This window comes from Solanum stenotomum, chromosome 1, assembly GCF_019186545.1.
Source record: "Solanum stenotomum isolate F172 chromosome 1, ASM1918654v1, whole genome shotgun sequence".
NCBI classification, from domain to species: Eukaryota; Viridiplantae; Streptophyta; class Magnoliopsida; order Solanales; family Solanaceae; genus Solanum; species Solanum stenotomum.
Window position 1 is genome coordinate 74,591,222 of NC_064282.1, and position 72,089 is coordinate 74,663,310.

At 33.5% G+C, this 72,089-nt stretch overlaps 2 protein-coding genes, 1 long non-coding RNA gene and 2 pseudogenes across 3 annotated transcripts; all 5 read right to left on the reverse strand.

The window, feature by feature from the left end:
* Window positions 1–14,199: 14,199 nt before the first annotated feature.
* Window positions 14,200–16,479, reverse strand: LOC125856587 (L-tryptophan--pyruvate aminotransferase 1-like; annotated as a pseudogene).
* Window positions 16,480–23,442: 6,963 nt separating this feature from the next.
* On the reverse strand, window positions 23,443–24,224 carry LOC125856596 (delta(8)-fatty-acid desaturase-like; annotated as a pseudogene).
* Window positions 24,225–28,245: 4,021 nt separating this feature from the next.
* Window positions 28,246–30,530, reverse strand: LOC125856608 (L-tryptophan--pyruvate aminotransferase 1-like). The gene is made up of 5 exons (XM_049536199.1): window positions 30,430–30,530; window positions 29,590–29,893; window positions 29,005–29,285; window positions 28,617–28,909; window positions 28,246–28,448 (listed from the first exon to the last, which is right to left on the reverse strand). Exons 1-5 carry the CDS (start codon window positions 30,528–30,530, stop codon window positions 28,246–28,248), a joined length of 1,182 nt encoding a protein of 393 aa, XP_049392156.1.
* Window positions 30,531–37,115: 6,585 nt separating this feature from the next.
* Window positions 37,116–37,901, reverse strand: LOC125856616 (delta(8)-fatty-acid desaturase-like; the record flags this gene model as incomplete). Its single annotated transcript, XM_049536209.1, has 1 exon — window positions 37,116–37,901. A coding segment is annotated over one exon (786 nt), but the record flags the coding sequence as incomplete, so codon positions are not given.
* Window positions 37,902–58,321: 20,420 nt separating this feature from the next.
* LOC125863751 (uncharacterized) lies at window positions 58,322–63,613 on the reverse strand. The gene is made up of 3 exons (XR_007446212.1): window positions 62,536–63,613; window positions 61,842–62,285; window positions 58,322–58,924 (listed from the first exon to the last, which is right to left on the reverse strand). It is a non-coding gene; the product is annotated as an uncharacterized LOC125863751 (long non-coding RNA).
* Between the last annotated feature and the right edge of the window lie 8,476 nt (window positions 63,614–72,089).

A 72,089-nucleotide genomic window follows, 5' to 3' on the forward strand; every position in this document is an offset into this window, starting at 1 on the left:
CCTAAATAACTAAGAGGGGTTACCTAGTGACACTAAGGTCAACCCCAAAAATGGAGTTTCAATGAGGAGTTGTGTCGTGCCACGACGTTAACTAAGGTGCTTCTTGGGAGGCAACCCAAGGTTTTACCGCTTTTTGTTTGTGTTAGAAATTATGGTGTGTTGAATGTACAGGTCAAAGAGTGGAAAGCGGTTGAAAAGTGTAAGTTGGCGAGCCAAAGCTCCAGTCTGTGAATCGCCGAAGAGGTCGGGATCCCGACCAAGACCATCGATGGACTCAAGACATCTTCAAAGTGGAGTCTGAAAAACTCTGTGAGCCTAGGAAATTCTTGGCGAATCGCCGACCAGGTCGGTGATAACGATCTAGTCCGCCGTTTGTACTCCCAAATTAACTGAAGGTCCTATAAAATTTGGCGAGGTGAGTGACCACTCGGCGAGTGGCCGAGTGGTTTGGCGGGCATGACTAATGTCACCGATTGGCCGAGAACTAGACGGTTTTTACAAGGCCAAAGGTTTAAACTTTCAAACCCTTCATTTTCCCTCACTTTTGAACTTCAAAAACTCACAGCCACTTAATAATTTCTATAATTCTTGCATTTTTACCGTATTTGAGTTGTTGATTGCTGCTCGGAGTTGGATTACATTGCCTCCTAGCATTTCAATCATATTTTTATCAGCATAAAAGGTTGGTTTTCTGAACTCGAGTTTAATTTTGGCATTTTGTACTCATTTGCACTAATATTATATTGTTGAAGTATCATGGGCCTCTCTGATAGGAATAGAATGTTTGAATGCCTGCTTTAATTTGATAATCTTGCCCGTATTGTTTATAATGTTGAATTCCCATAAATTTTGTGCCATAAAATTGGTTAAATTTTGTGGGGTTGTGCTTGCATGTTGTTTGGTTTAGTTTGGTGAAGTTTGAGTAGCCCATTTTGTGCCAAACCAAGTAATTTGCCCGATGATAAAACCATTGACGTCATTCTTAAAGGCAAAAGTTGACAATTGGCCAAATTTGGCAAAACCGGGAGAAGCCTGAGTATCCCGGGGTAATGTGTGTTATGGGTCTTGTTTTAATTTGACTAGTGCATGCTTTGATTTTGTTTTCATGGGTTGCAGGGTTGAATTTGAGAAATTGGGTTGAAAGTAGGCACGTTGGGTCTTTTGGCGAGCAGGGTCGAGCTCGCCGAACCACTCGGCGGTTCACCGAAGTTCCCCATCTCGCCTTTAATTTCATGGTTAATGTGTTGTCGCCAAACCACTCGGCGGTTCTCCAAAATTCCCCATCTCTCCTTTAATTTCATGCTTAATATGTTGTTGGGATCTGTAACTTTCGGCGAGAAGCATGAGGTCATCGTGGGCACTCGGTGACTCGTCGAAAGACTTCTTGATTGCCTTTTGTCTGCACCCCTGTAGCCATTTTGCATTGTAACTTTCGGCGGGCTAATCCTTGCTCCCCAAAAGCTGTCGGTGATTCACCTAAAGGCTTTTCCCATCGCCGACTTGGCAAAACTTTAGAGCCAATCCTTTCGACGAGCTCGATCAAGCTCGCCAAAGTGATTCGGCGACTCGCTTACTGGATCTGCACGTTTGTCTACAAATATTTTTCTGTGAATTTGATTGAGTTATTTTTGACTTTTTCTTGATGCTTTGCAGATATGGTGAGGACAAACATAGACATGCCACCTCAAAAAAGAGTACGGGGTAGAACTACAGATGAAGGGGGATCAAATCCTCCAAAGAAGGGAAGACAAGAGCCTCTTCCAGGTGACAAAGGCAAGAGCAAGAGGCCCATATCATATAGGGTGACTACTGGTTCCCAGGCTGCTTTATCTAAGCCTGAGGATGAACAACCTTTGCAGTTTCGGTGGAATGAAATCCGGGCTAGATCTCAACCTGACTCAGCCAGAGTCCCTCATGTTTCCACACCAGCAGACTCAGCGCCAGCTCAGTCACCTCCTGTGACCCCCATGCCACTTGTCATTCCTCCTCCCGGGCTTCTGAACCGGTTAAAAGGTAACGGTTTACAAACCATCTTAGAGGAGAAGTTGCTCTCGACAGAAGGCTTGGAGGGAAAGTACTCAGATGTGAGGAACACACTCCATTCCCATAGGTTTGATTAGTTTACCAGCCCCCGAGGCCCTTACATTCCTTCATGGTTCCAGGATTTCTATACAACCTATGGTGACTTTGTCCCGAAAATGAATAAAAAGGCGAGCGAGTTCAAACCGGTGAAGTCTGTCATGGTACAGCGAAAGGAGGTTGGGTGCAATAGTGAGTACATAAACATTTTACTGGGTAGAGCTCTGCATTCTACGCACATTTATGTTGGATTGAGTGTTGCTCAGTCCTTAGATGATTTGAAGAGATGGTTGTCACCTTTGATTTCCGATACCACCCTAATGTGGATTGAGGCAGGAGCCCCTATTAAGTAGAGGGACTTGAGTGTTGCTGCCCAGTTCTAGTTTGGCTTTATCAATAGCATCATTATGCCATCCCAGAATGAGTCTGTCCTCTGTCATCCTAAGGCGGCATGCCTGGGGTCTGTTATCTCCTAAGTGGCGCATTGACCTAGGCATTATCATTGAGCAGGAGATGGGCATGAGGGCCAAGCAGAGGAAGACTTCCTTTCCATTCTCAGTCCTGATCACTGAGTTATGTCGACGTGCTGGAGTGCCCTTAGAAGACATGAGAGACATTGAGGTGACACCTTCCTCCTCTATTGACATCCGGTGTATTGAGGCTGAGTACACTCGTGAGGAGGCTGGTCGAAGGATAGCAGCTCCGTCAGATACTTCTCCGGAGGTTGATGTTGATTCAATACCTGCAGAGGCCTCTGTGGCTACACCGGCCTCCAGGCCTTGAGGTACTTTTGCCCCTACCTCTTCTTCACATGCTCCAGGAACATCTTCTTCCTCCCAGCAGACCAATATTACTCATGTTATCATCCTGAAGATGGGGAATCTAGCCCATTCAGCTGATGTGATGGCTACCAGACTTGAGAGAGATGTCGCTTTATGATTGAGGCTGCCATTTTAGCTGCACTGACCNTCCTCCCAGCAGACCAATATTACTCATGTTATCATCCTGAAGATGGGGAATCTAGCCCATTCAGCTGATGTGACGGCTACCAGACTTGAGAGAGATGTCCCTTTATGATTGAGGCTGCCATTTTAGCTGCACTGACCCTCCTTCAGAGTTCAATTAACACTCTCACCATGAAAGTCGAGGCTTGTGAGAGCAGGCAGGGGGAGTCCTCTAAGGTTACGACTTTGAAAGCTGAGGTAGCAGACTTGAGGAATGACGTAGACTATCGGAAGTCTACTGACTTAACTTCATTACTGGAGGATGCAGATGATTTGGACGCTCCTGAGACTTCAGATATTCCTCCGCCTACCACCGTAGATGTACACAGAGATGAGGCAACAGTTAATGAGCCGGATGTTGAGACCGACGAGGTGCAGATAGAGATATGGGAGGAGAGAATATATGGTGACTTGCCGGATTTTAAGGAGACGATTATGCAGTCGCTAATCCAGTCATCGCTGACCGGGACGTCTATGGTAGCTCCTAGTGGGTCTAGTACTGTTGTTCCTTCTGAGGTGACTCCGAGCACTAATGCCCAAGTACAGACAGATGCACCGGGCATTGATGCCCAGACAGATGGAGCGACTGTTTAGACAGGATCCCCTGCTTACCTCCCTCTCTGTTTTTCTTCATTTAAATTTTTGGATATTTTTGTTTGCATTTGTTGACAAATGATTTTATTTGTGGTGGGGTGAGGCCCGCCTTTTGTGTGATCTTATATAACTTATTGGTTATGTTAATATATTTGGGTTTTTGAGCCATAATTGTGTTTTTACACTGTTTATTGTGAAATGTTTGACTTGTGGCTCTGTATTTTTAATTGTAAATAATTGTTTACCCTTCCAAAAAATATTGCCACCTCTTGTTTGTGTTGAATGTGGCTGTTGTTTTGTAAATTTGAGTATCGGTTTTGATCAATATCGATGACTTGAATAGTGCTCATAATGGAACAAAAATGAATATACATCTACGATGAGGCAAAATGAAGTTGCATAGACAATATGTGAACTCTTTTTATCTCGTTGTGACTTGCCAAGTATCGAATTGAGTCTCTTATGATGAATATTGCACACTAGCGAAAGTGTGGAGTCTTGTTTGACTTTGGTGTCAATGCCTTGTGTCATGAGCTTACCGTGAACCATGTGTGATGACACCTAGAATTTTCCCCGTTGGTCCGATTGACAAAGTGAGGCAATCTCTTGACATTATCTTAGGCAACTTTGAAGAGTGTGAACCAATTTGACATTATACCTCTTTTGTGGCCTCCCTAGTGAGTGCGTGAACCCCGCTTGAGTACCCCTTGAGCCTTCACCTTTCCTTGAAAGAAACCTGTTGACATTGTGACCCTTCTTGATCCAATACCCATATTCCTCATGATTTGTGGTCTGTTTGAATAGCCAACTTAGGCCAAAAGCCTAACTTGGGGTTGTGGTAAAACCAAAAGGTGAATCAAGAAAATGCAAAGAAGTCTCTTTTGCCCATGTTCTGAAAACAATGGAAACCCTCCACATAAAAAAAATAGAGAAAAAAAATAACAGAATGAAAAAGAAATGAAAAAAGAAAAAGTTGTGGAATAAAGTGTGAAAATGCAAAAAGAAATGGGGTTTCCAACAATCCATGGAAAGTGAATAATGGGATGACTTGTGAGCACGAATAAAAATGAGGAAGAAAAGGAAAGGAAGTTTTGTTCATACCACATTTCTTGAGGACTATAGTCATTCAGCCTAAATGACCATACATTTGCACTCAGTCCAGTTACAAGCCTTCAAAAGACCTTTTTGATCTTGAGTGAACTGAACCAAGTGTTGATTGGAAAATACGGGTAAACCTATAGGTGAAGTCATACAGTGTGTTCATTTTTGTGAGTGTGAACGTTGCATTTGATTCCAGAACTTTCAATTGTTGAACCATTGTGTGTGAATATGGAATCGTTCTTTATGTGAGGGCATTTGATGACCTTTGTTGAGCTTGAACTTGCATTTGAAGCAAGTATTGTGAGGTTGAGATTCATAGATATTGGTGAGTCACAACTTGACTCTTTGAGTGCACAATTGATCCTTGCATTAGTAACTTGAGTCTTTTTGTGTGCATTCATGATTGAATCTTGTGTTGCACTGTTTGAGAATCCTTTTTGAACTGCTGAACTTGAGTTTTACTTGACGACAAGCAAAAATTAAAGTTAGGGGTGTTGATGAGTCCACAATTTTGACTCATTAAGAGCTTTATTTGAATAGATTTAGTGTCCTCCAATGCATATTTTGTGCCAATAACTGATGTAAATCCTTCAATTTTAGGAATTTTATTAAGGGACAAAGCATGGACACTATTGAGAAAAAAGGAATAAGGTAGTTGAAAGAACGAAGGAAAGAAGGCCGGAGGATCGCCTAACCCATTAGGCGAGTGGGTCTCGCCTAATGTTCCAGAGTGCCAAGCCTTGAAGGATAATATTTTCTTAGCTTTGAAGATTTGAAGATTTCCATTTCTAAGAAATTGGAAGTGGGTGTTGAATATTCTTCATCTTAGACCTTTGTAAAGACAATATCAATCCTACCCAGTTGATGGAAACACAACTTGGTAACGATTTTTACCTTTTTATGATGTTTAGCTAAAACCTCAATTATTGGGGTGTGATTATGTGATTATGGATTGATTTAACTGCTAGGTATTGTTAATTGATAGTTTATTTGTTGTTCAAAAGTGATTTCGTTCAGTAATCGTGGTTGAATTTAATGGGTTGTAGTTGCAAATACAATCTTAACTTCGTATTTTTGGCTTGCTCGAGAGAGAGGTTTTAAAACCAAAATTATTGAATCGATGGTCTGTGGCTATTGGGTTGTCATGGATTCAGCTCGAGAAAGTAAATCTTAAACCCTTTTCCACACATTCAGCTTGAGAGAGTGAATGAACTAAAGCGAAGGTTGTGCTTCATTGTTGTTTATTGGTGTTCGAGAGAAACAAATTTGATTCGGGGTAAATTGTTCGAGAGAAAGTTTATCCTCACTAAAATCTAGTTTATTCACTGATTTGCATTTGTTTACTATTAATGGCAATTACCCGGTTGTTTACCTTGGCCCATAATCCAATCACATCCCAAGAATCCCATCTCCATATTCGTATTTTTGTATTATTTTTTGTTTTAGTTGATAATTGAATACAAATCCCCCTTTAATATTTGATATTTGTGTCACCTCAAACTTGAATGATATTTTTCTTTGTAAATGTTTTTAGCTATGATTGACTAGAGCATATTCTTACTTGCCTATTGATTCTCAATTACGAACCACTCCCTTGGGACTCAACCCCAACTCACTTAGTTGGATTATATTACTACTCACGATCGTTGGCACTTAGTATTGGATGAAGTGTCCTGATACATGAAATCAATTTTAGAAAATGATTTCTATTGAGAAATTTGGGGTTAAAATACTTATATAAGGGTCTTCTTGAAGGGTAAAACGACGTAGTATAAAGATAAATTAATTAGGAAGAAACCCAACAACCCCTGAACATAACTGTCAGATCACGACCCATAGACCCTAGTCAACAGACTGTGGTCAAACAAATAATCCGTCCTGCACGCCCGTCGACTGAGGTCAGAAAGTGAATTTCGGCCATCGAATTACGAGCCCCTAACCACGGACCATGGTCTGACCAACGATCTATTGGTCAAGTCGTGGTTCTGGCCTTTGTGACTTACTTAGGCAGTGCCATCCACGGACCACACCTATGGTCTGTGGTCCCATCCATGGAGCGTGGGTGGCCATCGTGGGTTGCCACCTACAGCTTTTCAAAAGTGTTATTTACCCTCTTTCGGATCCGTGGTGTTACAAGAATACTCATGTTGTAGTCTTTGAGTAACTCTAACCACCTCATTTGTCTGAGATTAAGCTATTTTTGGCTGAAAACATACTGAAGACTCTTGTGATCGGTGAACACAGCCACATGAACACCATAGAGATAGTGACACCATATTTTCAAAGCAAATACTACAATAGCAAACTCAAGATCATAAGTTGGGTATTTCTTCTCGTGAAACTTATGTTGTCTGGAGACATAGGCTATAACCTTACCGTTCTGCATCAAAACACAATGAAGCCCAACTCTGGATGCATCACAATACACAACAAAGCCTTCTGTACCCTCTAGTAAGGTCAACATTGGGGTAGTAGTTACCTGGGTTTTCAATTCCTGAAAGTTTTTCTCACAAGCTTCAGACCATTGAAACTTTATTGTCTTATGAGTCCACTTTGTCAATGGGGATTAAAAACCCTCGACAAACCATCTATAATAATCAGCCGATCCCAAGAAACTCTTTATATCAGTTAGAGATGTGGGTCTGGGCCAGTTTTGCACTATTTCAATCTTCTCAGTGTCAACTCGAATCCCTTCACCAGAAACAATGTGGCCTAAGAGCGCCATAGACTTAAGATAAAACTCACACTTAGAAAATTTGTCATTCAACTCCTTATCTTTGAGAGTTTGGAGGACTACCCTAAGATGAATAACATGATCCTTCTCACTCCTCGAATAGGTCATAATGTCATCAATAAACACGATAACAAACATGTCAAAATATGGCTTAAACACTCTGTTCATAAGGTCCATGAAAGTTGTAGGAGAATTAGTCAAACAAAAAGACATAACAAGAAACTCATAATGACCATAACGGTCCTGAATGTTGTCTCAGGGATGTGACTTTCCCTTACTCTTAACTAATGATAGCCAGATCTAAGGTCTATCTTAGAAAAGCAAGTGGCACCCTGAAGTTGGTCGAAAAGATCATCCATTCTCAAAATAGGATATTAATTCTTTATAGTGATCTTGTTCAATTGGCAGTAATCAATACACATCCTAAGAGAACCATATTTCTTCCTCATAAATAAGATCGATGAGCCCAAACGTGAGACACTAGGTCGAATAAAACCTTTATCAAGTAGATCTTTCAACTGCTCTTTTAACTCGGCTAGAGCTATTCTATATGGCAGAATAGAGATAGGTCGAGTATCAGGAAGAATGTCTATATCGAAGTCTATTTCCCTCTCAGGTCGGACTCAGTCAACATTATCTGGAAAGACCTCTGGAAACTCACTCATAACTGGAACTGGTTGAATAGGTGGTGTCTCAACACTAGAGTCATTAACTCGGACTAAGTGATAGATTCCCCCCTTAGAGACTAGCTTTCTAGCCATATGGTACGAAATGAAACGACCCTTAGGCACTGTTGAACTACTCCTCCACTGTATAACAAGCTCATTACGAAACAAAAACTTGACTACTCGAATTCTACAATCAACTGAGGCATAACAAGCATGAAGCCAGTCCATACCTAAAATAACATTAAATTCCACCATGTCTAGCTCAACTAAGTCAGCCATTGTGTCTTTGTGATTGACAGAGATGACACAATCATGATAAACTCTCTCATTTAGAATAGACTCACCAACAGGTGTAGAAATACTGAAGGGCTCAAGAAGTCATTCGGGAAGAATACCAAACCTCATAGCAATATATACAGAGTCACAAAATTTAGACTCGCGCCTGGATCAAGTAATGCATACACATCAAAAGTAAAAATTTTGATCATACTAGTGACAACATTTGGTGAATTCTCCTTCTCTTGTCGTCTGCTGATAGCATACACACGGTTTACTCCTCCGCCGATCCCTGAAGTAGCTCCTCTAGGTGTAGCTCTATCTGCCGGAGCCGCTGAAGAAGATTGCAGTAAATTTCCCCCATTACCATTACCCTGCCTATTATTAGGGAACTCTCTCATGAAGTGGCATTTCTGACCACACTTGAAGCAAACATTAGAGCCATCATGACACTCTCTTGTGTGGTTTCTACCACACTTAGCACATGTAGGAGTCAAGTTAGCCCCTTATGCCACACTACCCTAAGATTAAGTAAGTTAAGCCCTGAAGTTTTGTGAATTCCTATTCTTGAACTCACCTCTGTTCTTTGGTGAAGGTGCACTAGCAGATAATGGTGCAGGCCCAGTTGCCGTTGTTGGAATGATGAAAAATTCACATTCCCGATCATATGTTGTCCGCACTCATTAGTTGTTGTCTTAGCCTTCTTGTTACGGAACTCTTCCCTATCTTTCAGCTTATCTTCCTCAATATATTGCACATGGCTCATAAGCCTTTCTATGTCCATTTCCCCTATCAACATAACACCCTTACCCTATTTTCTTGACAAGAGGGATAGTCCACACATAAATAGACTCATCATGCTTCCCATATCAGCCACCATATCTAGAGCATAACGGGACAACTGAGTTAACTTGAGGCTTTACTCATTCGCACTCATGGATTCATGTTTAAGATTCAGCAATTTTCTTAACTTCGCTTACCTTAGTTAACGGGGAAAGAAGCTCCCCAGGAAGGCACTTTCAAACACCGCCCAACAAAAAAGTGGTGCTCCTTCAGCCCTGCTCTTCTTCCACTGATCATACCAAATCATAAAAACACCCTTCCGTTGGTATGCAGCTAACTCTACACGCTCAACATCAATAATCCGCATCACTTCAAAATCCACAAAGTTCTCCGAATCCTCAGTGGCATTTGACCCTGTGAATTATGGAGGATTCATTCTCAAGAACTCATAGATCCTGGATGTATCAACCACATTCTGAAAAACCACTCTTTGTTGACCAGCATGATTGGCCACAACTTGGGTCAACATCCTTATAGCATCATGGAACTCAACATTTGTGACTTAACCTTGAGGGGGTTGCACTTCTGGTGCATTGGGTACATCTTGTTCTTAAGGATCAGCATTTCTCCTTGTAGGACATCCTCGAACAACTCCATTTGGAGGCATTTAATGAAAATATACACAAAAGCATGGATTGGAAGAAACTTTTATAGAGTTGAACTCTATCGCACGAAAAATGGTAAAACGAAGTGAAATGTTTCTTAAATGTTGTAGCCTCTTAATTATAGATGAAGCGCTTCACACCGATAACAAGGAATCCAAAGACATGGCTTCATAGACACCTAAGGACTTTTGAACTTTGTGCTCTGATACCAAGTTTGTCACGCCTCGAGCCTACACCCTAGACGTGACCGACACTCTAGAACCATCACTGGTCCCCAAGCAAACCCTTGGTGTGGCTCAATACTCAATGGAAGACTCACTCAGAAACATAGGAACTCAAATTTAGTTATTAACACAGGAGATCTCATTAATAAAGTAGTTTAACTCAAATTGTCCAAAATACTCAAATAAACATAACTATTCAACTACAAGACTTTAAAACATCAACAAGTGAAATGGGAAAAAGACTCTATAACTACTATTGTTTGTTAAGGCTCTAAATAATACGATGGATGTTTGGAAAAGACCCCCGACAACCTAACAAGAAAAAAAACATAATGTGATGCCCTCTAGAAAGCAAGGAGGCTCACTAAAGCTATCTGGAATGCAACGGCATCAACAAAACGTCTGTTGATGACCCTGACCACCTGTATTTGCATCATGAAAAGATGCATGCCGAATGACATCAATACATTGAATGTTGGAGCATTTAAGAGGAAAATTGAAACAAAAGTAAATATAGTTGAATTGATAGAAAGGGAAGACATACTCACCTTAACTCAACTCAAATCATTATAAAAGCAATGGAAAAATAATGTAATGTATTATGAGTAATGTTGAAGATCAGGATCATAATCCAAGCTATTACAAGCCACATAATGAGCATTCTGAGTCCTTTCCACCAAGTAATGTGAATCCCAGAAAGACATTTCTCTGACATAATTTGTATCATTTTATTGAACCCTTATTTGTCATAATCAAGTAATGACCAGAATCATGATCCAAGTAAGAAATTTGTATCCAAGTTAACCCTAACAATGCTCCAAAAAGCATATGAATCAAGATATCATCACTAAAATTACAGCATAGAAAGTCAAGAAAAACAAAAACCCAATAAAAAAGAATAAATAAATAACCCCATGACCATTTTTCTTAAACAATCCAACTTCAGCAGAGTCAACACAAACCTTTCAATAATCCCTTGATACCTCAGAAACCTAAGAATCTTCTAAATAGTAACCAGTAAGAGGTTATCAAGATGTTTCCAAGAAGTACCTGGATGAAAAGCAATGAATGCATCAATTGCCTCTTGTCCCTTAAGATTAAGTAAAGGGATATCCCCACCAGGGTGTTGCTTAATCCAAGTCACATTAAATGGGTAAGGGAAATGAAAAACAATTTAGTAGAAGTTAATGGGAAAAGGGGAATGAGTAATATGGAAAATTTGAAATAATGGGTTAAAGGGGAATGAGTTATACGGTGTATACCATGGGGCATTCGGTTTAAAATGAGGAATAAGTCTTTTTTTAAAAATTCAGGTTAATTTGAGTTAACTTGGGGATTTTCGTCAAATGAGCGGCATAAATGGTTAAATTAGTGACGGCGAGGGTATGACAAAATTTATTTTAACGATAGAGGTATAGTCAACTAATAAAACAAAGTTGAAGGGTATTTTTTACCCTTTTCCCTTTTAAAAAATGGGTCAAAACAACTCAAAACCCCAATTCCAAAATTGAGGTTAGAATCAAATAATCTTTACTTCAAAATGTTACCCAATGAATTTGGAACTCATTAGTGAAAACTATTTCAAAAAAGGAATTAAAAACAGTTAACAATCACCATTTTATTTTAGAACTCAAGTTCTTCTAAAACCTGGTCATTTGTCAATCAAAAGACCAAGTTTTGATCTTAAAATTTATAAATGATAAAAGGGAATTGAAGTTTGAGGGTCACAAAGGCTTACCTTAATGATTTAGCACAAGAAATCACTTCAAAATCGTCTCCAGGGGTTCTCCGAAATTCAAAATGGGGGTAAATCCCCAAAATGACAAGCCCAAAGGGTCTTTGATATCGCAAAAGCCACCTCTGGTTCGCAAAAGTGAACTCCAAAAAACCTTGCATTCGCTTTCGGGATCCAGTCCTCACTAACGTAAAGGTCGCGATTACAAACAGTTCATTGTGAATGTGTTGGTAGGACTACCTGCCCCTTCACAGATGCGAGCCAACTCTCTCTATCACTAAGGTTGTGATAGCAATGACCGTTCGTGAGCATAGAAGAAAATAGCAAAATTCAACCAGCTCAAAATCACCAAAAGGACCCTTAGGATTCACTCAAAACCCCGTACATACAAATCACATATGCAATGCAATTAAACTCGGCATTCCAAACTCAATGGAACCATCGAAACATGAATCTGAGATATTCTTGACCTAAAACTCGTGGGAGTCTCAAGAAAAAGAACATAACACTGGAAAAGGTTAAATCAAGTTTGGAACCTCTGAAAATTCAACCAAGACCTCACTTTGGCCTAAAATCATCACTCGAATCCAATGGAACTCTCACAGTTCTAATCCGAATATCTGAACCCCGAATGTTGACCAGAGTCGATCCAAAGGTTAAAATTTCACAAATTTTCAACCCCCAATCATCAAAAAAGATTCTGAATATGAAACCTACAACTCTCTTAGACCAATTTCCATATTCCCATATTGAGACACTCAAAACTACAAAATATACTAAAAATCACTTTTAATCACTTTACCCTTTAAAAACCCAAGAACTTACAATATTCACAACTTACACACAAAGTTCGAAACCAACTTTCAAAATTCATTCAGAAAAGACTTTGGGCTGATATCGGGAGAGATAAAATTATAATTTTGCAAAAATTTCTAAAAATGACTAACCGGGTTATTACATTATCCACCACTAAAATTCATGCTCATCCTCGATCATCAAGCAAAGGAAAGTACTTGGAGCCTAAATAAATTTAGGATATGTAGCATGCATATCAGACTTTGTCTACCAGGTCGCCTTACCAACTAAACATTGCATCTACTGCACCTTCAGTTAAACAATATTTTTATCCTAATCTTTTTTACCTGCCTATCTAAAATAGCTATAGGCTCATGTAATGTCCTATTTCTTATGTTTTAATTAGGAAATGACCATTTCTCCCTTCCTCATAGGGTTATCATGCTTAGTTTGTGTTGTGGGAATGGTAGGTGTGGTCTCCGATGTGATCGGATGTGTTTTTGGTGATTTTTGCCCTTACTGAGTTGAGAATTATTAGTATAGTTGAGCTTGGTCAACATTTTTAATTCTGAGCATCGGTTAGAGATTCAAAATCTTTGATGAATTGATTATGCATTTGTGTTGTATGTGTTATGATGCATTCATCCTCATTTGGCATATATCATTGTTCATGAAAATATGAAAAAGTGGAGAAAAGCTTTTTATTTTAAAAAGAAAATGAGACACCTTACATTTATCATTGACCACGAGATAGGTGACAAGTTGATGAGCTTTTGAGATTGTAATATGGACTGTGAGTCCCCCCTTGGGTCTTTTTCTGGAAGTTAAAGCTTGGCAAGGTGGTACAATAGGTTCTGCGATGACCTTGATTGAACCACATCTTTTTATCATCTTATTGAATTTCATTGGCTAGATTTATTGTATTGTATAACTTGATTTTATGTTGATATGAGTATTAACTATAGCCTTATGTGTTAACCTTATTCAAGTTGTTACACCATAGCCTGACTATGCATGCCTTTAGTTTGTTTTTTTTTTTTGTGTTATTAAGGTCATATTGTATGTGAAATAATTTATAAGGTACTAGTCTAGAAATATGTTTAGATATCTATAAAAGCACTGCTCGTAATGTTGTTAAGAAAGAGTGAGGTTTCTATCTCTCTTTCATTTGTTCACACCAATGGTTTTTCTTTTTCCTTTTCTTCTATATATAAATTAATTTTAATTTTGATTCCTACGATATCTGATTAAATGCATGTAATCTTTAATTAGATACATTTCCTAATTATCAATATATTATGTTGAGTATGTATTGTTACTTCATGTTTGATAGTAATACAATTCTAAAAGTAATTCAAATATAACATACTTTAACACATACTTCAGTTAATTGAAGAATAGACATTTCACATCTAATATCACAAAAATCAAAAGAACAATTCACTTTTTGCCAAAAATCAATGAAGTTCTATCAATAAGGAAAATTATTCTACTCTTCAACATATATAATGTCTCTAACTAATATTTCATGCATAAATGTCTTATGTTCGATTTGTAGATCCTTGAATAACCATAAGCCTCTTCAGAAAAATATTGAAGTCTTCATTTCTACTCAGCATACTTATCCTAACATTTCTTGAATCACTTCCAAATCTTCTTCCACTCCTTGTTTGAATCTTGTGTTCTTTAAGAAGCTTCTCACAATCCTCTTCTTCACCCCCATTGCAAATTAGCCATGCAAAAGTTGTTTCAAAGAAACAATATGAATTTCAAATTCGAAAGAATGAAAACTTTATCTAATATATATTGATAATATAGTTTAAAAAGTAAAGAAATTTCAAGTATATGAGGTTACATTATTTTTTAAATAAACTAAAATGAAAAACTTACGTTGTAATAGTTTGGTGATTACCAGGGTGTGATTCACACAAGTCTTTGGTAAAGAAGCAATATAGATGAGGGTAATTTTGGATGACAAAAAGGTCATTGTCCATAACAACTTGTCTTAACCTCTGCCATCTGTCAATCATAAGAGACTAACTATATTCAAAGAAATTTTCCAATGTGAAATCCAAACAGCTATTAGAGACCACTTCAAGAATTTTAGCAGCTCTAAGTTGAGCTTCTTTGATACACCAATTGTACTAATCTACATGAACTTTGTCATCTTCCTTGCCACCTCTATGTCCTTTACAAGTGCCCAACTACATGCAAATAAAATTAAAATAAATGGTAAATTGAAATATGTTCTAATTTTGTGATTGTGATTTCACTTGAAATTAATGTTTGAAAAACTTACCCAATTCTGGAACCAGCATGGCCAATGCATTTGGAAATAATAAAGAGCATAGCATCATGGTTGGCAGGTGAAGTAATTGTAGTATGTTGTGGCCAATATTCAGCTAAATCGTAGACTAATTTCCCTTGAACTCCATTAACTACAGGCTCTCTAATAATCCCATTAGGATTACTTGGAGATGTAATCAACTCAATATAAGGTCCATATTTCTCAAAAAAAATTGCATTTCCTGCCCATTTGTGTAGTCCTGACCTCACAAAATCAGTCACATCAGGATATACCGGCAAAAAGGCAAAAAATATTAATAATTGATCGAAAAATGTCACTTTTAAATTTGACTTATTAAGCCACATGATGTGTTCCAAGAACTATGATTCATGTTTTGTATTTAAGGGTGAGACCTAGTGATTACTGAAGTTGATTGTGACTCCTAAAATTTTGAATTTAAAATCCAGCAAAGAAAAAAAAAGAATCTTATATTTAATGGATCTAACATGTACCAAGAACCGTACCTTCAGACTTCTAATTTAATTGAGCATAGCTTATCCTTTACAATTTAAATAAAAATATATCGTATAAACGTGTACCGAATAAAAAGGTGTAGCTGAAACTAATTGGTTCAAGTTGATCAGATGGAGAAAGAGCATAAAGGGCAGCCTGCACAAGCTAGCCTGATCCAGTGCCAACAAGAATATAATGATCATCCACAGTTGCATTTCCAACTACATTGTGCAACTTCTTAATTTGTTCCTCTAGTTTTGACTCCAAGAACCAACACAAGCTCTTACCATAAGCAAAATAACTCAATGAATCATCACCACTAAATGTTATGTCACCCTTGTGCCCCATTTTTCTCCAATATGACTCATACATTGTTGCATCACCACTACACACACAAAAATGAAATCTTAAATTAGTATTCCAACTAAGAATTGAGCATTTCAACAAATTGTAACAAAATGGAACTAATCTTGAGAGAGATTTAATCAATCTCAAAAGCTAGCTAGTTCATTAGGGAAGGATTCTTTAAGGACACAATGATTTGCACCGTCTGATCATTTCTAAGGTCACTCTATAAATTTTGTCCCCCTTTTATCTCAATGGTTAAATTCTTCTCTAAAAGTAGGTAGATGAATATTTTTTTCTAAATAAATTTAGTCCACATGGCTAACCAAAAACATTATTTAAACGATCGCTTGAAAAAGGCCATTAGAGAAAAATTATCTCATTCTGACATATTACATACACTCCATGACATTTTGAGGGCACAAAATACAATAGAGCGCTCAACATTGAGTAAATCAAAATTGATGATTTCATATATAAAATATTTACTCATGAGGACAGATAAAGACAATAAACTTATAACTTATATGAAAAATTCAAAGAAAAATTGATTAAAATTGTAAAAGAAAACTCACGGATCAGGAACAATAGTGGGGGAAGTGTCCCTTGTGTCATTTTCTGGAGTTGCACAAGGGAATGAAGAACACTTGACAAGACAACCATCAGTTCCACTCATTATTTTCTCTTTTTTTTTTCTTATCTAAAATCTTAAATCAGTCACAAATAAATCTATGGGAGAAGAAGACAGATTTGAGGTCTATATATAGGGAAGGAAACAAGTATATATATATTTTCATATATAGAAAGGAACTATTTTTGTGACGATTGTGTTTTAAAAGGTGTACATAAAAAATAAAGAGTTATGTGTTTTATGAAGAGTTGTGACTTTAAAGAAGAATTGTGATTTTTACGAAATGTTGTGACTTTTATGAAGAGTTGTGACATTTCTGAACAATTGTGACTTTTATGAAAAGCTGTGACTTTTTCATAAGGTTGTGACTTTTACGAAGGGTTATGACTTTTGACTTTTCCCAAAGGGTTGTGACCTTTTCGATAAGGCACAATAAAAACTTGTTCACACTAATCTTTGTTCTCTATTAATAGAGAAGTTTCCACTTATTTTTCGACAACGAATTTTTGGACTTATTCTTCTTCTATTAAATCTAGTACTACTAGTTTTATAAGTATACTTTACTATTGTTGAGTGGTTCATTGACACCATAGTTTTAGGTACCGATGAGTGGTTCATTGACACTAGTGAGTAAGATCGTTATATTATGGGAGGATATATTTCATTAACCTCGGGTACTTGAGGGAAATAATTTCTTGAAGGACACACTATGCGGGCTCAATTTTCTTCTGTGAGAAAATATATTTTTATAATATTTCTAATATGTTTTAGATTCTATTTTCTTTGTTAGTTTTAAGTTTCTAGTTTTTAAAGTATTCTTTAGACTTTGTTGTTTCTTACCATGTTCTTCAAAGTTATTGTTATAAGTATCTTAGTAATATAGGTTGAACTACAATTTTAAGGAAATTAATATATTTTTGGATTTTTTTTTTGTTCTTTTGATTGAGGGAAATATATCATGGAAATAGGAGCTTGTGTTCCTATAATTTGTTTTGGACAGATTTTTGGATTGGGGCGCGACATATCGTAAACGTCATTGTTGTGGTATTTATATGATTCTAGTATGTACAAGTAATTACATGATGAAGGAATCTTAAACTTGATGCTACACAGTAGTTTAGTATGGTTTCTGACTATAACCTTGATCAAATTAAAGATGATTAAGTTAAATAATTTGTTATTGGCTTAATTGTTTTATTCTCCATTGTGGTAAAATTGGGTAGAGAAATGCTTTTGTGTGTGTTACATCCAATAATGTAAGCATCTCTCTATAATTTTAATCCAAATAAATCGATCATGGATAAAGACCCAAGTGACGTTAAACAACAAGAAAACTGACTTGCATGACATCATTATTACTGTCATATAGATATGATTCAATGGGAGTAAAAATTGAGTTCTATCGTTACTTTCCTTGTTTATTTCATTTTCACCTTTATAAGTTATGAGATTTATTTCATAAATGTTAGGATAGATGTTCTTTATGTGATGATCTCATAATATATTTTTATTCTGTTTGGAGACTAATTTTTTTTTTAGTTTTCCACACCATGTGATATTTGATTGTGTGTGGTTTATGGAGACTAAAATCTTGTGATTTTCTTCTCCTTTTATTTGAAGATTATAAAAACTTCACCAAATATATTTGAATGTGCATTTGGTTTGAAGAATATAAAACTTCGCTAGGAATATTAAGGCTAAATGATTTAAAAATTATAAAAATTCACGCTAACTAGAACCAATGTTGTATTTTTGGTTTCTGGAGATTAAAACCTCTTGATTTTCTACTCCATTTGAATTTGAAAATTATTTGAAGATTAGCATTAAAAGTTCATTCGGTGAAGAAAATCACATAAAACATAAAAACAAAAAGTAAAACCTTAAAATTAAAGGACACTTTAAAATTATTTTTAAAAAATATTACATATATTTTTTTTAAAATAATTAAAAGTGAAAAGATAATTAATTAATTAAAAATAGTGTAAAGTGAGAAAGAAATTAAATAAATATTTATCAAAGAAACAAATAAAAATAATTAAACATATATAAGTTTTAAAATCAATAAATATGTGTACTAACTAATTATAAAGTTACCAATCGAAAAATGACATGTGTCCAATTTGTGCTCTCATCATTTGCCTTCTAGAGATGGTGCAAACTCTCTATGACATGGCAGCATTTGTAGTGTATTTATTCCATTTTAAATTTGTTTAGGGGGGGGGGGAGGAGGGGTAATAGGACCCTAGTAAAGGCCATTGTAGAAAAATAAGTCCACTTGGCTAACCAAAGACATATTTTAAACGATCGCTTGAAAAAGGCCATTGGAGAAAAATTATCTCATTATAACATATTACACCCCATGACATTTGGAGGGCACAAAATATAATAGAGTGCTCAACATTAAGTAAATCGAAATTGTTGATTTCATATATAAAAAAATTGACCCATGAGGACAGGTGAAGACAATAAGCTTATAACTTATATGAAAAATTCTAAGAAAAGTGAATTAAAATTGTAAAAGTAAACTCATTGATCCAGAACATGGAATAAAGAACACTTTACAAGACAACGATTTGTTCCACTCATTTTTTTCTCTTTTTTCTAATCTAAAATCTTGAATCACTCACAAATAATCCTATGGGAAAAGAAGAAAGATTTGGGGTCTATATATAGGGAAGGAGACAAGTATATATATTTTCATATATAGAAAGTGTAACGACCCGAACCGTCATTAATTAGGAAAGAAAAAATGTCAAGGAAATTGGGTCTTAAGCCCCCCCTAGAGTGGGGCTGATGCTGCCAGGGCAGCGGTGCCATAGTGGGATAAGTTGTTGCCAGAGCGGGATGGGTGAGACAGCATGTAAATAACGAGAAATCTAATTTTCTCCTTTATCTAAAAACACCAAAAAGAAGCGAGGATCACCCCAGAAAACCTCAAAGGCTGCTCTTAACTTAAGAAGGGAGGAGAAAGAGATTTCTAGCGTAAGGAGGTCGATAGCTTGCGGATTTCCAGTCAAAATCCATCATCTCTTCGCCCGAAAACAAGAATTGGAGCCATAATTCTGTGTAGCTTCTTGGCTCCCAGGTAGACCAGATTTTTTTAATTGAGTAGTATAAAACCACAAAGTTCTCCGAATCCTCAGTGGCATTTGACTCTGTGAATTCTGGAGGATTCATTCTCAAGAACTCATGGATCCTGGATGTATCAGCCACATCCTGATAAATCACTCTTTGTTGACTGGCTTGATTGGCCACAACTTGAGTCAACATCTTTATAGCATCCTGGAACTCAACATTTCTGACTTAACCTTGAGGGGGTTGCACTTCTGGAGCATTGGGTACATCTTGATCTTAAGGATCAACATTTCTCCTTGTAGGACATCCTCGAACAACTCTTTTTGGAGGGATGAAATGAAAATATACATGCAAGCACGGATTAGAAGAAACTTTTATAGAGTTAAACTCTATCGCGCAAAAAATGGTAAGAAGAAGTGAAATGTTTCTTAAATGTTGGAACCTCCTAATTATAGATGAAGCGCTTCACACCGATAACAAGGAGTGCAACGACATGGTTTTATACACACCCCTGGACTCTTGAACTTTGTGCTCTGATACCAAGTTTAGCACACCTCGAGCCTACACCCAAGACGTGACCAGCACTCAAGAACCACCGCTGGTCCCCAAGAAAACCCTTGGCATGACTCAATACTCAATGGAAGACTTACTCACCAGCATAGGAAAGCAAATTTAGTTATTAACTCACGATATCTTATTAATAAAGTAGTAACTCAAATTCTACAAAATACTCAAATAAACATAATTATTCAACTCCAAGACTTTAAAACATAAACAAGGAAAACGGTAAAAAGACTCTATAACTACTACTGTTTGTTAAGCCTCTAAATAATAGGATGGATGTCGGGAAAAGACCCCAGACGAAAAAGAAAAAAACCATAATGTGATGCCCTCCAGAAAGCAAGTAGGCTCACCAAAGATATCTAGAATGCAATAGGATCAACAAAGCGTCAGTTGATGACCCTGACCACCTATATTTGCATCATGAAAAGATGCAAGTCTAATGACATCAGTACCTTGAATATTGGAGCATTTAAGGGGAAAACTGAAACAAAAGTAAATATAGTTGAATTGATAGAAAGGGAAAACATACTTACCTTAACTCAACTCAAAACAGTATAAAAGAAATGGAAAAAGAATGTAAAATATAAAACTTTTATAACAGTAGATATCAACTCAATATGTATTAAAATACAATAAATAAACTCTTTACTCTTAATTGGGAGATTCTCTAGTCGACAACCATCACTATGACCTTCGTCATGATATATCGTCTTGCCCACACTGCCAAAACTGTCATATACCTTGCCGAGATATAGAATACCTCAACTAAGTGGATCCACTAAGCTGTTCTTAAAAGCAATAAGGAATAATCTAAAAAGTATGACCCTATACCCATGTTGGCATACATGGTTTATGAGGATTTTGTGTTGTCTAAACTCACCCCCATATCGGTGCTCATATGTTTTTAAAATATAAGTCTTCACCAATTTGAGATAATTACTCAAAAAATCCTCTTAAAAGAGGTGATGCTCAAGACTCCTCATAAACTCATTTAGAAATAAGTGTTTCTCTCGTTTTAAATGTAAAACTATTACACTTGGGAATACTTAGTTCACATTATACTTATTTGAAACATATAAGCTAACTCTCCTCATTTTCATACTCATTTACCCAGGTCTTAAATAAAACTATAAATGATTGCAAAAGATTTCTCAAAATGACTTAAAAGAACTTTCTTGAAACTTTCCTCTTAATTTTACTTGAAAGTGAAATGTGAATTTAAGAGCTATGATTAGGATATAGAATATCTCAATGACTAATGAAGTCTTAGGTAGTTAGTAATAAGAAGAGAGCGATGACACAAACTTAAAAGCACTGGCACGACGCGGAGGAGGATTTAATTTTTGGTCGCGAAATAAATTTTGAAATAAAGGACTGTATCGTCTCCACGATGCTGGGAGGGGGGTGACTATCTGAAGACTGAAATTTAAAAATGCCTCTGCGATGCGGTCCTAGGCGCATATTTTTGTCCGATCTTTTCTTCCTCTCCCAAAATCGATTCAATTCATACCCAATGCAATCCTATGGTCCAATTTCACGGAATTCCATAAACCCAGAACATTTTTAATGAAACCCACAAAAAATCTATCAACTGACTCCACTCATTGACAAAACCTTCGCCTCAAGAACTCAAAGACCTCCATTGTCAGCTAAAACAAAAGAAACTTGTCAAGAACTCAATAAATCAACTTCAAGAATGAATTCATGGGTAAAATTTTACATGATTGGTGTGAGGGTAAACAAACAAAACACTATGAAACTTTACACACCTCGAAAGAACTAGTTCTTGGCGATTTCCCCAAATATCTTGATGAACTCTTGAAACCTTCTATTTTCTTCTCTTGAACCTTGCCCTAACTTTCTAGACGTTTAAGACTGAATGAAAACTGATCTCAATCAGTTTAGACCCCTATTTTGGTGAGAAAAACGCATAGGCTAAGTGGGGGTAAGGAAAAGACCAAAATACCCCTTCTTAAAACTGTTGAAATGCCTAAATTAGCGAGGTTGTACTCAAATGAGAATAACTCCTTCATACGAGCTCGGAGTTTGGAAAACTCGGCGGTGCTGGAAAGAAGACTCAAAGACCTTCGATTTAATACCTCATGGGCCATCTAACTCTTTATGCGCCGAAAGTTATGGTCATTTGAAGGTGACCAAAACTAAAAACTAACTGATGTCTAAGGTGTTACAACCCCAAAACCGTATTGTGACGTGTACATGACACTTTACGAAATTGAAAGATAAGTAGAAGTCTCATTGTATTTCTCTCTAGAATAGAACAAAGCACAAAACAAGGAACAAGAGGGTCTATTGGGATGACAAGCAGCTGCCTCTAGATGTCTTTCGAAAGCCTCAAGAATAGAAGAAAACCAATCACATGGATCTGTAGAACATACACAAGAATAGAAGCAAGGAGGGAGTACCAAAAAACACAGTACTCATCAAGAAACCTACTAAAAAAAGCAAAATTAAGCTAGAATGAGTATTCCTTTCATCCAACTGAACTTCCTCAAACTACAACCTGCACAGAAATCAGTCTAACCGAACAGTTTTAAAATACACAAATCACAAGGCTTAACAATTGCAATTTAACAATCAAAGTTCAACAACCAACAAGTATCAAGCAAACCATTTTCCTTTGGCACAATATCACTTTCCAGAAACATTTTCCTTCAATACAATATCACTAGACGGAACTATTTTCCTTCGGTTTAATATAATATCGCTTGTCAGAACAATTATTCTTCGGCATAATCATCACATGTCTCATCACGGTGCACAACAATCGATGCAAATGAGTGATTTTTCACCATAAGAAAGAGATAGCAAATCAAGTAATTCAAGTGCGCAACCATGCAATCAAGGCTTTTCATCAATCAATACAAAATGAACGGAAGTACAAGATTCTACAAGTTTTATAGGACTTAGAAAATCACTTGCCTCAATTCAATCAAAAGTCAATCCAAGACTCGAGTCTTCCCTTTCTAAACAATGTACAATGCCACACAATCTAGTTCAATCAAGTTATCACAATAAGTTTCTAGAAATAACAACACCCAAATAATACATTTTAAAAAGGGAAAAAGGGTTGAAAATACCCCTCAATTTTTGATTTATTAGTTGATTACACCCCTACAATTAAAACAAAGTTTTATATACCCTCGTCGTCATTAATTTCACCATTTATACCCTCAATTGACAGAAATCCCCAAATTGACTCAAATTAACCTGAATATTAAAAAAAGGCCAATTTCCCATTTTAAACCCAATGCCCCATAGTATAACCCGTATAACCCATTCCCCTTTTACCCATTCTTGCAATTTTTTTATATAACCCATTCCCGTTTACCCCTTCAACCAATAACTTCTTCACGTTTGTTCTTCATTTCCCAATATGTTCAAAAGTCTATCAGGCGCTTTCCTTCTAGAGAACACAACAACAACGTCTGTACAAACAAATTCATCCTGGAAACACAAAAGATTTGATAAAACATAAAATGTTAATAGCTCACAAAGAATTTTCCAGGGGATCAAACGTTAATTGTCTTCTATAGAAGGTAGAATTCAATGAATTAAACAGACTTGAAGATACTGCGAAAACTAGCAAGTGTTGAAGATCAAGATCATAATCCAAGCTATTACAAGCCACATAATGAGCATTATGAGTCCATTTCAACCAACTAATGTGAATACCAGAAAGACGTTTCTCTGACATAATCTGTATCATTTTATTGAACCCCCTTATTCGTCATAATCAAGTAATGACCAGAATCACGACCCAAGCAAGAAATCTACATCCAAGTTAACCCCAACAATGCTCCAAAAAGCATATGAATCAAGAAATTATCACTAAAAATTACAACATAGAAAGTCAAGCAAGGCAGAAACCATATAAAATAGAATAAATACATAACCCCATGACCCTTTTTCTTAAACAATCCAGCTTTAACAAAGTCAACAAAAAGCTTTCTACAATCCCTTGATACCTCAGAAACTTGAGAATCTTCTAAATAATAACCAGTAAAAAGGTTCTCAAGATGTTTCCAAGAGGTACCTGGATGAAAAGCAATGAATACATCAGTTTCCTCTTGTCCATTAAGATTAAGTTAAAGGATATCCCCACCAGGGTGTAGCTTAATCTAATCAGTCATATTAAATGGATAAGGGAAATGAAGAACAATTTAGTAGAAGTTAATGGGTAAAGGGGAATGAATAATAAGGAAAATTTGAAATAATGGGTAAAAGAGGAGTGAGTTATACGGTGTATACTATAGGGCATTGGGTTTAAAATGAGGAATGAGTCTTTTTTGAAAATTCAGGATAATTTGAGTTAACTTGGGGATTTCCATCAATTAAGGGGTATAAATGGTGAAATTAGTGATGGCGAGGGTATGACTAACTTTATTTTAATGGTAGAGGTATAGTCAGCTAATAAAACAAAGTTGAAGGGTATTTCTGACCCTTTTCCCTTTTAGAAAATGGGTCAAAACAACTCAAAACCCCAATTCCAAAATTGAGATTTGAATCAAATAATCTTTACTTCAAAATGTTACCCAATGAATTTGGAACTCATTGGTGAAAACTATTTTGAAGAAGGAATTAAAAGTACTTCACAATCACATTTTTTATTTTAGAACTCAAGTTCTTCTAAAACCTTCTAAAACCTTGTCATTTGTCAATCAAAAGGCTAAGTTTTAATCATAAAATTTATAAATGATAAAAGGGAATTGAAGTTTTAGGGTCACAAAGGCTTACCCTAATGATATAGCACAAGAAATCACTTCAAATCGCCTCCAAGGGTTCTTCGAAATTCAAAATGGGGGTAAATCCCCGAAATGACAAGCCCAAAAGGGTCTTTGATATCACAAAAGCCACCTCTAGTTCGTAAAAGTGAACCCCAGAAAACCTGGACTTTGCATTCGCGAACCATTCCTCGCTAACATGAAGGTCGTGATCACAAATAGTTCATTGTGAATGTGTTGGTAAGACTACCTCCCTCTTTGCGGATGCGAGCCAACTCTCTCTATCACGAAGGTTATGAAAGCGATGACCCTTCCTGAAATCAAGGCAAAGAAGAAAATAGCAAAATTCAACCAGCTCAAAATCACCAAAAGGACCCTTGGGATTCACTCCAAACCCCGTACATACACGTCACATATGCAATCCAATTAAACTGGGCATTCCAAACTCAATGGAACCATCAAACCATGAATCTGAGGTATCCTTGACCTAAAACTCGTGGGAGTCTCAAGAAAAAGAACATAACGCCTGAAAATATTAAATCAAGCTCGGAACCTCTAAAAACTCAACCAAGACCTCACTTAGGCCTAAAATCATCCCTCAAATCCAATGGAACTCTCACAATTCTAATCTAAATTTTCGAACCCCGAATGTTGACTAGAGTCAATCCAAAGGTTAAAATTTCATAAATTTTCAACCCCCAATCCTCAAAAAAGACTCTGAATATGAAACCCACAACTCTCTTAGACCAATTTCCATATTCTAAAACTAAGACACTCGAAACTACAAAATATTCTAAAAATCACATTTAATCACTTTACCCTTTAAAAACCCAAGAACGTACAATATTCACAACTTACACACAAAGTTCGACATCAACTTTCAAAACTCATTCAGAAAAGACTCGGGGCTAATATTGGGAGGGACAAAAATATAATTTTACAAAAAACTCTAAAAATGACCAACCGGGTTATTGCATTATCCACCACTAAAAATCATACTCATCCTCGATCATAGAGAAAAAGAAAGTACTTGGAACCTAAATAAATTTAGGATATGTAGCATGCATATCACACTTTGTCTACCAGGTCGCCTCACCAACTAAACATTGCTTCCACTGCACCTTCACTTAAACAATATTTTTTTCCTAATCATTTTGACCTGCCTATCCAAAATGGCTATAGGCTCATGTAGTGTCCTATTTCTTATGTATTAATTAGGAAATGACCATTTTTCTCTTCCCCATAGCGTTATCATGCTTAGTTTGTATTGTGGGAATGGTAGGTGTGGTCTCCGATGCAATCGGATGTGTTTTTGGTGATTTTTGCCCTTTTGAGTTGAGAATTATTAGTATAGTTGACTTTGGTCAACAAGTTTAATTCTGAGCGTCGGTTAGAGATTAAAAATCTTCGATGAATTGACTATGCATTTGTGTTGTATGTGTTATGATGCATTCATCCTCATTTGACATATCATTGTTTATGGAAATATGAGAAAGTAGAGAAAAGCTATTTATTTTAAAAAGAAAATGAGACACCTTACATTTATCATTGACCATGAGATCGGTGAAAAGTTGATGAGATATTGAGATTTTTAGATTGTAGTATGGAATGTGAGTCCCCCTTGGATCTTTTTCAGGAAATTAAAGCTTGGCAAGGTGAAAGTCGCGATCACAAACAGTTCATTGCGAATGTGTTAGTAAGACTACCTGCCCCTTCGCAGATGCGAGCCAACTCTCTCTATCACGAAGGTTGTGAAAGCAATGACCTTTTGTTAAAGCGGGCCATAGAAGAAAATAGCAATATTCAACCAGATCAAAATCACCAAAACGACCCTTGGGATTCAGTCAAAACCCCATACATATAAATCACATATGAAATCCAATTAAACTCGGCATTCCAAACTCAATGGAACCATCGAAACAAGAAGCTGAGGTATCCTTGACCTAAAACTCATGGGAGTCTCAAGAAAAGAACATAACGCCTGAAAAGGTTAAATGAAGCTTAGAACCTCTGAAAACTCAACCAAGACCTTACGTAGGCCTAAAATCATCCCTCGAGTCCAATGGAACTCTCACAGTTCTGATCCGAATATCCAAACCTCGAATGTTGACCAAACACAATCCAAAGATTAAAATCTCACAAATTTTCAACCCCGCCCCAATCCTCAAAAAAGACTCTGAATATGAAAACCACAACTCTCTTAGACCAATTTCCATATTTCGAGAATGAGACACTCAATACTACTAAATATACTAAAAATCACTTTTAATACTACTAATCTTTTTTACCTGCCTATCCAAAATGGTTGTAGGCTCATGTAGTGTCCTATTTCATATATTTTAATTAAGAAATGACCATTTTGCCCTTCCCTATAGTGTTATCATTCTTAATTTGTGTTGTGGGAATGGTAGGTGTGGTCTTCGACGCAATCAGATGTATTTTTGGTGATTTTGGCCCTTTTAATTTCGAGAGTCGGTTAGAGATTTAAAATCTTCGATGAATTAATTATGCATTTGTGTTGTATATGTAATAATGCATTCATCCTTATTTGACATATCATTGTTCAGGGAAATATGAGAAAGTGAAGAAAAGATATTTATTTTAAAAAGAAAATGAGACACCTTACATTTATCATTAACCACGAGATAGTTGACAAGTTGATGAGATATTGATATTTTGAGATTGTAATATGGACTGTGAGTCCCCCTTGGGTCTTTTTCGGGAAGTTAAAGCTTGGCAAGGTGTATACAATAGGTTCTGCGATGACCTTGATTCAACCACATCATTACATCATCTTATTGCATTGCATTGGCTAGATTTATTGTGTTGTGTGACTTGATTATCTATTGATATGAGTATTAACAATAGTCATATGTGTTAACCTTATTCAAGTTGTTACACACCTGACTATGCATGCCTTTAGTTTTTTTTTTTGTTATTAAGGTCATATTGTGTGTGAAATCATTTATAAGGTATTAGTCTAGAATCTTTAGATATCTATAAAAGCATTGTTTGTAATGTTGTTATGAAAGAGTGGGCTTTCTATCTCTCTTTCATTTGTTCAAACCAATGGTTTTTCTTTTTCCTTTTCTTCTATATATAAATTAATTTTAATTTTGATTCTTACGATATCTGATTAAATACATGTAATCTTTAATTAGATACATTACTTAATTATCAATATATTATATTGAGTATGTATTGTTACTTCATATTAGACATTAACACAATTCTAAAAGTAATTCAAATATAACATAATTTAACACACACTTCAATTAATTGAAGAATAGACATTTTGCATATAATATCATAAAAATCAATAGAACAATTCACTTTTTGGCATTAATCAATGAAGTTCTATCAATAAGGAAAATTATTCTACTCTTCAACACATATAATGTCTCTATGCAATATTTCATGCATAAATGTCTTATGTTCGATTTGTAGATCCTTGAATAACCATAAGCCTCTTCAGAAAAATATTGAAGTCTTCATCTCTACTCAGCATACTTATCCTAACATTTCTTGAATCACTTCCAAATCTTCTTCCACTCCTTGTTTGAATCTTGTGTTCTTTAAGAAGCTTCTCACAATCCTCTTCTTCACCCCCTTTGCAAATTAGCCATGCAAAAGCTGTTTCAATAAAACAATATGAATTTCAAATTCAAAAGATATAAAACTTTTTCAAATATATATCGATAATATAGTTTAAAAAGTACAGAAATTTCAAGTATATGAGGTTACATAGTTTTTTAAATAAACTAAAATAAAAATGTTACGTTGTAATATTTTTGTGATTACCAGGGTGTGATTCACACAAGTCTTTGGTAAATAGGCAATACTGAGGAGGGTAATTTTGGATGACAAAAAGGTCATTGTCCGTAACAACTTGTCTTAACCTCTGCCATCTATCAGTCATAAGAGACTGACTATATTCAAAGAAATTTTTCAATGTGAAATCCAAACAGCTATTAGAGACCACTTCAAGAATTTTAGCAGCTCTAAGTTGAGCTTCTTTTGATACACCAATTGTACTAATCTCCATGAACTTTGTCATCTTCCTTGCCACCTCTTTGTCCTTAACAAGTGCCCAACTATATGCAAATAAAATTATAATAAGTGATAAATTGAAATATGTTTTAATTTTGTGATTGTGATTTCACGTGAAATTAATGTCTAAAAAACATACCCAATTCTGGAACCAGCATGGCCAGTGCATTTGGAAATAGTAAAGAGCATAACATCATGGTTGGCAGGTAAGGTAATAGCAGTATATTGAGGCCAGTAATAAGCTAAATCGAAGATTAATTTCCCTTGATCTCCATTAACTACAGGCTCTCTAATAACCCCATCAGGATTATTTGGAGATGTAATCAACTCAATATAAGGTCCATATTTCTCAAAAGTTTTTGCATCTCCTGCCCATTTGTGTAGTCCTGACCTCACAAAATCAGTCACATCAGGATATGCCTGCAAAAAGACAAAAAATAATAATAATTGATTGAAAAATGTCACTTTTAAATTTGACTTATTTAGTCACAAAATGTGTTCCAAGAACTATGATTCGTGTTTTGTATTGAAGGGTGTGACTTAGTGATTACTGATGTTGATTGTGACTCCTGAAATTTCGAATTTAAAATCCAGCAAAGGAAAAAAGAAAGTTATATTTAATAGATCTAACATGTTCCAAGAAACATAACTTCAGACTGCTAATTTAATTGAGCATAGCATATCCTTTACAATTCAAATAAAAATATATCGTATAAACGTGTACCGAATAAAAAGGTGTAGCTGAAACTACACTGATTGGTTCAAGTTGATCAGATGGAGAAAAAGCATAAAGGGCAGCCTGCACAAGCTGGCTTGATCCAGTGCCAACAACAATATAATGATCATCCACAATTGCATTTCCAACTACATTGTGTAGCCTCGTAATTTGTTCCTCTAATTTTGACTCCAAGAACCAACACAAGCTCTTACCATTAGCAAAATAACTCAATGAATCATCACCACTGAATGTTATGTCACACTTGTGCCCCATTTTTCTCCAATATGACTCATACATTGTTGGATCACCACTATCCACACACACAAAAATGAAATCCCAAATTAGTATTCCAACAAAGAATTGAGCATTTCAACAAATTGTAACAAAATGCAACTAATCTTGTGAGAGATTTATTCAATCTCAAAAGCTAGATAGTTCAATAGGGAAGGATTCTATAAGGACACAATGGTTTGCACCGTCTGATCATTTCTAAGGCCATTCTATAAATTTTGTCCCCCTTTTATCTTAATGGTTAAAATCTTCTCTAAAAGTCAGTAAGTGAATATTTTTTTGTAGATAAATTTATTCCACGTGGCTAACCAAAGACATAATTTAAACGATTGCTTGAAAAAGGCCATTAGAGAAAAATTATCTCATTCTGCCACATTAGACTCCATGACATTTTGAGGGCACAAAATACAGTAGAGCGCTCAACATTGAGTAAATCAAAATTGATGATTTCATATATAAAAAAATTACTCATGAGGACAGATAAAAACAATCAACTTATAACTTATATGAAAAATTCAAAGAAAAAATGAATTAAGATTGTAAAAGAAAACTCACTGATCCAGAACAATTGTGGGGGAAGTGTCCCTTGTGTCATTTTCTGCAGAGGCACAAGGGAATGAAGAACACTTGACAAGACAACCATCAGTTCCACTCATCGTTTTCTCCTCTTCTTTTTTCTAATCTAAATCTTAAATCAGTCACAAATTAATCTATGGGAGAAGAAGACAGATTTGGGGTCTATATATAAGGAAGGAAACAAGTATATATATATATATATATGTATATATAGAAAGGAACTATTTTTGTAACTATTGGACTTTAAATGTTGTACATAAAAAATGAAGAGTTATGACTTTATGTAGAGTTGTGAATGAAGAATTGTGATTTTTACGAAAAGTTGTGACTTTTATAAAGAGTTGTGACATTTCTGAACAATTGCGACTTTTATGAAAAGTTGTGACTTTTTGGTAAGGTTGTGACTTTTACGAAGGGTTATGACTTTTGACTTTTCCCAAAGGGTTGTGACCTTTTTGATAAGGCACAATAAAAAAGTGTTCACACTACTCTTTGTTGTCTATTAATAGAGAGGTTTCCTCTTATTTTTCGACAACGAATTTTTGGACTTCTTCTTCTTCAATTAAATTAAATAAATCCAGTACTAGTACTAGTATTATAAGTATACTTTACTGTTGTTGAGTGCTTCAGTGACACAATTGTTTTAGGTACCGATGAGTGGTTCATTGACAATAGTGAGTAAGATCATTATATTATGGGAGGATATATTTCATTAACCTCGGGTACTTGAGGGAAATAATCTCCTGAAGGACACACTATGAAGCCTCGATTTTCTTCTGTGAGAAAATATATTTTTTATAATATTTCTAATATGTTTTAGATTCTATTTTCTTTGCTAGTTTTAAGTTTCTAGTTTTTAAAGTATTCTTTAGACTTTGTTATTTATTACCATGTTCTTCAAAGTTATTTTTATAAGTATCTTAGTAATATAGGTTGAACTACAATTTTAAAGGAATTATTATATTTTTGGATATGTTTTGGTTCTTTTGATTAAGGGAAATATATCATGGAAATAGGAGTTTGTGTTCTTATAATTTGTTTTGGACAGATTTTTGGATTGGGGCGCAACATATCGTAAATGTCGTTGTTGTGGTATTTATATGATTCTTGTATGTCCAAGGAAGTACATGATGAAGGAATCTTACACTTGATGCTACACAGTAGTTTCTTATTGTTTCTGACTATAACCTTGATCAAATTAAAGATGATTAAGTTAAATAATTTGTTATTGGCTTAATAGTTTTATTCTCCGTTGTGGTAAAATTGGGTAGAGAAATGCTTTTGTTTGTGTTACATCCAATAATGTAAGCATCTTTCTATGATTTTAATTCAAATAAATCGATCATGGATAAAGGCCCAAGTAACGTTCGACAACAAGTAAAGTGACTTGCATGACATCATTATTACTGTCAGATAGATATGATTCAATGGGAGTAAAATTTTAGTTTTATCTTAATTTTCCTTGTTTATTTCATTTTCACCTTTATAAGTTATGAGATTTATTTCATAAATGTTAGGATAGATGTTCTTTATGTGATGATCTCAGAATATATTTTTATTCTGTTTGGAGACTAATTTTTTTTGTAGTTTTCCACACCATGTGATATTTGATTGTGTGTGATTTATGGAGACTAAAATCTTGTGATTTTCTACTCCTTTTATTTGAATATTATAAAAACTTCCCAAATATATTTGAATGTGCATTTGGTTTGAACAATATAAAACTTCGCCATGAATATTAATGCTAAATGATTTAAAATTTATAAAAACTTTATCGCTAACTAGAACCAATGTTGTATTTTTGGTTTCTGGAGATTGAAACCTCTTGATTTTCTACTCCATTTGAGTTTGAAAATTATTTGAAGTTTAACATTAAAGGTTCATTCGTTGAAGAAAATCACATAAAACATAAAAACAAAAATTAAAACCTTAAAATTAAAGGACACTTTGAAATTATTTTTTAAAAGTAATACACATATTCTTTTTAAAATAATTAAAAGTGAAAAGATAATAAATTAATTAAAAATAGTGTAAAGTGAGAAAGAAATTAAATAAATATTTAACAAAGAAACAAATAAAAATAATTAAACATATATAAGTTTTAAAATCAATAAATATGCGTACTAACTAATTATAAAGTTACCAATCAAAAAATGACATGTGTCCAATTTGTGCTCTCATCATTTGCCTCCCAGAGATGGTGCAAACTCTCTATGACATAGCAGCATTTGTAGTGTATTTATTCCATTTTAAATTTGTTTGGGAGGGGGGGAGGGGTAATAGGATCGTAGTAAAGGCAATTGGAGAAAAATTAGGCCACTTGGCTAACCAAAGAAATAATTTGAACGATCGCTTGAAAAAGGCCATTGAAGAAATAATATCTCATTCTGACATATTACACCCCATGACATTTGGAGGGCTCAAAATATAATAGAGTGCTCAACATTAAGTAAATTGAAATTGATGATTTCATATATAAAAAAAATTGACTCATGAGGACAGGTGAAGACAATAAGCTTATAACTTATATGAAAAAATTTAAGAAAAATGAATTAAAATTATAAAAGAAAACTCATTGATCTAGAACAGAGAAAGAAGAACACTTTACAAGATAACCATTTGTTCCACTCATCTTTTTCTCCTATTTTTTTTTCTAATCTAAAATCTTAAATCACTCACAAATAATCCTATGGTAAAAGAAGACAGATTTGGGCTCTATATATAAGGAAGGAGACAATTATATATATATTCATATATAGAAAGTGTAACGACCCGAACCGTCGTTAATTAAGAAAGGAAAAATGTCAGGGAAATTGGGTCTCCAGCCCGCTAGAGCGGGGCTGATTTCACCATGGCGGCGGCGCTCTAGCAGGATAAGTTGACCAGCTTGATTGGCCACAACTTGAGTCAACATCCTTATAGCATCCTGGAACTGATCAACATTTGTGACTTCTCGTTGAGGGGGTTGCACTTCTGCTGCATTGAGTACATCTTAATCTTAAGGATCAACATTTCTCCTTGTAGGACGTCCTCGAACAACTCTTTTTGGAGGAATGATATGAAAATATACATGCAAGTACGAATTAGAAGAAACTTTTATAGAGTTGAACTCTACCGGGAGAAAAATGGTAAGAAGAAGTGAAATGTTTCTTAAATGTTGTAGCCTCCTAATTATAAATGAAGCGCCTCACACTGATAACAAGGAATCCAAAGACACGGCTTCATAGACACCCTAGGACTCTTGAATTCTGTGCTATGATACCAAGTTTGTCGCGCCTCGAGCCTACACCCTGGACATGGCCGGCACTCGAGAACCACTGTTGGTCCCCAAGCAAACCCTTGGCATGGCTCAATACTCAGAGGAAGACTTACTCAGCAACATAGGAACTCATATTTAGTTATTAACTCACAATATCTCATTAATAAAGTAGTTTAACTCAAATTGTCCGAAATACTCTAATAAACATAACTATTCAACTCCAAAACTTTAAAACATAAACAAGGGAAACAGTAAAAAGACTCGGTAACTACTACTGTTTGTGAAGCCTCTAAATATACGATGGATGTCGGGAGAAGACCCTCGACAACCTAACAAGAAAAAAACCATAATGTGATGCCCAACAGAAAGCAAGAAGGCTCACCAAAGTTATCTGGAATGCAATGGGATCAACAAAGAGTCAGTTGATGACCCTGACCACCTATATTTGCATCATAAAAAGATGTAGGTCCAATGACATCAGTACCTTGAATGCTGGAGCATTTACGGGGAAAACTGAACAAAAGTAAATATAGTTGAATTGATAGAACGGGAAGACATACTCACCTTAACTCAACTCAACTCATTATAAAAGCAATGGAAAAAGAATGCAATGTATAAAACTTTTATAACAGTAGATATCAACTCAATATAAATTAAAATATAATAAATAAACTCTTTACTCTTATTTGGGAGATTTCCTAATCGATAACCATCACTATGACCTTCGTGATCGTATATCGTCTCGCCCACACTACCAAAACTACACTATACCTTACCGAGGTATAAAACACCTCAACTAAGTGGATCCACTAAGTTGTGCTTAAAATCAATAAGGAATAATCTAAAAAGTATGACCCTATACCCATGTTGGCATATATGGTTTATGAGGATTTTGTGTTGTCTGAACTCATCCCCATATCGGTGCTTATATGTTTTTAAAACATAAGTCTTCCTCAATTTGAGATAATTACTCAAAAGATCCGCTTAAAAGAGGTGATGCTCAAGACTCCTCATAAACTCATTTAGAAATAAGTGTTTCTCTCGTTATAAATGTAAAACTATTACACTTGGGAATACTTAGTTCCCGTTATACTCATTTGAAACATATAAGTTAACTCTCCTCATTTTCATAGGCATTTACCCAAGTCTTAAATCAAAATATAAATAATTGCAAAAGACTTCTCAAAATGACTCAAAAGAACTTTCTTGAAACTTTCCTCTTAATTTTACTTGAATTTGAGATGTGAATTTAAGAGCTATGATTAGGATATAGGATCTCTCAATGATTAATGAAGTCTCATATAGTTAGTAATAAGAAGAGAGCAATGACAAAAACTGAAAAGCATTGGCACGATGCAGAGGAGGATTTAATTTTTGGCCGCGAAATAAATTTTGGGACAGAGGACTCTGTATCCTCTCCACGATGCTTAGAGGGGAGTGACTATCTGAAGACTGAGATTTCAGAACGCCTCCACGATGAGGACCTAGGCGCATACTTTTGTCTGATCTTTTCTTCCTCTCCCAAAATCGATTCAATTCATACCCAATGCAATTCTCTAGTCCAATTTCATGAAATTTCATAAACCCAGAACATTTTCCATGAAATCCACACAAAAATATATCATCTGACTCCACTCATTGGCAAAACTCTCGCCTCAAGAATTCAACGACCTCCATTGTCAAGTAAAGCTCAAGAAACTTTTCAAGAACTCAACAAATCAACTTCAAGAACGAATTCATGGGTAAATTTTACATGATTGCTGTGAGGGTAAACAAACCAAACACTATGAAAGCTTACCTACCTCGAAAGAACTAGTTCTTGGCGATTTTCCCAAATTTCATGATGAACTCTTGAAACCTTCTCTTTTCTCCTCTTGAACCTTGCCCTAACTTTCTATACGTTTAAGACTGAATGAAAACTGATCTCAATCAGTTTAGACCCCTATTTTGGTGAGAAAAATACTTAGGCTTAGTGGGGGTAAGGAAAAGAACAAAATACCCCTTCTTAAAACGGTTGAAATTCCTAAATTAGCAAGGTTGTACTCAAATGGGCATAACTCCTTCATCTGAGCTTGGAGTTTGGCAAAATCAATAGTGCTGGAAAGAGGACTCAAAGACCTTTGATTTGATACCTCATGGGCCACCTAACTCTTTATGCGCCAAAAGTTATGGTCGTTCGAAGGTGACCCAAATCTAAAAACTGAATAATGTCTAAGGTGTTACAACCCCAAAATCTTATTGTGACGTGTACATGCCACTATACGGAATTGAAAGATAAGTACAAGTCTCATTGTATTTTTCTCTAGAATAGAACAAAGTACAAAACAAGGAACAAGAGGATCCGTTGGGATGACAAGCAGCTGCCTCTAAATGACTTTCGAAATCCTAAAAAATAGAAGAAAAATAATCACATGGATATGTAGAACCTACACAAGTGTAGAAGCAAGGAGTGAGTACCAAACAACATGGTACTCATCAACTACCCTACTAAAAAAAGCAAAATTAAGCTGGAATATGAGTACTCCTTTCATCCAACTGAACTTCCTCAAACTACAACCTGCACAGAAATCAGTCAAACCGAACAATTTTAAAATACACAAATCACAAGGCTTAACAATCGCAATTTAACCGTCACAGTTCAACAACCAACAAGTATCAAGTAAACCATTTTCCTTTGGCATAATATCACTTTCCAGAAATATTTTCCTTCTGTACAATATCACTAGACGGAACTATTTTCCTTCGGTTTTATATAATATCACTTGTCAGAACCATTTTTCGTCAGCATAATCATCACATGTCTCATCACGGTGCACAACAATCAATGCAAATGAGTAATTTTACACCATAAGAAAGAGATTACAAATCAAGTAACTCAAGTCCCCAACCATGCAATTAAGGCTTATCATCCATCAATACACAATGAACGGAAATACAAGATTCTACAAGTTTTATAGGTCTTAGAAGATCACTTGCCTCAATTCAATCAAAAGTTAATCCAAGACTCGAGTCTTCCCTTTCTGAACAATGTACAATGTCACACAATCTTGTTCAATCAAGTTATCACAATAAGTTTCTAAAAATAACAACACCCAAATAATACATTTTAAAAAGGGAAAAGGATCAAAAATACCCCTCAATTTTGATTTATTAGTTGATTATACCCCTACAGTTAAAACAAAGTTATATATACCCTCACCGTCAATTATTTCACCATATATACCCTCAATTGACGGATATCACCAAATTGACTCAAACTAATCCGAATTTAAAAAAAAAAAGACCCATTTCTCATTTGAAACCCAATGCCCCATAGTATAACCCGTATAACCCATTCCCCTTTTACCCATTCTTTCAAATTTTCCATATAACCCATTCCCCTTTACCCCTTTACCCATTAACTTCTTCAAGTTTGTTCTTCATTTCCCAATATGTTCAAAAGTCCATTAGGCACTTTCCTTCTAGAGAACAACAACAACAACAGTTGTACAAACAAATTCACCCAGGAAACACAAAAGATTGGATAAAACATAAAATGTTGATAGCTCACAAAGATTTTTTCCAAGGAATTAAACGATAACGCTCTTCCATAGAAGGTAGAATTCAATGACTCAAACAAACTTGAAGATACTGTGAAAACTGGCAAGTTCTGAAGATCAGGATCATAATCCAAGCTATTACAAGCCACATAATGAGCATTATGAGTCCATTTCCACCAAGTAATGTGAATCCCAGAAAGACGTTTCTCTGACATAATCTGTATCATTTTATTGAACCCCTTATTTGTTATTATCAAGAAATGACCAGAATCATGACCCAAGTAAGAAATTTGCATCCAAGTTAACCCCAACAATTCTCCAAAAAGCATATGAATCAATAAATTATCACTAAAAATTACAACATAGAAAGTCAAGAAAAGCAAAAACCCAATAAAACAAAATAAATAGATAACTCCATGACCCTTTTTCTTACACAATCCAGCTATAGCAAAGTCAAGCCAAGGCTTTCTATAATCCCTTGATACCTCATAAACTTGAGAATCTTCTAAATAATAACCAGTAAAGAGATTATCAAGATGTTGCCAAGCAGTACCTGGATGAAAAGCAATGAATGCATCAGTTGCCTCTTGTCCATTAAGATTAAGTAAAGGGATGTCCCAACCACAGTGTTGCTTAATCCAATCAGTCACATTAAATGGGTAAGGGAAATGAAGAACAATTTAGTAGAAGCTAATGAGTAAAGGGGAATGAGTTATATGGAAAATTTGAAATAATGTGTAAAAGCGGAATGAATTATACGGGTTATACTATGGGGCATTGGGTTTAAAATGAGGAATGGGTCTTTTTTAAAATTTAGGTTAATTTGAGTTAATTTGGGGATTTCTGTAATTGAGGAGTATAAATGGTGAAATTAGTGACGGCGAGGATATGAATAACTTTATTTTAACGGTAGATGTATAGTCAACTAATAAAACAAAGTTGAAGAGTATGTTTGATCCTTTTTTCTTTTAAAAAATGGGTCAAAACAACTCAAAACCCCAATTCCAAGATTGAGGTTTGAATCAAATAATCTTTACTTCAAAATGTTACCCATTGAATTATGAACTCGTTGGTGAAAACTATTTTGAAAAAGGAATTAAAAGCAGTCCACAATCACCATTTTATTTTAGAACTCAAGTTCTTCTAAAACCCTGTCATTTGTCACTCAAAAGACCACGTTTTGATCTTAAAATTTATAAATGATAAAAGGGAATTGAAAATTTAGGGTCACAAACACTACTTGAAAAACTCAAATTACATGAAGATTTTCTTGGGAATTTTGAAGCAAAATCTGCAGGTATCAAAATTTGTTGCAGATTTTCCTGCCAATCAAAATCCATTGGAAATAAGCTCGTAGGTAATTATTACCTGCGGATTTTTAAAATTCCCAAGTATGTTATCTGGGGATATTAATTTCGCATGTAATTTACCTATGAATTTTTTCACAAGAAATTCTGAAAATTCGCAAGTAATTTTTGGTAAAAATTTGTGAGATGAGAAGGGATTAATAATTTTATTGTCTTTTGTTTTCTCTATATTTAATTTGTTTATCCCCCAATTTAATTAATGTAATAGTTCCTCTATTTGTTTTCTCCCCAATTTAAATAATATAATAGTGCACACAAACTATTTAGTCAGCCCTAAACTAATTACAAGTACTTATTATTTAGGTTCCTAATTTAATTCCTAGAATACCGAGAAATTAATTACTAATCACGTTAGGAGGAAGCCTTATAACGCTGAACATTTTATCCTCATCCACCGATGTGGTATAGAATCAGTGATTCACAAAATTACATTTTAATTTTTTTCCAATTTCCTTCAATAAATCAATGTGTTAAAATATTTATTTATTCTCTATTTCTAATATGTGTAAATAAAGTATTTCATCGAGTTCAAATTACATTCTTTTAATATACATAAATAAAGTATTTCCTTTGTTTCATGTGTCATCTTGAGATCCAAACATATTTTTCTTTGATAGTAATTTCTTGATATATTTTTTAAATATATTTGAATTAATTATTATTATTTATAGTCCTTTTATGTAGTTTTCAAATATGTAAATTTCATAAAATAATTAATAGTATATGATAATTGGTAAAATTGTTTCACCAGTTTTAACCACATTAATTAAGAGAGTGTTTCAAAAAAAAAAAAAAATACTTATCGGTACAAAAATGTTCCCATAATTTCCAATTAAAGCAATCCAACTAATTCGCAATGACAAGACCTTGAGTAATTTCCCTTGTATGTAATTTTCGGGTAAAGTCTCATTAAATAAATCCATATCTAAATTCGTAGAAACAAACTCCCAAGTTATTCTCTAACTTAAAAAAGTCTAATTTTTTTAAATATCCCCAACTAAATCCGTAGGTCGTTTTACTTGGGGATTTTTCTGCCAAATAATAAAGGAATTTATTTTTGTTCATTTACTTGTGAATTTACCTACAAAAATATTATGTGCAGATTAATTTCCCCAACTAATTCTCCAAGTAATATTTTTGCGCCAAATTTACCTGCGGATTTTCCTTGAAAAAAATTTACGCAGGTAAAATATTGCATAACTTAGGAATTTTATAATTTTGCATGTAAATTCGTAGGAAATTCCTGAGGATAGAATCCCCTGGTAAAATTCCCTAGTAATTCACAGTTTTCATGTAGTGAAAGGCTTACCCTAATGATTTAGCACAAAAAATCACTTCAAAATTGCCCCCAGGGGTTTTCCGAAATTCAAAATGGGGGTAAATACCTGAAATGCCAAGCCAAAAAGGATCTTTGATATCGCAAAAGCCACCTCTACTTCGCAAAAGTGAACCCTAGAAAACCTGGCCAGTCCTCGCTAACGCGAAGGTCGCAATCACAGACAGGTCATCGCAAATGTGTTGGTCAGACTACCTGCCCTTTTACAGAGCCAACACTCTCTATCACGAAGGTTGTGAAAGTGATAACCCTTCATGAAAGCAGGGCATAGAAGAAAACAGCAAAATTCAACCAACTCAAAATCACCAAAAGGACCCTTGGGATTCACTCAAAACCCCGTACATACAAATCACATATGCAATCCAATTAAACTCGGCATTCCAAATTCAATGCAACCATCAAAACATGAATCTGAGGTATCCTTGACTTAAAACTCGTGAGAGTCTCAAGAAAAAGAACATAACGCCTGAAAGGTTAAATCAAGCTGGGAACCTCTGAAAATTCAACCAAGACCTCACTTAGGCCTAAAATCATCCCTCAAATCCAATGAAACTCTCACAATTCTGATCCAAATATCTGAACCCTGAATGTTGACCAAAGTCAATCCAAATGTTAAAATTTCTTAAATTTTCAACCCTCAATCCTCAAAAAGACTTTGAATATGAAACCCACAACTCTCTTAGACCAATTTCCATATTTCGAGACTAATGAAATTCTCGAAATTTCATTTCGACACTCAAAACTACAAAATATACTAAAAATCACTTTTAATCACTTTACCCTTTATAAACCCAAGAACTTAAGATATTCACAACTTACTCTCAAAGTTCGGAACCAACTATCAAAAAAAATTCAGAAAAGATTAGGGGCATCAGGAGGGATAAATTATAATTTTACAAAAAATTCTAAAAATGGCCAACCAGGTTATTACATTATCCACCACTAAAAATCATGTTCATCCTCGATTATAAAGCAAAAGAAAGTACTTGGAGCCAAAAAAAAAATTAAGGATATCTAGCATGCATATCAGACTTTGTCTATCAAGTCGCCTCACCAACTAAATAGTGCTTCCACTGCACCTTCACTTAAACAATAATTTTGTTCCTAATCTTTTTGAACTACCTATCCAAAATGGCTATAGGCTCATGTACTGTCCCATTTCTTATGTTTTAATTAGGAAATGACCATTTTTCCCTTCCCCATAGCGTTATCATGCTTAGTTTGTGTTGTGGGAATGGTTGGTATGACCTCTGATGCGATCAGATGTGTTTTTGGTGATTTTGACCCTTTTGAGTTGAGAATTATTAGTATACTTGACTTTGCTCAACATTTTTAATTCCAAGTGTCGGTGAGAGATTCAAAATCTTCAATGAATTGATTATGCATTTGTGTTGTATGTCTTATGATGCATTCATCCTTATTTGACATATCATTGTTCATTGAAATATGGGAAAGTGGAGAAAAGCTATTTATTTAAGAAAGAAAATGAGATACCTTACATTTATCATTGACCACGAGTTAGGTGACATGTTGGTGAGATATTGAGATTGTTATATGCACTGCAAGTCCCCCTTGGGTCTTTTTCTAGAAGTTAAAGCTTGGCAAGGTGTATACAATAGGTTCTACGATGACCTTGATTCAACCACATCATTTCATCATCTTATTGCATTGCATTGGCTAGATTTATTGTATTGTGTGACTTGATTATCTATTGATATGAGTATTAACTATAGCCTTTTGTGCTAACCTTATTCAAGTTATTACACCTTAGTCTGACTATGCATGCCTTTAGTTTTTTTTTTTTGGTTATTCAGGTCATATTGTGTGTGAAATCATTTATAAGGTATAGGCTAGAAATATCTTTAGATATCTATAAAATCATTGTTTGTAATGTTGTTATGAAAGAGTGGGGTTTCTATCTCTCTTTCATTTGTTCACACCAATGGTTTTAGTTTGTGAAAATTTCATATATAACATATATTATAGTATTATTTTCGAGCTATAGCAGTAGAGTTTCAATTTGAAGTTATAGCATTTAAAATTTCAGGTTTTAACAAATTCACCAAAAAGAGAAATGTTTTATTAATTAGAAAAAAACTGTAAAAAAGTAAATAAATAAATAAAATTATTTTTTAAAAAACGGAATTAAAAAATAATAAATTAAAAGACTGAATTTGTGGGCTGTTATTTAATTTGAAATTATTATAGATACTTAATGATTAGCACTGAATAAGGAAGCCAAACAAATTAACATTATTTTTTATCCTTAATTAACTCAATTCCGTTAAAATTAAATCTAATCAAATCATTTCCTTCTTTTCATCAAAGTTTCTCTCTCTTCATTCTTCATCCAAAAAAAATAATCTCAGGAACGAATAGTTGAATATTTTTTCCATTGAAAAAATTGATTTTATTGATATGGACAATTGCGTATCAATTTTAATTAAACACGGTGGAAGATGAGATCATTCGGGTAAGTATTTAGTATTGTTTACTGTTTTATTTTTAAGTTGAGTTGAAACGAAAAATTGTTTTGTTTAACTGAAAATGTTGTAAAAATGTATAATATTAGTGATTTTAAGTTTTTGTGATTGTTTTGTGTATTTTTTCTTAAATTATAAAGTGATTGTATATTTGCGAATGAATTTAATAGAATTTTTTGAAAGAAATTTGTAAGAAAAATGTGTCAAGTTATATGTAAACAAAATTATTTGGATTTTTTGACAAATTGTATGACAAGTGATTTTAGTTGGTATTAAATTCTAAATTTTACTGGATCATATTAGATGTTGTCATCGCTGAAGAAATTAGTGAGTTAGAAATTAATTATCTGGTACAATTAAAAAAATGTAATTGTAATGAGTGAGTAATTGTTGTATGAAATGTGTATTAAGTGTGTTTGAATGTTGGTATGATATAAGTTGTCTTTGCGACATGTGTATGAAATGTATATTAAGAAAGTATGAATTTCGTTTGTAGTCGTGTTTGACGAAATGAATGAAAAGTTTTTTTAATGTTGTATTGATGGTGAAATTTTATGTAGACATTTGTGTATAAAGTTTTTTGTTATTAAATAAGTATTTGTTGTATGATTTATGTATTATATTAGTATGAAAGTGCTTGGAATGTACTATTTGAATAATATAGGTAAGAATTGTTTGTTTAATTAAATATAAAAATTATTTTGTAATATTATGTCTGTCTGAATGATATTTGTATTTCGAATTGTTTGTTTATAATCTGATACCTTTTTTTTTTTTAATGAAACAGCGCATTATGTGGATTTTCAAACGGAAGGGGTTTTATATGATTCTTCTAGTCTTTATAGTGGTCTAGTAAGTGTGATAACATCACAGCTTATGATAGATACTAATATAAATGATTTAGAGATAAAATATTTAGTAGATGATCGATGCCCACCTGTTAGAATATACAATGATGTTGGTGTGCGTGTTTTCTTAGATCAAAAGAAAGTTAATTTGAAATTCTTTACTAAATACCCATTGTGCATAACATTGAAGAATATAGCAATGGATAATCCACATTCTCTAGTTGTTGAGACTAGGAGAGTTTCCAATGTTGCTATAACATCAACGAATTTTGATTTATATTCCAACAACGCCATCCGATTAGTAGGAGTGAATTTAGATAAGTTGTAGATGAAAGTACTGATGAAGACAATGGAGTAATCAGTGACGTTTCTAATTTATTTATAGATGAGAATCAGGTTTACAAGGATAAAGAAACACTTATGGAGGTGACTTTTCTAATTTATTGTTGTTGAAAATTCCTTGATTTCGAATCATAATTGTGTAGCGTTTATTTTAATAACAAGCATGTCGTCTCGGACATTTTGTTTTTCAAGAATCATCAGATGCCTAAGTAATTGACATTGGATCTTTATATGGTGCATCTCATAGAATATACCAAAAGGAGTTTGTTCGAGAAATTATTGAAATCTCTTTTGCCTAAGAACAGTCAAACGATCAGCAAACACATTCATGTTGGTACATGAAGACCAGTGTGTGTGTTTCTTCCTTTCCTATAAAATAACATTATGTTACATTTCATATACACTTCACACCCCATATAATTCAATTTTCATTCAATTATAACTCAATAGTCCACATTTCATACACACTTCACACCCATAAAATTCAAAATTTTCATTGCAGCAATACCATAGTTCAAATACCGCACACAATTCATATACAGTATGTTAAGAGACATGACATAAATTATACTCACATTTCACACACACTGCATACATATATTGTTCACATGTACGCAAATTTCTTTCCAACAATACCATAAGTTTGCATATAAATTATATTCACATTTCACACACACTGCATACACATATTATTCACACACTCTGCATATAAAAATTTCTTTCCAACAATAACCCTTAGTTCATATTTCATACACAATGTTTATAAAGAAAATGACATACATAATATTCACATTTCACATACACTCCATACACATGATATTCACACACAGTTCATACTTTTATCATTCAAAAATTTTCAGTGGCACCTATACAATACATAATATTTAGAAAAAAATCATACATAATTTTGACATCGCACACACACTGCATACAAAAAATTTCAGGGGCACCTATACACTACACAAATTTCTTTACCCAATAACCATAAGTTTACATTTCATACACATTTCAAACACAATGTTTATGAAGAAAATGATATAAATTATATTCACATTTCACACACACTGCATACACATATTATTCACACACACTCCATATAAAAATTTCTTTCCAACAATAACCCTTAGTTCATATTCCACACGCATTTCATACACAATGTTTATAAAGAACATTGTATACATAATATTCACATTTCACACACACTCTATACACATGATATTCACACACAATTCATACTTTTATCATTCAAAAAAATTCCAGGGGCACCTACACAATACATAGTAGTTAAAAAAAAATCATACATTATTTTTGACATTGCACACACACTGATACCCATTTTTTTGAAACACACTCCATATACATGTTATTCACAAACACTTCATACTCTTATTATTCAAAAAATACCATGAGTACGTATATACTACAAAGTATTTAAATTATATCATACAATTTGATAACAATGTTAATAGTTAATATGCATGTCAATGTTGTATCATTAATAATAAATTTCAGAAAAATAAAAACTTTGAAAACAACAATAATAATAATGTGATATAACAAAAAATAACTATTTTCAGTAATGTGAAAAATAAATTAAATAAATGACTTACCTTAACCACCTTTTTGGGGTTTTGATAATTCATGTTCATCCTTTTTTGTTTTTCTTCTTGAAGAAGGTTTTGATGTTTCAAGAACATCAACATTTGTTGATTTTTTTGTTTTCTTCTTTTTTCTTTGAGCAAAAAAATCGGAATCTGAATCAGACTCTGGAGGGGTTTCAACATGTTTTTTCCCCTTCCTCTTGTTTCCCCTTCGATTTGTCGGAGTCGAACTTTGGTTTGCTTCATTAATTTTGTCTTTTCGATTCTTCGAACAAGATGGACCAACATTGGCAGGAATTTCGCCAGATTTCGAAGGGGGGGTTTCAGACAGTATGTTAAAAGGATGGAGCATGAGCATCATCGATTAAGGTTTCATCAAATCTGGTGCTCTTTCTTGGAGTTTTCATCAGTTTCTTAGACATGATTAATCGGTTTGATTTTGAAGTGTTGGTGGGTTTTGACAGTTTGATTTTGGAGAAGATGAGAAACAATGGAGAGAGAATGATAGTGGGTGGTGGGTTGAGGTGTGTGTGAGTGAAGAAACGTGTGGGGTGGGTTGGGGTGTACGATTGGTGAGGGTAACGGTAAACAAGGAAAAGATATTGAGTAAATCCCTAAATTTGGGTAACTGACATTTTTTTAAAAAAAAGGAAGTAAAAAACAAATTAATTACCTATTATTAATTAATATTAAAAACCTATAAATATATTAATGATTTATTAAATAAATATAATTTAAATTTAAAATAAAATTAATTTTAACTGATATGTAATAACCAGTAAATATTCTGTTATAATCAAGAAATTTTTAAAAGTAGGTTTAAAACTCGTAATATTTACTCTTAAATGTGTTATGGGTTGATTTTTCCAAAATTGGGCAAGTTGGGTTATGACCCGTTTTGACTCGATTCATTTTGGTCCAAACAAATTTGGATTGGGTTGGGTCTTGACCCATTTTCAACCGCTCAAATTAAACCCAATGCCACCTATAATTTCCATTAACATCACTCTCGGATACATCATTCTCCTCTCAGATACATCCCTCCCCATATCGGATACATCCGTGAGCTATATATATCCGCAGATTTCCTGAATAGTAATGTATCATGACTTGCATATCCACATGTCTACTGATATATTCGAAATTCTTTAATTTTAAGGAATTTTTTTAATTTCGAAAAGAATAGGGATGAAACTTAATTAGCTCTTAACACTATGAGATTTATAAAAAATTTACACAAGACAAACCATGATTTCTTAATTTTAATAAGATAAAATAATGTTGTTTTACACAAAACAAACCATGCTTTCTTAATTTTAATAAGATAAAATAATTTTGTTGTCATAGACTAGTTATTTTTGAAATAAACGTATCAATTATTGGCATTCAATTTTGGTCATCTACAATGTTGATTAATTGTTAAGTTTCTTCAATTTCAAACAATTTAAAATAATTAGCTTTATAAAAAAAATTACAAAAATTAAGTTATTTCAAAGTTACTTTTTTACAAATATTTGAAAAGAAATTATCTTAAAAGATAGTGTTTTACTTAAATATTTTCCGAAGTTGATTGTGTAAATAATATAAAAGAAGAAACTAATTTAATTTTCAGTTAAAACAATATCTTCTTTTGGGAATTAATCAGGAACATAGATAGAGTATATACCAATAAATTGTGTATATTGTCATATAAAAATAATAAGATTATAATTAGGCATTAGCATNATAATAATAATAATAATAATAATAATAATAATAATAATAATAATAATAATAATAATAATAATAGGTAAACTTAGAATAGTAAGTGGATAACATTTTATTTGTTATAAAGTTTCAACTTTCAACTTCTATGGTCATATTTCAGAGAAAATTTCTAATTAATTAGTATAATGTTGCTAAAGAATTGAATGCTCAAATTGAACTTTGGTCACGATAGCAGCTAAGATTTAATTAATTTGTTATTTGTTTCTTTCAATTACTTCAATTGACCCTGTTTCTAGAAAGGTGTCTAAAAATCACTCAATCCCAATTACTAATAAAACATTGATAACATTGATATCTATATAAAATTACCCAATATGCATTTGTTTTTAGTCATGAAGAAAACTATTATTGATCAGATGAAAGTAAAAGTCAAAACCGGCTAAAGAAAACTATTGGTCACATAAAAGTTAAAATACCAAAATTGCGGGGGGAGGGGGGGGGGGTGTGATAAAATGATCTCTTTTCTTTTGTACTACTAGGTTTAAATAATTCTTTAAGTATCATTGAACAATTTTGATCATTTAAGGAGTTGATCCGGATAATATAAAGGTAAGGAGATTGCTTAGACCTTTGACTCAAGTTTAAGAATAACAAAATCATTTTTAAAAATGAAAAAAAGGAAAGAAGTGGAAGTCATATAGAATAAAATGGAGAAAATTGCACTATCAATAATCAATAATATGATAATAAAAAAAATTAGACAATAACAATAATAAAATTGAAGATAACAGGAAACTAATAGAAAATATATATCCTTCCATATCCTAAATGTAAAAAAACCTAGACGGGGTAAGGAAAAAAATAAGACGTTAAATGTTAAAAGGGATAATAAAAGTCAGGTTTTTCAATCTCGATTTTCTTATTTTGTTGATAAAGTCTCCATACAAATATATAGATTGTGTTTAAATATTTTCTTTAATCTTAATAAAATACATGTCATACAACTATTCAAAGTGTTATTTACTAAAACAATATAAAATATGAGATAAGGGTGATAATCCTTTATTGTCGATACATTAACATTGAGATGATACATTAACCTTTATTATAGTATACTGAACCATAAAATTGACAATTTTATTTATTAATTTCTTTGAGATTGTACATAATATTCTTGAAAAATAGTTAGTGTAGTGATTTAATTGTAGTTATTTCAACTTTTAATAGATCGACGATCATAATGACATTATACATCACCAATCGATCGAAAGATGGATTTTTCAGTAATAGTGATTTTTGTGTTACTAGGGTGAAAATTGTACAATTTTTCTATTAGAAAACATAATTAGAAAACATAATTATGTTATTTTAGTGAAAAGAAATTATAGATTGTACTAGTTGAAATAATTTTCTCCATGATCGTGTTAAAATATAAGATACAAAATATATCTAATTAATAATATTGGAAATTAATTAAAAAAAAGAATGTCATTTTTACTGCTCCTTTCCTAGAAAACCAAATGTCATTTTTATTTTTTTGGTTTTAGTAACATTTGGACCATTACTTATTAGGGAAAGCTTATTAAGGCAATGAAAATAATCAATCTTAATTGATATCAAAACAAGGACTAACGAAGAAGAAGTTATGGAAAATTACTAATTATGGATAGAATATAATAAATAATATGATTAATATTTTTATTTTTGAGATATAATCATTATTTCACTAACATCTTAAATCTGATTTTGATAAATTGCTAATAGCAAAGTATTTTCTTGTTTTCTAGTAGATACCTCCAACAAAATTTCCCTGTAACCTTCTTTGTATGACCATTTTTTATTTTCGTTCTTTTTAGACTACAAAATTGAATTTAGAAATTGGATTTACTTTTATTTTTTGAAAAATTGTTTTAATATAACTATTTAAGTGTCCGAAATATTGGCAATTCTATTTTTCCCTTTCACAAAACATAATTGATAACTTTCAGTTTCTTTTCCATATTATATTTGTCATATTAAGAAAAAATTGATTGAAAATCATGTTTATGCTTTGTTTGGATCATTGTTATCCATTGTTTCATAATATATTGTATTGTACTCTATTGTACTGTATTGTATGGTAGATACAATGTTTGGCTAGACTGTATTGTTTGTTGTTGTTTAATAATATTTTTATTGTTTGGTTTGACTGTATCGTATTGTATTGTAATTTATAAATTTACTAAAATATCCTTAATTATTCTAGGGTAGGAGGTTTGACTAGAATTAAATAATATAAGGTAAAGGGTAAATTAGTATTATGAAATATTATGTAAATATATAATTGGAAAAAGAAATTAAGTAACAATGGAAACACACCAAATTGGTTGTTCCATAAAATGAGATTTTCATTGTTACGTAACAACAGAATTTAACAATACAATACAATATATTTTAAGTAACAATCAAAACAAACATTGTAAGTATAGTAACGATACAATATAATACAATGAGTAACAATGATCCAAACAGAGTGTTAGAGTGAATTAACATTAGACTATTTGCATGCCTAGTTTATTTCAAAAGGAAATGATATAATTACCACAATCTTGACCTAATAATATTTAAATATTTTTTTATGGAAAAGAAATAAATATGAATATTCTATTTTAGCTATAAAAACAACTCGTGTATGACTCAAAAAATATATGCACCAGTGAAGATGAATTCCTTGAAAGCATTAATAGTGATGTTCATGATGCAGGAACTGATGGAAGAACAATCCAATGGAGCAGTAAAAACAGATTTTGTAAAAGAGAAGAAGAAGTTAACTAATTCTAGCTAATTTTACGGCTAGAGATATTTCATATATGATGAAAAGAACTAAAGAGAGAACATTACAATTTATACCAAGTCTTAACCCTAGATGACTCACCTTTCTTTCCAGACAAGAAGATAAGGTAGTACAGATTCCTGCAAAAAGCACCTGACATGGATTGGATAGGGACCCCTCCTCTAATTAATGGGTCTAATGTGCAAATAAGGAAAATACAATATAAAACTATTTGGGACCATAGTGTAACTAAGACTCAATGCCTACTTAACTACTTTTAACTGATTGTTACCATTAAATAAACAGAAGGTACTACTCCTAAAGCTTCAACATCTCATTCTGATTCTTGATTGCCTTTGTTCTGCATCATTTCTCCCTCCTTAGAAACTTCCTTGTCCTCAAGGAAGAGACCAGGGAACCTTATCTTCATAACTGAGTAGTCCTCCCATGTTGCTTGCTCCACCGCCATGTCCTTCCATTGAATTAGTAACTGAACCACTGCTTTATTCCCCTTTTTAATCATTCTTCTGTCTAGAATGATTTGGGGTTCCACGCAATAAGGACTGGAAACAAAGGCAATCAAGAATCAGAATGAGATGTTGAAGCTTTAGGAGTAGTACCTTCTGTTTATTTAATGGTAACAATCAGTTAAAAGTAGTTAAGTAGGCATTGAGTCTTAGTTACACTATGGTCCCAAATAGTTTTATATTGTATTTTCCTTATTTGCACATTAGACCCATTAATTAGAGGAGGGGTCCCTATCCAATCCATGTCAGGTGCTTTTTGCAGGAATCTGTACTACCTTATCTTCTTGTCTGGAAAGAAAGGTGAGTCATCTAGGGTTAAGACTTGGTATAAATTGTAATGTTCTCTCTTTAGTTCTTTTCATCATATATGAAATATCTCTAGCCGTAAAATTAGCTAGAATTAGTTAACTTCTTCTTCTCTTTTACAAAATCTGTTTTTACTGCTCCATTGGATTGTTCTTCCATCAGTTCCTGCATCATGAACATCACTATTAATGCTTTCAAGGAATTCATCTTCACTGGTGCATATATTTTTTGAGTCATACACGAGTTGTTTTTATAGCTAAAATAGAATATTCATATTTATTTCTTTTCCATAAAAAAATATTTAAATATTATTAGGTCAAGATTGTGGTAATTATATCATTTCCTTTTGAAATAAACTAGGCATGCAAATAGTCTAATGTTAATTCACTCTAACACTCTGTTTGGATCATTGTTACTCATTGTATTATATTGTATCGTTACTATACTTACAATGTTTGTTTTGATTGTTACTTAAAATATATTGTATTGTATTGTTAAATTCTGTTGTTACGTAACAATGAAAATCTCATTTTATGGAACAACCAATTTGGTGTGTTTCCATTGTTACTTAATTTCTTTTTCCAATTATATATTTACATAATATTTCATAATACTAATTTACCCTTTACCTTATATTATTTAATTCTAGTCAAACCTCCTACCCTAGAATAATTAAGGATATTTTAGTAAATTTATAAATTACAATACAATACGATACAGTCAAACCAAACAATAAAAATATTATTAAACAACAACAAACAATACAGTCTAGCCAAACATTGTATCTACCATACAATACAGTACAATAGAGTACAATACAATATATTATGAAACAATGGATAACAATGATCCAAACAAAGCATAAACATGATTTTCAATCAATTTTTTCTTAATATGACAAATATAATATGGAAAAGAAACTGAAAGTTATCAATTATGTTTTGTGAAAGGGAAAAATAGAATTGCCAATATTTCGGACACTTAAATAGTTATATTAAAACAATTTTTCAAAAAATAAAAGTAAATCCAATTTCTAAATTCAATTTTGTAGTCTAAAAAGAACGAAAATAAAAAATGGTCATACAAAGAAGGTTACAGGGAAATTTTGTTGGAGGTATCTACTAGAAAACAAGAAAATACTTTGCTATTAGCAATTTATCAAAATCAGATTTAAGATGTTAGTGAAATAATGATTATATCTCAAAAATAAAAATATTAATCATATTATTTATTATATTCTATCCATAATTAGTAATTTTCCATAACTTCTTCTTCGTTAGTCCTTGTTTTGATATCAATTAAGATTGATTATTTTCATTGCCTTAATAAGCTTTCCCTAATAAGTAATGGTCCAAATGTTACTAAAACCAAAAAAATAAAAATGACATTTGGTTTTCTAGGAAAGGAGCAGTAAAAATGACATTCTTTTTTTTAATTAATTTCCAATATTATTAATTAGATATATTTTGTATCTTATATTTTAACACGATCATGGAGAAAATTATTTCAACTAGTACAATCTATAATTTCTTTTCACTAAAATAACATAATTATGTTTTCTAATTATGTTTTCTAATAGAAAAATTGTACAATTTTCACCCTAGTAACACAAAAATCACTATTACTGAAAAATCCATCTTTCGATCGATTGGTGATGTATAATGTCATTATGATCGTCGATCTATTAAAAGTTGAAATAACTACAATTAAATCACTACACTAACTATTTTTCAAGAATATTATGTACAATCTCAAAGAAATTAATAAATAAAATTGTCAATTTTATGGTTCAGTATACTATAATAAAGGTTAATGTATCATCTCAATGTTAATGTATCGACAATAAAGGATTATCACCCTTATCTCATATTTTATATTGTTTTAGTAAATAACACTTTGAATAGTTGTATGACATGTATTTTATTAAGATTAAAGAAAATATTTAAACACAATCTATATATTTGTATGGAGACTTTATCAACAAAATAAGAAAATCGAGATTGAAAAACCTGACTTTTATTATCCCTTTTAACATTTAACGTCTTATTTTTTTCCTTACCCCGTCTAGGTTTTTTTACATTTAGGATATGGAAGGATATATATTTTCTATTAGTTTCCTGTTATCTTCAATTTTATTATTGTTATTGTCTAATTTTTTTTATTATCATATTATTGATTATTGATAGTGCAATTTTCTCCATTTTATTCTATATGACTTCCACTTCTTTCCTTTTTTTCATTTTTAAAAATGATTTTGTTATTCTTAAACTTGAGTCAAAGGTCTAAGCAATCTCCTTACCTTTATATTATCCGGATCAACTCCTTAAATGATCAAAATTGTTCAATGATACTTAAAGAATTATTTAAACCTAGTAGTACAAAAGAAAAGAGATCATTTTATCACACCCCCCCCCCCTCCCCCCGCAATTTTGGTATTTTAACTTTTATGTGACCAATAGTTTTCTTTAGCCGGTTTTGACTTTTACTTTCATCTGATCAATAATAGTTTTCTTCATGACTAAAAACAAATGCATATTGGGTAATTTTATATAGATATCAATGTTATCAATGTTTTATTAGTAATTGGGATTGAGTGATTTTTAGACACCTTTCTAGAAACAGGGTCAATTGAAGTAATTGAAAGCAACAAGTAACAAATTAATTAAATCTTAGCTGCTATCGTGACCAAAGTTCAATTTGAGCATTCAATTCTTTAGCAACATTATACTAATTAATTAGAAATTTTCTCTGAAATATGACCATAGAAGTTGAAAGTTGAAACTTTATAACAAATAAAATGTTATCCACTTACTATTCTAAGTTTACCTATTATTATTATTATTATTATTATTATTATTATTATTATTATTATTATTATTATTATTATTATCATTATCATTATCATTATCATTATCATTATCATTATCATTATCATTATCATTATCATTATCATTATCATTATTAGATAAGAGAGTACGTTGATAAATTGAAAACAATAATGATAATTCATGTCCGGAACATCATCAAATTACCATCCACTCAGGTTTCATCCATGTCTAAATATAAATGGGAAACAATAATGATAATTCATGTCCGGAACATCATCAAATTATATATATATATATATATATATATATATATATATATATAGAGAGAGAGAGAGAGAGAGATAGTTAGTTATGGAGCATAATTAAGTTTATTATAGTGTCTATTTACAAAAAAAATCCATTAGTATTTTATTAAGGATAAAATAGTTATTTTAAAGTTAATTTTTTACTATATATATAACTATGTTATTTTAAATTTAGACGGGCTAAACAGAAAACTAAATCGTATAAATTGAGATGCTCTTGGGTAAACTATTAAACTAATAAGAGTTGTATCATCTAGCTTCATTTAAAAATGAAACTTGCGTTTTACAGAATCAAAATAGAAATGATTTTCTAATTTGATCATTTCTTAGATTCTGGTGAATTGTATCAAATCCATTTTCGACTTTAAAGCAAACAGTTACCTTATAAAACTTTTTCTTTTGACTTTAATTTAAGTTTAGCACATTAGATTCAATAAAATATTAATGGGAAAATTTTTAAAACAACAATATTTTAGCTTTTAATGGGACTCCTTAGCAATAGTTTCATTATTTATTAAAAATGTCATTATTTTAGTTTGTTAAGGGATTAGTTATGTATTTATTTTATTTTAATTAATTTGAAAAAATACAAATAATTAATAACAGAACAGAGAAAATCATGGAACAAAAGCATTCAAAAAAGATTTAAAAGATTTTAAATACAAATCAGTTACGTTTTGAAAAGAGCATAAATAGTCATCTTTCCGTCGAGTGTTTTTTTTGCTTTTTTCTTAAGAATATCAAAAAAAAAACTAAAATAATTTAGTTTGTCTTCCAAATCATTCATCTGATAACTTTCAAAGCTTCTTCAAGTTGAATACGACATATTTATTAAACTGAATTTTTCAAAATTGACAACTATAAATTTGTCGCATCCAGTGAACAATCAAAAAACAATCAGGTATTTTTTCCGATTTTTTTATTTGTTTGGATGAGATATTCGTTTATGTCGAGTACAAGAGTATTTTTTTTTTCTGATTGAATCAGTGAAATCTTTGTATCCATTGGGATTTATAGCTTTTTTCGGATGTTTTGTATCCAAATTATGTGTATAATGAATGAAATTGTTTTTTTTTAGTTTAGTAGTTGTTTTTTCTGTTTGAATGCATACAATAATTTGTATCCCATTAAGTTAATGTAACTAATCGATGATGAACTATATGTTAAATACAACAATATATGAATACAAAAGTGAGATGAAAATATAAAGTTATAAATACAAAGTGAGATTGAATATAAAGTTGTGAATACAAAAGAAATACTCTCTTCATTTGAAATACAAACAGACTTTGAAAGGTAAAATACAAACTAATGGATCATGAACTATATGTTGAATACAACAATATATGAATACAAAAGTGAGATGAAAATACAAAGTTATAAATACAAAGTGAGATTGAATATAAAGTTGTGAATACAAAAAAAATTAAATACTCTCTTCATTTGTAATACAAAGTGACTTTGAAAGGTAAAGTAGGCACATAAAATACAAAACTTGTTGGTATACAATTAGGTTGAATACAAAACAAAAGAGAAATACAAACCTGTTCACATATAAATTGAGATTGAAATACAGAATGAATACCAATAAAATACAAATAGCATACAGTTAGGATGAATACAAATTAAGAAGAAAATACAAACATGTTGGTATACTAATTGAGATTGAAATACAATGTAAAAATAAAAAATGTAAAACTTGTTGATATATAGATAGAATGAATACACAAATAAACTGTTGATTCAGACATTGTACACAGACAGATGCTTTCCCCAAATCTAAAACCCTAAAAGCAAATATAAATGTATTAAAAATAAAAAAAAATAAACATATGAATGAATTTGAAGATTCTAATAAATTTGAATTATTAAAACGAAAATCAGAAAAAAAAATCGAAAAAAAATTGTTTAATTAACTAAAAATCTAAAATACATGAATTTTACATGAATATGTAAACAAACTTGCATAGAAATTGAAAAAATTAATGAAAAATCCGTAATATGTACAATGCGAAATATAAATCATAAACGGTGATATTGAAAACAAATCAAAAGAATTCTAAATAACTAATTGAAATACATAAATATTAGATGAATATGTAAACAAACTTGCATAAAAATAAAAAAATTGACGGAAAATCCGTAATATGTACAATGCGAAATATATACCATAAACGGTGATATTGAAAATAAATCAAAAGAAATCAAAATAACTAATCGAAATGGATAATGAAAATTACCTTGCCAACCGAGAAATCTGCTTGAATTAATAAAAAGATTTCGTTTAACAATAACGAAATTTTTTTGATGAACAACAATTTAGCACCTTGAAGAAAGATAAACTTGAAAAGTGAAGGGTGGGGAAGAAACGTGAAAGTTGGGGAAGAAACGTGAAAGGTGATGAAAAAAAGTTAATGGTATAGGTTTAATTTATTTATTTTTCACTTTAAACGGTTATTGGTATATAATTTGGTCCAATATAGAACTCTTTTCATAAATAAAATTAATTTAAAATACTAAAATATGAATACATAGTATTTTATAAAAATATTGTCATTCTGCCATGTTAAATAAATATTTTAAAGTATTGTTATTTTGACTAAATATTTTAAAGTATTGTTAGATATTATGACTTAATTACTAATTTTCCCTATATTAATTTACATAATATCTTGAATGAGGGAGAAGAAAGGCAAGCATTTCACCCTTCATGTTATACCCTTGAGTATCTGCTTGTAATTGTCATGCTTAAACTGGAAAGCTACCTTTGATACAACTGTCTTGATAGGATTGTTGGAGGAAGCTTGGCTAATCTACACCTTGTACTCAACATCCGCGAACTGCATTCAAAGACCATTTAAATGGCAGATGCCAAAACTCTGAAACATATATCAACAATTTGATTCTTTGAAACATTTCTGAGAAAAATGGTGAACGTTGATGACAATTAGTGATATATAATATTGACTAATGGAGGGTAATTATCGATAGTGATTAGTGGATGTCATAATGATTGGTGGTGATGATTGCAAATAATGGCTAATAGTACTGATGACGATTGATAAAGCAACGATTACCCATGACCTCTATTGATAAGACAACCAATAAATACCCATGTCTCATAAATGTTAAGAAAAGTAAAGACTAATGACTATTCCGTGGAATTTATGCGTACGTAGAATTTATTATAAGCGGTGTTATCATTTAAAAAAGAGAACATATAAACAAATTAGAAGGAAGAATAACCCATTTTTGAACGTTAGAGTTTTAGATTTAGCGTGATTAATAACCCATTTTGCGTACATTCCTGATTAATGTTAAATGATCCTTGCAAAACGGTGAATGTGAACGTTGGATATGTGCAAGCTAAGTTACCAATATATATACGTAGTAACGGAATGACCAACAATATAAGAGTAAAAACAGGAATCCAAGTGATCGTTTATTTGTTAAGCATGCTCCACATCATACCACGGTCTTTTCTGCTCCACAACAACCGATTTACAATCCTCCCAACTTCTCACCACTTTTGGAGATCAAATCCACTTAGATGGAACTGAATTCGTGTATTTTAGCCGAAACAAAATATTCCCTTTTAATTCTAATGCTATCAAAGTAGCTACAAGTGCTTGAGAGAAAAGAGGAACAAAGCTGGACCAACAGTTACTCCAACGCAACATCTTGAGGCTGATAACTCTTGGCTGGAAAATTTAGACAACTGGAGCTTAGAAGAACAGAAATACCCCATTCAGAGTTATCTGGAAATTGAACAACTGGAGCTTAAAAAAGAGAAATACCCCCCTCAAATTATCTCGCAAATTCGAACTGGAGCTCAAAGAAAACAGAAATACCCCATTCAGTGGCCATATTTAGAAAAGAAATACCATGACAAACAGAAGCCAAACTATCCTAGCTACTTCAAGATGCTAATACCTTCCTCAACTTCAAAAAATAGTACACTCACATCTGTAGTGTTGTTTTATAGGCAAGAGATCCAAATGAGCAAATACAACAAACGCTTTAAAAAACAGGAGTCTAACATTATCAAAACCACTGTAAAAGACTACAACTGATCGCTTTCCAGAAACTCCTTAATCTCATCCCTTCTCATGCTAGCTGCATGAACCCATCTAACTAATTGGTTGGCTAACACAATATCACTGCCAACTAATACTTGTGTTTATGGTAGATAACACATTAAAATTCCACTACTCTAGCACCTGTACTCCATTTAAAGCTTATGGGTAGATAAAGAAAACCAGAAGACTTGGGAGGGAAATGAGTCAATCCTCTAACAACATGAATATAGAGAGCAACATATACTAGGGAAGGCTCAGAAACTTCTACTGAATAGTGTTCCCGAGGAGAAGATGCAAGAAAAGATGATCTGTTGCAGGTACCAGAGATGAGGTTTACAGCATTGCCTCGGGTAGAACCAGAAAGAGATTGGCATAACCTAAACAGGAAGTCCTTGGATGCCTCAAGAAACAAACAAAAGTGAGAATCCACAGCAAATTCAAACTTCAAAATAAAATTGCAAAACCCAGAAAGAGATTCCCTGCGCCATAAGCTCATCCTTCAGGTCTCATTTCCACAACACAGGAGGCCAAGCATTCTGCAGACACTCTTTTCTGCAACTCACAGATCTCTCATACTCCATACCTACATAGCAAAATCAGAAAACTTACGGATACAACTGCACCAAGAAAACCATACCTACCAAATTCTGTAAATATCCAAAAATCATCAGCCGTCTCTGGTAACACAAAACTAGTTGCATTGATATAAATAACATAAAGAGTGTACATGACTTGTTACACAAAAGATGAACCATGTTTTTTACTTTGTCTGTTCTAGATTCAATATTTGACTGTTCAAATGGCAATGTTTTATGGCAAAAACAGTGTGCGGTTTACACAATGGCTAATAGTCTGAAGCAACTCCGTAAATGAATGAATATTTGAACATAATACACATGTTCCAAAAACAATATTAACAATAGGGGAGAGATCTCCAAAAATAAACAGAGGAGAGATCAGTAGAGAGATGCAAGACAAGATTGCATAACTCCCTTGCCAGTGCCTGGTGATATCCAAATTGCAGTGCAAGCACAAGTACCAAAATGGCGAAGGAACAGGGTGCACAACCAAAGGACACACTGAAACCAAACTTCGAAATTACCCAATCTGATCCCCTCACGATCACCATGTTGATCTACAAACAAGCATCCAAACAAACAAAATCAAGAGGCATGACAAGCATAAGAGCAGCAAGAACACCAAAGTAGACTAGTGTAAAATATTATCATCGTTCAGAACTTCCACATAACAGTAGTTTTGACAAAGAGAAGGGACTCATTTATTAGGAAGAAAACTTGAAGTTCATGCACTGGAAAACCCATGGTTACATGCACAAAAAGAACATAAACCCGTACCACGCAGGAAAGATCACTAGAGATGCCAAACAAGATAAGATAGCAAAGCACCTTTTTCTTACTACCTGGTGATATCCAATATCCAGATTGCAATGCAAGCACCAAAATGGCAAGAAACATGGTCCACAGGGTATGCACACCAAAACCAAACTACAAAGTAGCCAATTATTGTCCTCTTACTACCACCACGTGGCCTACAGACATTCATCCAACCAAACTAAATCAACTGGTAGGCTAAACGAAATCAGAGAAGGTAAGTAGCAAGATCACGAAAAGAATAGGAGTGCTTTACAGGGTCATCAAAAGAACACTGTTGAATTTGAATACACTTATCATGTCTTGTCCATAACCATGGAAATCCTCACCAGTTGGATAGCCAAAGAACATAAGCATCTGGATTATTAAAAAACAAATATGGAAACAAAATACACACTAAACAGTGTTTTGACAAGAGAGAAGGGAGCCACTCTGATTAGGGAGGCACCATGGTCATATGTAACTCCAGAAACATTTCTATTAATTAAAAAGAACAGACAACTAATTTTATACTTACACACCTTCCCTCCTCCTTGGTCCAGGCTTGGGACTGGCTGATTTAACAGGCGGAGTTACAAGGGTTCCCTAAACACAAAATGTAGCATCAAATAAACCAACACTACTACAAAATCAATTATATCATACAACTCAACATACATCTCATACCATGAAGAAGTTGCATTTGCGAACTCCACAATTCCATAGCAACTTCAACAACTAAAAGTATATATAATATCCAAAAAGTAGATTCTCCAGTTCTGGAGCAACGAAGTATTTGCACAAAGAGAGAATAATATGTACCCTGATATAAACTTTTTGCACCAGTAACATCGCTATACACATGGAATCTTGGTCCTTCCCTATTTTTGCATCTGCCAAATTTCAAGATGCTTCATCAAGTGTTTCTTCCAGAATTAAACTTCCATTAGTCCATGTTTTGAGAAAAAATATTTCCTCACTTCCCGAAACTCAAGCTTTATCACATCCAAGATACTAATCCGCAGATTCCAATCCCAAACCAAAAGAGACCAAATAAGCATGTGAGATAAGCCAAAGAAAGAGAGACCCAACTGATCATAACAACCCAAAACAGAAAGCTACTTCACACCTATACTAGTTAAAATATTACCCATAGACCACCTATATTCAGTAACTGCATTTCATACATGTGAGAGGAGACAATTATTTTGAGAACATTCCGTTCTTACTCATAATTAAGACTCAAATCACCGACACAGCCGCCTTAATAGAACACTCATCCTCCCATACACTGCAAAGTGCACATAGATTAATAAATTACTACACATTCTAGGAGAAAGCACATTAGACAGTACTGAGTGACTAGAACACTCGAGCATAGTTGAACACACCCCACTTAGAATAACCAGAAGAACTTGTAATGTTAATCCAAAATAGACGTTAAAATACTTTCAACATGCAAAGATGACTAGAACACTCGAGCATAGTTGAACACACCCCCACTTAGAATAACCAGAAGAACTTGTAATGTTAATCCAAAATAGACATTAAAATACTTTCAACATGCAAAGATGACTAGAACAGATCAATGTAAAAACAGGAATCAAAGTGATCATACCAGGACCTTTTTCTGTTTAACATACTCCACATCATACTAGGACCTTTTCTATTTAACATGATCCATAACAATCGATTTATCATCTTTCCAACTTCTCTCCACTTTAGGAGAGCAAATCCGCTTATATGGAACTGACTTTGTGTATTTTAGCCAAAAAAAAAAGTCCTTTAGTCCTAGTGCTATCAAAATAGCTACAAGAACTTGAGAGAAAAGAGGAAGAAAGCTGGACTCGCAGTTACTCCAAAGCAACATCTTTGAGCTGATAATTCTTGACTAGCTAATTCAGACAACTGGAGCTTAGAGGAAGTACCACATTCAGAGTTATCCGGCGATACTGGACAACTAGAGCTTAAAGAGAAATACTCCACTTAAATTATTTGGCACATTTAGGCAAATTTGGACAACTGGAACTTAGAGAAACCAGAAATAACCATTCAGTGGCCATATTTAAAAAAGAAATACCACGACAAACTGAAGCCAAAGCATCCTAGCTACTTCAAGATGCTAATACCTTCCTCAACTTCAAAAACAGCACACTCACATCTGTAGTGTTGTTTTACAGGTAAGAGATCAAATCAGCACACACAATAAATGCTCTAAATACAGGAGTCACACATTAATAACCACTGTAAATGACTATAACAGACTGCTTCTCAGTAACACCTTGATATAGTTCCTTCTCATGCTTGGTGCATGAACTCATCTAACTAATTGGGTGGATAACACAACATCACTGTCCAAATAAGACTTGTTCATGGTAAATAACACATAAAATTCCACTACTCTAGCACCCGTACTCCATTTAAAGCTTATGGGTAGAGAAAGAAAACCAGAAGACTTCGGAGGGAGACCACTTCATGATTTTGTACGAGTCAATCGCCTAACAACATGGAATATAGAGAGCAACATCTACAAGGGAAGGCTTAAAAACTTCTACTGAATAGTGTTCCAGAGGAGAAGATGCAAGAAAAAGATAATTTGTTGCAGGTATCAGATATGAGGTTTACTTCGTTATAAAGATTATTGACATCCAAAAACAGAAACTGCATGGTGTATGCCCTTACCGTCATTGTTTCGGGTAGAACCAGAAAGGAATTGGCATAACCTAATCAGAAAGTCCTTGGATGCCTCAAGAAACCAACAAAAGTGAGAATTTATAGCCAAGTCAAACTTCAAAATAAATCTGCAAACCCAGAAAACGATATCATTCACCAGAAGATCACCCTTCAGGTCTCACTTCCTGCACAGGAGGCCAAGTATTCTGCCAGACTTTCTTTTCTGCAACTGAGAGATCTGCTCATATTTCATACCTATATGGCAAAATTAGAAAACTTATGGATACAACACAGCACCAATGAATCCAGACCTATCCAATTCAGTAAATAACCAAAAATCATCAACCGTCACTGGTAACACAAGACTAGTTGCATTATGGCAAAAACTTAAAAAAAAAACATCCTTGACCCCTCCGTCCAAACTTCCAATAGCCACAACCAAGGAGCAGAAACCTGCATAAGAAAAAAACCATCCTTGATTAGTTGTAGTGCAAGCACCTAAACGACCACCTTACTGAACACTAAGCTTTTAAATTTCCAAATCTAATCCTCCAATACTGTTCACTATGTGTTATATACATCCTTCCAACAAACAGAACTCAAACTGGTGTGATGAGCAAAAAGAAAATGGAAGCAGAGAAGATAAGCAGCAAGAACACAAAAGATAGATGATGGAAAAATCCAGAACTTAGCGAGTACTTACCAGAAATCCACACCATAAGATAACTCATCAGTTGGATCATCACAAAACATAAGCATCTGGACTAAAAGCTGAAAATGCACTTGTGGAGAAAGTCATCATAATTGAGAACTTCCGCATAACAGCACTTCCGCCAACGAGATAGGGGGATCTCTATGACTAGGGAAGAAAACTTAATCGAAGAGCTAGGTACTAATACAAAGCCTGAACTAAGGAAAACTTCCAACGCTAAGACAAACAAGGCTGCTCCATGAGCGGAAGACTTCACTGGTCTTGAAAGACCCAACGACAGCAAGCACCAAAAGAAGGGAGCAATTAGGTTGAAGCTGCGAAACCCATGCAACATAGGAGAGATCACTAGAGGTGCCAGACAAGATTGTGTAACTCCCTTGCCAGTGCCTGGTGATATCCAAATTTCAGTGCAAGCGCACGCACCAAAATGGCACAGAAACAGGGTGCACAAGGGAAGGACACACAGTGAGACCAAACTTCGAAATTACCAAATTTGATCCCCTCATGGTCACCATGTGGTCTACAAGCATGCATCCAAACAAACAAAATCAAGTGGCAGGATGAACATAAGAAAATAGAACCAGGAGAAGATAAGTAGCACGAACAACGAAGTAGGAGGAGCTCCTCGGGCCATAAGAAGATATAAAATTGAGCTTGGGTACTTCTCAGGTGTCCATAACAATCAGAGATATCATCATCATTTGGATAAATCCAAGAAAAAACATCTAGACTAAAAACTTCATGGCAGCAGAGTGAAAATATTATCATTCTTGAGAACTTCCACACAACAAGAGAAAAGGGACCTTTTGATTAGGAAGAAATCTGAGTTGAAGTTCATGCTGTGGAAGACCCAACCATTACATGCACAAGAAGAATGTAACAGGTAAGTGGAAAAATACCACACAGGACAGATCACTAGAGATGCCAAACAAGATGAGATTGCAAAGTGCCCTGTTCATAATGCCTGATGATATCCAATAAACAGATTGCAGTGCAAGCACCAAAATGGAAAGAAACATGGTCCACAGAGGGATGCACACCCAAACCAGACTATAAAATCTCCAAAGATATCAGAGAAGGTAAGTAGCAAGAACACGAGAAGTACAGGAATGCGTTACAGGGCCATCAGAAGAACATGATTGAGTTTGAATACACTTATCAAGTGTTGTCCACAACCATGGAGATCTCATCAGTTGGATCACCAAAGAACATAAGCATCTGGATTATTACAAACAAATATCGCAACAAAATACACACTAGTGAAGCACTGTTGACAAAAGAGAAGTGAACTATTCTGATTAGGGAAGAAAACTGAATTGAAGATCTCAATCATTAGAGCATCAAACAATAAACCTCAACACTAAATTGACAGATCATGCCGCTCCATGAAAAAAAGAATTTATCGCTCTGTAAGACCTTACACAGCAGCTGCAAGCACAGAAAGAATGGAACAGTTCAAGTGCAAATCTGACGAAGACCCTACCACCACAGAATTCACTACAAATGCCAGACAAAATTGAGAACCGCCTTCTTTCAAAGCTTGATAATCTCCAGATTGAAGTGCAAGCACCAATATGGCCAAGAAACAGGGTGCAGAGAAATGCACACAGGCCACCAACCTTCAAAATCTTCCAAGTTTATTCCTCTCAACTGTCATGACACATCCACATTCAACAAACAAGATCAAGCTAGCGTAATACAAGAAAAATGAAGCAGAGAAGATAAGCAGCAAGAACACCAAAAGAGAGGACCATTTTACGAGGTTTTCAAAAGATCCAAAATTTAGTACTTCGCAGGCGTCCATCTATAACCCATCAACCATCAGGAATCTCATCAATTGGATTATCGAAGAAAATAAGCATCCGGACTAAACACTAAAAATGGCAGTAGAATACAACACACACTAACGGGAAAAAAACTATTTTAGTTGAAAATGTCAGAAGTCATAAAATCCTGAACCACGGAAACCTCATTATAAATGGACAAAGAAAGCCGCTCCATGAAAAAAATAGTTCATTGCTCTATAAGCCCAATAGCTGCAAGCGCACAAAATGAAGGGTACAATCAAGTCCAAAACTGACGAAACCCATACCATCTAAGAAATCACTAGAGACGCCATATGGAAAAGATTTAAAACTCCCTTTTTGTTGAAGCCCTGGCCAATATATCAAAATTGCAGTGCAAGAACCAAAAAGACCAAGAGGGTACAGAGATACCATATTGGATATCAACCTTTAAAATCTCCAAATCTTAACCTCTATTATTGTCACCATATAGTCTACACATCCATCCAAACAAAAAAAACAAGTTGTGATAACCGAAATATCTGTGTAGCTAGAAGATCAGATGTAGAGGAGCATTAATGGCGCTGTCTAAGGAAAAGATCCAAAATTGGCTGAGTACTTATCAAGTGTCCATAGCCATAGGAGACCGTATCAATTGGATCATCAAAGACATAATGTCTGGGTTAAAAACTTCACAACAGCAGAACAACAACACACACTAGTGAAAAATATTATCTTAGTCAAACACGTCCACTCCATGGAAAGAATAATTCACTGCCCTGTAACCATGGCTGCATTAACAGAAAGAAGGGAACAGTCAAGTGCAAATCCGACGAACCCCAAATCACCCAAGTAATCACTAGAGATGCCATAGACGAGACTGAAAAACCCCTTCTGTCGAAGCCCAAACAATATCCAGATTGTTGTGCAAGCACCAAAAAGACCAAAAGATGGCAGAGGATCACATGTTGGTAAACCGAGTTGAGATTTGCAAATTTGAACATCCATAAAAGTGTCACCACATGGTCTACTACACATCCATCCAACCAAAACAAACTAGTGTGGTAACGAAAAATATGTGGAAGCAGAGAAGATAAATAAGTAGCTAGAGAATAAAAGTAAAGAAGTATTTTACTCCACTATCAAATAAGATCTAGAATTGGCCGAGTACTTATCAAGGGTCCATAAGCCATAGAAGACCTCATCAATTGGATGATCGAAAAACATAAAGTAAACTTCATGACAGTAGAATACAACACAAACCGGTGAAAAATAATGTCCTAGTTGAGAAACTTCCATACATCACTAGTTTTGATAAAAACAAAGGGCCACTAGGGAAGAAAATTGAATCGAAAAGCTCCATACTTATAAAAAGACTTGACTAAAGAAACCTCAACGCAAACCGACAATGTACGGCCGCTCCGTGAAAAGAAGAAATCATTGTCCTGGGCAATGGCTGCAAGAACAGAAAGAAGGGAACAGTTCAGAGCAAACCTGACAAACCCCAAACCACCTAATTAATCACTAGAGATGCCATAGACAAGACTGAAAACCCCCTTTTGTCAAAGCCTAGAAAACATCCAGATTGCAATGCAAGCACCAAAAAGACCAAAAGGAGGCAAAGTATCGCGTATTGGTAAGCTTTGAAATTTCCAAATCTGATCGTCCATACCAGTGTCACCACATGTTCTACACATCAAGACAACCAAAAGAACTAGTGATATAACAAAAAAAATGAGAACAGTTTGATAAGTAGCTAAAAGAACAAAAGTTCAGAAGTATTTTACACCACTATCTAAAGATCTAGAGTTGGTCAAGTACTTATCAGGTATCCATAGCCATAAGAGTAAGAGACCTCATCACCATCAGAGACCTTATCGATTGTATCACCATAAGAACATAAGCATCTGAACTAAGAACTCCATGGCAGCAAATACAACACACTTTGGTGAAAATAATGTCCTAATTGAGAAACTACCATAAAACAGTAGTTATGACAAAGACAAAGGAGTCAATAGGGAAGAAAAATTGAAATTTATCTGTACTCATAGAAGACTGACTAGCGAAACCTCAACACACATGGACAAATAAGTACCTCCGTGAAAAGAAGAATTCACTGCTTTGTAAGACCCAATAGCTGCAAGCAAAGGAATGAAGGGAAGAGTTACATGAAAAGCTGACAAAAGCCACAAACAAGATTGAAAAAAACCCTCTCTTGAAGCCTGATATTATTCAGATTGCAATGCAAGCACAAAAATGGCAAAGAAACAAAATTGGAAAACCCCTATATCGAAGCCTGATGATACTCAAATTGCAGTGTGAGCACAAAAATGGCAAGGAAACAGCGTGCACAGGAACGGACACCGGGCATCAACCTTCAAAAAATTTCAAATCTAGTCCTCTCAACTGGCATCCATCCAACAAACAAAATCAAGCTGGGGTGATGCAAGAAAAAGGAAGCAGAGAGAATTCCAGAAGAGGGGGTCTAACAAGGACCCACTTGATCGGGCTGTCAATAGACCCATGATTGAGTTTCGAGTATTTATCAGGTGTCAAGTAGACCATATACCCATCAACCACCAGGAATCTCATCAATTGGATCATCGAGGAACATACGCATCCAGAGTGAGTGCAAGAAAAACTATCTTAGCTTGGCAAGTTCCATACAACAACAACTTCTGACAAAAAGAGGAAGGACCACTCTGATTTGGGAGAAAAACCGAAATGAGTATCTCAATACTAACAATTATCTGAACTAAAGAAACCTCAACACAAATAGCCAAGCAAAGCCCCTCCATGAAAAAAAAATCAATTCACTGCTCGGTAAGACCCAACTGCAAGCACAAAAAGAAGGACCAAGTTAAGTGCAAAGCTGACAGAACCCGTATCACCTAGGAAATCACTAGAGATGCAAGAGGACTAAGAACCCCATTTTGGTTGAAGCCTAACAATATCCATCTTGGAGTACAAGGACCAAGAAGACCAATAAACACGGTGCCCAAGAATGCATACCGGATACAATCCTTAGAAGTTTCCCATATCATCTAAGAAATCACTAGAGATGCAATAGACACGATTAAGAACCCCCATTTTGAATGAAGCCTAACAATATCCATCTTGGAGTGCAAGGACCAAGAAGACCAACAAGGAGCACAGGAATGCATACCGGATTCAATCCTTAGAAGTTCCCAAAACTATTACTCTGTTACTGTCACCGTGTGGTCTACATTCATTCACTAATGAACACAAATCAAGCTGGCGTGATAACAAAGGGAAAATGGCAAGATGATAAGTAGCTGAAGAGCATTTTATAGCACTATCAAAGATCCAGAATTGACATTATCCAGTGCCTATAACACCAAAAAAGACACCAGGATCATCAAAGAACACGAGCATTTGAACTAACAACTAAAACTAACTGGCAGTAGAACACACTATACACACTTGTGAAAAGAATAATCACAGTTGAGAACTTCCATTTCGTACCAGTTTTGAGCAAAGCTTTGAGAGACTGAACACTCCAAAATGTCCAGTCACAGACTTGGGAACTGCCGCATCTTTCCCAACCACAAACACCACAACAAGACACTTGTTCCTGTGGAACTACTTGCACCTAGATGCCCACCTATGTATTCTTGACCAAACCAAATAACAAGGTAAAAGAAGTTGATGCAAGGAGACACATGATTAGCATCATAATTAGCATTAAAGATGGAAATCAAGATGTCAAATCCAAACTGATATAGAAGATCCAAGTAGGCAATGCCTAAGGAGCCAAATTTCCAATTCTACTCGTTTTCTGATTCAACAAAAAGAAATTGCTAAGTTTCAGAGTGTGACAAAACACACGAATTCTCACAACAAAAACTGCAGGTAACAATAACAGCAAGCGTCATTACCCATACCTGATCAAACAAACAACAATAACGAATCAATAAATTAGCCAAAAAACAGAACTAATTGCAAACTAAAAAGGTCAAGAACTCCCCAAACCCCTAATGTTCCTTCTCTCAAGAGATGATCAAAGAGTTAAGAAGATTCGAAAGTAGATAACGTGAGATTTATATAATTCTGAGATGGCCAAGAAATCAAAAACCAAATACATAGGCTACTACATACACATCAACAATAACGATAAGGCACAATATCTATATTATTACCCATATCTTTACCAAACAATATCTACCCACTATCTTGATCAAACAATATCTACCCAGAATCTTGATCAACAATAGTTACCCAGATAAAACGAAAATTAGCGAGTATCAACAATAACAATAAGGCAACAATAATGACCCATATCAACAATTACGATAAGGCACAATAATTACCCAGAATCTTGATCATACAATAACTACCTGTATCTTTATCATATAATAATCACCTAGAATTTTGATCACACACTAATTACCCAATATCTTGATCAACAATAACAATAAGGCCGAAATAACACCAAATCATAAGTGACGTGGGATAGAACAACTGCCTTCCTGTATATACATAGGGTTGAAGGGAATAAGACGTTACAAAGGCGGCCAAGTTGGGTCGGTGTCTAATTTATTAATTACTAGTAAATGGGCCCTGCTTCGCGCGGTTAGATTATTTTTCTTTATAATTTATTAAAATAGAACTTTTCTTGTATTTTGTTGTTATAACATTTTTATATAAATCTATTTTCAAGAGTATAGAGGTTATTCATTTGTAGTTTACCATTTGTTTTATTAAAAGAAAAGGCAAAATTACAAATCATAGCACCATTTTCTCCTAGTTTACATAATTTCATTTTACAGATTCATTAATTTGATTTTGAANTAAGACGTTACAAAGGCGGCCAAGTTGGGTCGGTGTCTAATTTATTAATTACTAGTAAATGGGCCCTGCTTCGCGCGGTTAGATTATTTTTCTTTATAATTTATTAAAATAGAACTTTTCTTGTATTTTGTTGTTATAACATTTTTATATAAATCTATTTTCAAGAGTATAGAGGTTATATAACTAACGTGTTTATCAAGATCAACGGTTCCATAATCATACGATATACCAATAAGTAATATATAGTCATTATGTGTTTTAAAATTAAAATACAATCTTCCAAAATCCAAATTTTATATGTAATGTAGTTATGATGGTGTTTGGGAATTGAAGTTGTTCACGAACAAACATTAAGGATCCTTGAAAAGGGTGAAAGAGAAGTAAGAGATAATGGGAAAAAAGTTTAAAAGAGTACTTTGGTGCTAGAGAATAGTCATTATTGTGTACCATACAATTGTAATTAATTGCTAGTTTTAGTTCTATCATTTGAGTTTCTATTTTTTGTTTTACTCCTGTTAATATTAACATTATTATGACAACAACAAAAAATCATATAAATTTCTAGGCTTGATCTCTTGGAGAAGAAAAGATATCTTTGGAGAATGTTGTAAAGAAATGTATTCTATAAAAAGTTATTTGTGAATCTGTAGTAGTTGGATTTACATAGAATTTGTACTAACAAATACTTATAACAATAACTTTACAGAAACATAAACAACAAAGTTTAAAACATGTACTCAAAAACAACAATTAATATCATAAGCATAAATTAATGACTGTAAAAAAAATATACCAGGATCTGTAATGATAGAATGAAACAGAAAGGAAAAATCGAGCTCATTGAATGCACAGTGTTTCCTTAAGGAAAGCATTCCCATCTAGTATCCGAGGTTTAAAGAAATAGATCCTCTCAGGATGAAACGATTTTATTCACAAGTGTAATGATACAAAAACAATAGTGTCAATGATCCATTCAACATGAGCAAAGTACACAAATATTTAATTGTGAAGAATCAAATATTTAATTGTGCAGAAGAAGAAGAAGTTCAGAATTTTTGTTGTTTTAAAATGAGAAGGAATATCATAAGCATAAATTAATGATTGTAAAAAAAACATACCAGGATCTGTAACCATAGAATGAAACAGAAAGGAAAAATCGAGTTCATTGAATGCACAGTGCTTCCTTAAGGAAATCATTCCCCTCTAGTACCCGAGGTTCAAAGAAATAGATCCTCTCAAGATGAAACGATTTTATTCACTAGTGTAATGATACAAAAACAATAGTGTCAGTGAGCCGCTCAACATGAGCAAAGTACACAAATATTTAATTGTGCAGAAGAAGAAGAAGTTCAGAATCAAATATTTAATTGTGCAGAAGAAGAAGTTCAGAATTTTCGTTGTTTTAAAATGAGAGGGAACCCCTCTATTTATAGACAACAAAGGGTAGTGTGAACAAATGTTTATTGTGCCTTACTGGACAGGTCACAACTCTTTGGAGAAGTCACAACTTTTCGGAAAGGTCACAATCTTTCATAAAAGTCGCAACTCTTCATAAAAGTCACAACTTTTCATAAAAATCACAACTTTTAATAAAAGTCGCAACTCTTCATAAAAGTCACAACTTTTCATAAAAGTCACAACTTTTAATAGCAGTCACAATTTTTCATGAAAGGGAAGGCTAATTTTGGAAATAAATAAATTAAAAAGGAATCTTTATTTGTGATGGCACCATATAGGCGGGCTTAGGGTTCTCTTTTATATATATATATATATATATATATATATATGATATGATATGATTAATCACTACTTTTATATTCTATATATATAACTCGTTACAAGTAGCCTGTACTGGGTATAATTTATTTAAGTTACACTTACCTATAATACTTCATCAATAATAATAATAAAATAGTAGGAAAACTAATTAATTATACTTTAATTTTTTCCATATAAAATCTTAGTATTTTTAAAAAAAAATCATTTTATTTGAATTTATAAAAGTGAAATAATATTTAGCTATATATTTAACAAAAAATATTCGGAATAATGTCTTTTAAACAAAAGTAGGCAAAGTTTTTTTATGGCATTTTTTCTTAATTATTGTAGTGCATTATTAAGTTGTAATATTTTTTATTTGTTTGAAAAATAAAAAAAAATTTGTTATTTAATGTATCTTTATTATTAATTATAATTATATAATATATTAAATTTATTATATTATTATTTCATTTATGTGAATCTCACTAAGCTCTTCTAATAAAAAATAAAATAACCAAGAAGTATGTTATATGTTGAAGGAATAAAGTAGGGGCAATGTAGAGAATTCTACTCAAATGGACCCAGGTATTTACTATGTATGAATATGTGAGATTTAGGCCTCATTTGTTTTTATTAAGATTAAGACGTTTGAATATGAATAAGCATATGAATATTAAGATGTTCATTAAGATCTGGATGTCTAGATCTGAATATTAAGATGCGGTCTCTAGATCTAAACACTGAATAATTAAGATTGTTTGTTTTCAATATCTGAATATGCATATGAAATTAAACATTATATCAATAAAATATTATAAAATTTTCATTTCAATAAAAAAATATTACTTTTAATAAAAATAATATTTAAAATGTTTATATTTGATTAAAAAAAATTATATGATATGCAAATAAAAATTATATATCGATATAAAATTATTGTAGCATGATTTCTTTTAAGAATTCAACATAATCATCTTTTTATAAGAAAATATATCACGAAAAAAAATTCATAGGCATAATATAATATCAAATTGTTAATAAGTATGATAGATACTAGTCGAAAAATGGATTTCACATCATCAACGACTCACATATATTCCAGCTCATCAGAGAAATTAAAGAACTCCCATTTTTTTCGGATGACCTTAATCCAATTCTCTAACTTGTGGTTCTTCCCATCCAAGTCTA

Coding starts and splice junctions, on each gene's coding strand:
- LOC125856608 (XM_049536199.1), bottom strand. CDS start 30,530: ATGAGTGGAACTGATGGTTGTCTTGTCAAGTGTTCTTCATTCCCTTGT. Junction 29,894..30,429: donor CCCACAATTGTTCTGGATCA/GTGAGTTTTCTT, acceptor GTGTGTGGATAG/TGGTGATCCAACAATGTATG. Junction 28,449..28,616: donor CTTGTGTGAATCACACCCTG/GTAATCACAAAA, acceptor TTATTGAAACAG/CTTTTGCATGGCTAATTTGC.